Here is a 72,089-nt window from a genome sequence, read left to right as displayed (position 1 = left end):
ATGGAGAAAATTAAGGCATTTAGGAATGCATACTTAAATTGTTAAAATATGGAAATAAAATAAGGATGTGATAACCTACAAGTCAGGATAGTGGTTGCCCTTAGAGAAAAGAGAGAAGGTTTTCATTGGAAAGGCACCTGGGGACCTGTGGGGCAAGGCCAGTACTGGGGGGGAGGGTATTGCAAGGTTTTGAATCATAGTAGTTCATCAATCTGTACACTTTTTCTTCAAGCAGTTTTTCTATGTGTGTTATAATTTAAAATTTTAAAAAGATTTTTAAATTATTTTAAAAATGAAGGAGAACACTGTTCTCACATGCTCCAGAACAGTTGGTAAAATGTTGGTATTATCTGGTCCTTAGTCAACATAAAGTGAAAAATCAGTTTTAAATTCTTTAAACATAGTGAGGGTTTTGTTTTTAATATGGGTTTTTGATTATTGGATTTCTTTAATGATTTTATTTTATTCACATGTTCCATTTCTCACTAAATCAACTTTTGTTGTGCTTTTCCTAAAAACTCATTAGTTGTCTTTGTTTCCCATTGAATAAATTAGTTCACAATCTTCTCATATTTTCACTCTCCGTCACATCAGTCCTCTCGTCCTTTTTTTTTCCATTGTTAATATCATTTACATCTACATCCTTTAAAGGTGATTTTTATTTTCCCCTTTGTACTTCATTTTGTACTTTGTAAGATTCTTACAAGAAGCATGCATTGCTTTTGTACTCCATGACAATCTAAGAAGGCTATTTCAATTTGGGGAGGGAAAAATAAGGCCTCTGGGCATTCTTTTCTAAGGTGAAGTGGCACTGGATGGGGCAGCAGCCTCACCCTCGTGTCCTAATTACCTGTCCAGCATGTCACAAGTCAGGCTCGCTACCATGTATATCAGGACAGGAAAATGGATATCCCATAGCACCTTTTAAAATAAAAACAATGCTTGTATAGGGAGGATTATTAGAGCACATAGATTTGCCTTTGTACGGGCACCTTGCCCTAAGGAAACCCCAACCCTGTGTTGGGAAGGCAAGTACATTTATGCCAAATCCTTGCTCTCGGGGTCGCCTGAAAACAGGTGTTTCATTGTTTCCTTGACCACTGGCTACTGGAATGAAATTTTTGCCAACATCCACAGGAAGGTCACTTCTCTCTACGGGAAGAAAGTAGACCAGGCTATTTTCACCAAACCCTAAAGTTCTGAGAGATTGTAGGAATGCAATTAGGATAATTATCTCATTAGCTTTTCAAGCAGGAGTCATTTATCAATTACTTGACTTCTTATTTTTCATGCCCCTTAGCTGCTTCTTGGCTTTTGTTTTAAATGGTAGTACCACATGATCTCAATTTATCTTTACCTTGTATCTTAAGCTATGGAGCATAGTAAGTGAAAAGGTCATCGTCATAGGTCAGTGTTTAACTACCCATTTCTTTTTTACTTCTCAGAGACAGACAGGCCCTCCCAACTCCTAGTCTCATCCTCCGTACGCCACACTGTCTGCAGAGCTGGTTGGCTAAGAGATAGTTCTGCAAATGACAGAAGCAGTGAATTATCATTTGTAAGGTTCACAGGTTGCTAAAAGAGGGCTTATCCCAACGTTTCTTAGGTGACTTCCATCCCAATCACATGTATCTCTCAGAGGCTGACTCTGGTTGAGGAATTTCACCAAAGCTACATCCCCAAAACTGAAGCTATTCACTTCTCCAGACACACAGCCATAAAATGTGCTGTGAGCAGAAATTTGGGCACAATTTCCAGTATTCATTTGTCTCTAAAAATAACTTACCTAATCTCATTATTTGCTGCTCAATTATTTGAGTCAAGTCAGGAAGACACAAAATCGCACTCACTTCGATGAACTAACTCACTGGGGTTGGACATGTGTTGACTGCCTACCACGAGAAGGATGACATCAGTTGGTTCCTGTAATCTCTTCGGCAAACTTCAATGAAGAAGGAAGCTTCATCAATTCAACATGTCCCTTCTATGGGCTTTATTTAGCATGCTGTCTCGGTCAGCAAGCTTCCCTTCTAAATGACCTCCTAGAAGTCACCGTGAAAGTGAACCATGAAGCGAGAACCAGGACGCATCCACTCCTTCAATGCCCAGATGGTTACAGTAAACACTCTAACCTCGGCGCAATCTCAGTGCTCCTAGCTTTCTAAAATTGAATGCTTCAGCTGCATCCTGCCTTCCTCATCCACACATTAATGTCTTCCTTTAGATTTGCTCACAGTTGAGCTGCTGAGGAGGAGGGAGAGAACCACGCCACAGCATTCAGTGCCATCTGCAGCTGGTTGCTATATATACCGGATTTACAATCCCAGGACGGGCACAACTGACTTCCTCTCATATGGAAAAATGCTCCAAGATTCCAGTACAGCAAGTGGAAAACAGTTATGAACCCATTTTTCATTCACAGGGAGTTTCAATTTCCGCGTGGACAGGTGTCCAGAAACTTTCATTTGAGCTCTGAAATTTTAGGCATATCTTCAAGTTAAACAGACATTGAAGGTTGAAAACAGGGCAATTACTGTTGAATCACAGACAAATTTTATTACAGACTGTGGTAGAGTAAATGTTGTAGAGACAGGTAATAATTTGTACCTGCTATGTACTCAGTAAATATTTGTCATGCTAGATTTAATAACCCGAGAAGGGGCCTGAAGAAAAGCAGCTCTCTTCACTCTGTCATAGCTGTGGTTTCGCCTGTGCTTCTCAGAATTGGACCTTGTCCTCTAGTGGACTTTCTAAGGGCATCCATGAGCTCCACAAGGAGTTTCTCCTCTCATTTCCATGTGATTTGTCATACTCCACACTGCACCAGTGGGACAGTGAGAATGCAGCTATCTACCTGAGGCTGAATTCCTGGTGGCCTTGATTTATGATGCAGAACTCTTTGGGAATATTTTCCCAGAAAATGAATACTGCTAATGTTTCTGGGGGAAAGGCTGGGGAGAGGGAGTGTGCAGTACGAGCCGCATTGTGTGTTTGTCATTGCAAGTCACCGAATCCCCACCTACCCCTACCTCCCGTCAAATCCACACAGGGATGGTGTCCGTCACATTGCATTGTGCCTGGACTATACAAGATGCTTTGACTTCCATCACTCAGTCACTCCTTTGGAGCATGCGGATTCTCAACTGCCCACTCAAAGAGCCCTGTATATATTCATTACGGGATGACTGAGAGCAGCATTAACCTCTTGACATCAAGCACCTGGAATATTTGCTTGCAGCCTCCTCACCCAATGAGACAGCACATTCCCCACCAGGGATGGCCTGTTAGAGCAGCCAGTGCTGCTCCATCAGACTGTGAAAGGCTCAGGAGACTCCTTGGCTCAGCCAGGGCACAGACTTCCTCCTTTGAGTCTAGAGATCTCAAGAGACCTCCTGGCTGGGTTGTGCATGTTTTGAAGACAAGGAGGAACAGGACAATCCCCTGCATATACAGAACGATGTATCCCATGTGCTAGGAGCCTACTGAGTGAGTGTTTTGTGGATGAATAAATGTATGAATGAATGAATACCTCTGAGGTCCCTTCTGCTAGCAGCAGTTTCTCGGGAGGAAATGTACAAATGTCACCTGATGGATTCAGGGCAGATAGGAGAAGGAGAAGCCTTCCAGCCCTAACCAAATATTACACAGGAGTCTGACATCTGGTCATGACTTTCAAGAAGGACCTTTTATGTCTATTCAATGTGCACCGACAGAGTCTGATGAGCTAGAATAAGGAACAAAAAGATGCCCTGGCTTTGTCCCATAATGCAAGTCATCTATTCCAACCTCTATTCTCTTTTCTTAGGCCTTCTCAAGACGGCCTTCGCCAGGCCAGGTCTCCCCTGCTCTCTCAGCCCCAATCTTCCGGCCCTTCACCCTCTCCACCCCCCTCACTCTATCCTTGAAAGAAGAAAGAGTCTCCTGTCCCCTGCTTGGGTTCCTGATCCTCTAGTGACATGGTCAGCTATGTGGGGCTGCCAGCAGACTAGCCAGAGGTTCTCCAAGTGGGGTCTTGGGAGAAGGAGCCTTGATCTCATCTGGGAGCCCATTAGAAATGCAGATTCATGCCCCCTACTCCAGGTGTTGTGAACCAGAAACTCTGGCGGTGCGGCCCAGAGTCTTAAGGAGTCTCCCGATTCAGATGTGAGCTACATTGTGTGAACCCTCACTTTCATCTAATCCCCCAATGCCCTCCTGGGTGGGCAATGTGATTCTGAACAAAAACGGCAGCTTCAGAGCCCAGGACGGGCCCTTTGGAGGATGTACGTCTGAGTGGGGGGGCTGCGGCGGGGTTGACAAGCACAGGAAACACAAAGTAGGCATCAAGCAGCCAGAGGAAGGATGACAGAGAAAGGAGAAGACCCACCCAACAGGAGGGAGGGACAGTGTGCCAGTCAGGGTCCCCAGAGAAGCAGAACCAACAGGCCATAGGCCTGTCTATGGTTAACTTTAAGAAATGGCTCCCTCCTTTGTGAGGGCTGGCCCGCAGATGGGCAAGTCGGACAGGGTCCGTGGATGTGCAGTCTTGAGGCCAAATTCCTTCTCCTCTGGGAACCCTCAGTTTTTACTCTTCGGTGACAGATGAGGCTCACAGAGATAATGGAGGGCAACCTCCTTTACTCGGAGTCAAATGACTGTAGGTGTGAACCATCTCTATAAAATCCCTTCACAGCAACACCTAAGTTAGCTCCAGATGGTGGGTAACACAACTGACCACAGACCCCAGAGACACACCTCCCTTGTATGGCGATTTTCCAAGGACCGCTGTCACATGAGATGGTGCCATCTAAGACTGCAATTCCCAGGGGACCAAAGTCCCAGAAGAGGTGGAAAACCTGCCATTTTAGCATAAGTTCTCAGCCCAGAGATCACACAGCTAGAGGGTAATGTCAGATAAGATCAAATTTGCTCCCCACACTTGTAACTGAGGTCAACAAATAGGTATGGAGCAGCTACTAAAGACACAAAATTAGGCATCTTTTCCACTAGCAGCCAGACCTCATCTCCCATCCTTTCCTAGCCCGGAGCCAGGCCTAGGCGAGCTGTGCGATCTGCTTTACCAGGTGGTGAGCGTATCATGTCATCTTGGTAACCACAGCACCCAGATTCCGGCCCCGTGCTGAACAGGTGCACAATACCTGTTCGAAGAACTGATCATCATTGGGGGAAACAGGTTTCCTATCTGTGGTTTAGAGTGAGTGCCGTGAAGCATGAGCCAGACTTGCCACTTAAATGTGACATATTTGCCGGAGATCAAGGAAAATCGACACATCTAAACACCCCAGGGCTCACACTGAGTCTGAAACACGGAGTTTACGTTCATCGGCTACAGGATGCTCTCCCCGCTTTCGGAGCCCAACACAGTTTGAAGAACCGAAGGCAATTCTCAGTACTCCACCCGAATTCCAAGCCCATACAGCATACAGAGAGAACAATTTCCTCACAGAGCTCAGCTTTACAGATGGGCGGGGAGGACACCATACACAGAAGTAATGCTCTCTGTTGCTATTGGGTTTTTAGCATAAATCATCGTGATTAAAATGCATGGCTATACTTCCTAATTTAATAATACCCTTGAAGAATAAATGTGAATGGTAACATAAATCCATGAGATTACATTATGCTCTCTGCCTCCGGAATGAAACTCTTAACCTTTTCCTCGTACCGTGTGGAAGGTTTTCCGTTTTGTTCCCCTGCCCCCTCCCACTGAAACAAAGTTTTGCCATCTGGGGACTTTTTCCTATGGAGATCTTTGAGGATCTCTGTAAAAAATAGTTATAAATGTACCATAATTATCTCCTTGTGAAAGAGAGAAGAGCCTACAATTTATGGCCGGGCATCACGCGGGCCTATTTTCGCTGCACACAGAGCGCGTAGTAAATAGACACATCACTTAGCCATTTCAGAGGGCCGCTTCCGAAACAGCTCTCTCTTGCATGACCACTCATTCCACTTAAGCAGAACGAGTAATAGGGCAAATAAGCAATTTTGTTGTGGAACAGTGGCCAACAGAATCTTATTACAGAAAGAAAGTATCATGTTCTGGGAAAATGGGCGGTCAGGGTTTGTAAATCTGTAAGAGACACCACTTAGTATCTCATTCTATGACAACTGCAATTTCTTATGCCCTAATCAAAGGCGAGAAATCAGTACGTATTGAAAAAGCACGAGAACCAGGGGCAACGGAGGACTACTGAGGTGTCGGCCGGATGTGAATAAAAGATCAAATAACTTCTATTGCAGGCTCCAGAGTCTAGTTGCATCAGAATCTAACCGAGTTCATGCAGCCGCAAACTAGATTTCAGATTTTTAAATATTTTATTATATTACAGCAACATTAATAGAATTACACATAAAATGTACTCATAATTCCATGACTTCAACAAATCAAATTGCATATATTTGTCCATTTTCCCATCTAGTCCCTGTTATGAAAAATATATATATAATTTTTGGTGAGCTTAAAGCACACTGAGGCTAAGAAGTACTTGACATTTTAAATCCATACAGAATGTTTTTAACCCCACCATTTTGACCCGGAGGATGTTTAGTCCCTATTTATCAATAAAAACATTTTCCTCAGAATTACAGCAACAATAAAGGCCATTAAACCTACACAGTGCTTTGCTGGGCTCTCTGGACCGCGTAAGGGGACTGTGTGCACTGTTTCCTCTTGATAGCGCCAAACCCTCTCCACGTACAGTTCACAACACTAACCTGACTCACTGGTTTGTTGTTTTTGTGGTTTGTTTGGTTTTTTTTTTTACATTTTTGCCACTAAGCATTTTCTTACGTGCTCATTACTTCTTCCAGATCTGTTTTTATGTGAGGTTTTGGCGACCATCAGTCTTCTTTTGGGCTTACCGTTTGCACCAAGGCTAACTTTTTCTGAGAATCTCCACAACCAAAACATCACACCGCTGAAATGGCAGAGTCTACACCTCCTGCCCCATCCGGACACACACCGCATGATATGACTTCTGCTCCTCACAGGGACAGCCACCGCGACTGACTAAAATCCCCTGAGCAGATGTAACAGAGCGCGCTCCCCTTCAGCTGATGTTTTAAGACTTGCCTCTGTTTCCCTTTAAAAACGGCAGAGGTGGAGCCGGGTGGGATCAGACGCACACTATACACCACCAGTCACCCAGGAGCCACATTTTTCTTGACAGTTACTTAGTCACAGGTGTTGGCACCTCACGGAGAGGAATACTCAGCAAGAGTTTATTAAAATGGGGGGGGGAGACCCCCGGGTGGCCCAGTCGGCTAAGTGTCAGACTCTTGGTTTTGGCTCAGGGGTCAGCAGAGAGTCTGCTTGAGACTCTCTCCTCTCCCTCGGCCCCTCCCACTCGTGCTCTCTCTCTCTCAAATGAAGAAATCTTAAGGGGAAAAAAAAAAAAAAAAGCTATCAAGAGAGGGTATGTGCTTCCTAATAAGAGAAGGTCCTGTTTCTCAAAGAACACAAGAATGGTGTCTGGGGCACCCGGCTAGCTCAGTGGGTTAAGCGGCCAACTCTAGATTTCGGCTCAGGTCAGGATCGCAGGGTCCTGGGGTCACGCCCCGCATCAGGCTCCATGATCATCGGGGAGTCTGCTTAAGGATTCTCTCTGTCTCTCTCCCTCCAAACCTCCCCCTACTCACACACAGTCTCTCTAAAATAAGCAAAAATAAATCTTAAAAAAAAAAAAAAGAATGGTGCCTGAATTGACTGCCCATCAGAGATGCTGCCACATGGAAATACTATCCATGTTGACTTTTTTTAAATTGTGGTGAGAACCCTTAACATGAGACCTATCGTCCCAACAAACGTTGAAGCGTACAGTACTGTGAAGTGCAGACACCGTGTTGTACAGATCTCTCGGGTTTACTCGTCTAACTGGGATTCTATGCCACCACACACCTGCCCCAGGCCCCTCTCGCCAGTCCCTGGTGGCTGCTCTTCTCCCTTCTCTTCTGAGCCGGACTATTTCAGACACTTCAAGTAAGTGGGCGCATCAGTATCTGTCCTCTTAGGACCGCCTTCCGTCACTTAACCCAATGTCTCCAGCGTTCATCCACGTAGAGCAGGATTTCTGTTTTAAGTCTTATAAACCTTCCACGTTATGACACAGCACACTTCCTCTATCCACTCACCTGTCCGTGGAAGGACCGCGTCCCTGTCTTCGCCATCGTGATGAGCATGTGGGCGCAGAAACCTCTTCGAGATCTTGATTTCAGTGCCTTTGCATATTCACCCAGAAGTGGGATTATGACAGCTCTGAATCGTATGGTAGTTCTATTTTCACTTTTTTTTGAGGACCCTCCAGCCTGTTTTCCCCAGTGGCTGCACCATTTTATATCCCCGCCAACAGGGCACGAGGGTTCCCGATTCTCTGCAGCTTCACCAACACTCACTATCTTTGGTTTTAGATTTCAGCTGTCCTTCCAGGGGTGAGAAGATCCCTCACTGGGGTTTTGACGCAGATTTCCCTAGGACTGGTGATACTGATCACCTGTTGGCCATATGCCTATCAAGTCTTTGGCCCATTTTAAAAATCAAGTTATTTTTAAATTGAGTTGTAGGACACCTTACTGTCTCCCAGAAGTCTTGTTTTGCCTTTCCCAAAGTAAGTGCCCCAGAGTAGCATCAGTATGCAGCAACAGTTAGGTGAATCTGTTACCAGATGTGCACCTCTAGGCATGTTATCCCCCTGAACCCTGAACCACAGCTCCTCATCGTACAATGTTGTTAGTACATCACCTACCCCATAGGGGTTTTAAAGATTTTTTTTTTCCCCAAACATACAATGTATTATTAGCCCCAGAGGTACAGGTCTGTGAATCGCCAGGTTTACACACTTCACAGCAGTCACCATATCACATATCCTCCCCAATGTCCATAACCCCACCACCCTCTCCCTACCCCCACCTCCCATCACCCTCAGTTTGTTTTGTGACAGTAGGTGTCTCTTATGGTTTGTCTCCCTCCCGATCCCATCTTGTTTCATTCATTCTTTTCCTACTCCCCAAACCCCCCACATTGCATCTCCACTTGCTCATATCAAGGAGATCATGATAGTTGTCTTTCTCCAATTGACTTATTTTGCTAAGCATAATACCCTCTAGTTCCATCCACGTCATCGCAAATGGCAAAATTTCATTTCTTTTGATGGCTGCATAGTATTCCATTGTATATATAGACCACATCTTCTTTATCCATCCATCTGTTGATGGACATCTAGGTTCTTTCCATAGTTTGGCTATTGTGGGCACTGCTGCTATAAACATTCGGGTGCACGTACCCCTTCGGATCACTATCTTTGTATCTTTAGGGTAAATACCCAGTAGTGCAATTGCTGGGTCGTAAGGTAGCTCTATTTTCAACTTTTTGAGGAACCTCCATGCTGTTTTCCAGAGTAGTTGCACCAGCTTACATTCCAACCAATAGTGTAGGAGGGTTCCCCTTTCTCCACATCCTCGCCAGCATCTGTCATTTCCTGACTTGTTAATTTTAGCCATTAAAGATATTTTTTTAAGTAGCCTCCATGCCCAGCGTGGAGCCCAATGTAGGGCTCGAACTCATGATCCTGAAATCAAGACCTGAGCTGAGATTAAGAGTCAGATGCTTAAACAATGAGCCACCAAGCGTCCCAGGTATTTAAGGATTTTAAAGATAGAGGTAAAGCTTGTTACACAGTGCCTGGCACACAATAAGCTCTTAATTTTTAAAAATGAAAGTTATTATTTCATGGTGAATTTCTCACTTCCTCCCCAGCCAACAGCAAGTCAGGAAGAGAGCATAGGTGTTTCATCTAGAGTATATGGGTACTTTTCTGAATTAGACACATAAAAACGAATATTCTTTTTATACCCATTTTACTGTAACTCAATCATATGATCATATGTCAACCAGTTAACAAACATTTGTCTTCGGGGCAATTCCCAAAGTTCAGTGTGTAACCCCCAAGAGGCCAAAAGTTGAATGAGAGGGTTAATAAAAGGCCAGCTGTCTAGGCTGGGGTTGAACAGTTTGGTAAGACTCTAAAATCTGACACTCCCAGGTAAATCCGACTGTTCTGCTTTTCTCAGACCACACACTCATCCCCATGCATTTCAGAAACAAAACATAATTTTATGTACACCTGAAAAGATGGGTGTGCGAGCCTGAGTTCCTGCCTGATCCCCCTTGTTTCTCCTGTTCTGCTGAAGGCAGGGCTCGTTGCTGTTTACAGCTGTGCCCAGACCAGCCCTCTCCTCCCCAGCCTCGCCTGCAGCCTCCCCGATCTCACCCGCAGCCTAGCCAACCTCACAGCCTTGAACACGGGAGAGGCGACTCCCGCTGTCCACCTTTCGTTCCCTGTCCTTAAGCCTACTGATCAGCGTTCAGTGCAGGTGGCTTTCAGCCTCAGGGGCTTCTGTGGCCCACGTCTTGTCCAGTGAAAGTTCAAGGGAAATCCAGATGTTATTCCGCGAAGCTGCAGGAGACTACGAAGACATCCCACGCCAAAGCTGATGTGATATTCCACAAACGAAATGTACTCTGGTGTGTAGGACCCACACCTTCACTTCCAGTTCTTTAAAGGTGCATTCTTCACACTATGGACATTAGGAAACCTTTTGCAGAATGACTTTCTCATGGGTGCATTTTCTTTCTACAAGTTACCATCAGACTTATCAGAGGTTAATGACAATGAGACAAGAGTCAGGTCACATATAAAAATCACCTTCAAGAAGGCTGGTCAGATCTTTGGTCTGATTTTGAACAGGCAAGATTTTGCATTTGGAGTACAGCTGAAATTAAAAATATGTCCCTTTTATTCTACACTACTGGTGGGTATGCTTTCCTTGGTTTAGCTCACACGTGTTTCCTTTGCCAACCACATAATTAAGAGTTTGCACCTGTTACTTGTGCTGCATTAACTCCGTGAGAGTCCGTCCTCATTGTATTTAAGACATCCAACATGGGGGTGCCTGGGTGGCTCAGTGGGTTGAGCCTCTGCCTTCGGCTCAGGTCATGATCTCAGGGTCCTGGGATCGGGCCCCACATCGGGCTCTCTGCTCAGCGGGGAGCCTGCTTCCTCCTCTCTCTCTACCTGCCTCTCTGCCTACTTGTGATCTGTGATCTCTGTCTGTCAAATAACTAAAACAAAATCTTTAAACAAAAAAAAAAAAAAAGACATCCAGCATAACTCCCCCTACTTGACAGTCAAAAGACTTCCACTCAGACAAAGCAGTATTATGAGTAAAGGCTTTTATCTTACGTGTTGACAACTTAATATCATTACATGCAACACAAAGATAGCTAGCCCCCTTAAATTTTTATTATTTAGCTTGGGCATAATGTGTGAGCATTTATGACACACACCTATATATCGTAACCCTTGAAAAACATCTGCCCTCCCCCTACTGTTGATTCCAACAGCTGTGAAGTTGGGTCCAACGAGGCAGGCACATGCAGTGGGCAGGTGGGGGGTCCCCACACTCCGGACAGGATGGGGAGGGCTCCTCACTTGAAGCAGCCCGGTGAGGGAGGGTGGTAAGGACATCCATGCAAAGGCGTGGCTGTCAAATGGTTGGTTTTGGCTGGGGCTGGGGCTTTTCTTAACCCTTGTCCCGAGCCAGTCTTGAGGCTAGAGGCAGGTGAGTCCCCTTCCTGGGAGGCTAAGTCCACAGACCACCAACCTCCTTAGCAGAGGGGCTCTCCCACTCTGGCACCTCTCTGCACCTGCCCTAATGGCCCCAGTGCAGGCAGTAGACAACCAGGACAACCCCCATCCAGAGGATTCTCCAAATCTGCAAACCCACCAGGAGCTTTCAAACATGAGCTATCCCTGCTGGGCTTTCCATTCATAAGACGCCCCCTGAGTGCCAGCGTGCCATCACCCTGTCCCCAGGCACAATGTCCCCCACGGCCCAGCTTCACGGGGAGCTGCCTTTCATCTCTCCAAGCCTCGCTATGCTGCGTCCCAGCAGCAAAAGACTCTTGAAATCTCATAACATGGTGGCACCACGAGGTTTCCGTGCCCACGTGGGGTGAAGAGGCCACACGTGCAGGAGTGGGGGGCGGGGGGGCACCGAGGCATGAGATGTGGGTGAGGACGGGCAGGACGAGAAGGGTCTCCTTGCGGCAGAGCATGCAATCACGGTGTGCCAAGGTGTGGAGGAGGCATCTGGCCAGAGGGGGGTAGCGGGAAAATGGACTGTCTCCCCAGGTCCCTCCACTGTGAACACATTATTCTGTCCTCTGTAACAGCAAGTACCTTCCAGCAACACACTCGGAGACCATGTCCCCATGTTGTTCCTCATATTTTCACCCACAAATTTTTGCATCCATTGGTGATTCTTGCCTATAAGAAACTACTTTGAGTGGGGGCACCTGGTGGCTCAGTCAGTTAAGCGGCTGCCTTCAGCTCAGATCAAGATCCCAGGGTCCTGGGATGGAGTCCCATATAAGGCTCTCTGCTCAGTGGGGAGCCTGCTTCTCCTTCTCCCTCTGCCTGCTGCTCTGCCTACTTGTACTCTCTTTCTGTGAAATGAATAAATAAAATCTTTAAAAAAAATTAAAATAATCTACTTTGGTTTTGCCAAATGGTGAAGATGACATTTTTTAAAAACTAAAAATAAACTTAGAGGATGGCAGTTGGTCAATAAAAGCTACAGAAAAAGAGAAAATATTTTTTCTTAAGCTCTTATTTATTTATTTGAGAGAGAGAATGAGAGAGAGAGAGCACGACTGGGGAGAGCTCAGAGGGAGAAGCAGACTCCCCACCAAGCAGGGAGCCCAAAGTGAGACTTGATCCTGGGACTCCAGGATCATGGCCTGAGCCGAAGGCAGTCACTCAACCAACTGAGCCACCAAAGCACCCGAAAATACTTTTTAAAAATATCCATAATTGAAGTATGAAAATTCTTTAAATGACCCGTAATAAATGAAAAAGATTTACTCCAAGACATGTTATCTTGAAATTTTGAAATACCAAGCAAGAAGAGTAAATTCTGGAAGCTTCCAGAGAGAGAAGAGAAAGAGAACAGGTGGTCACATACAAAGGCAGAGCAATCAAAAAGGCAGGATCTCCATCCACAGCAAGGCTAGGATATGTGCACATGTTAAAACTGTCTTCACGTTCTAAGAGAAAACCTTTGCCATCCTACAGTGTGTACCCAATTAAATTATCCATCAGACGTTTTCAGGAATTCACGGATCCAAAATGTGTCTCCCACATCACTTTTCTTAGAATGTAAAAAAAAAAAAAAGATATAAATCAAGAAAGACGAAGAAAAGACTCCATAAAATAAAATTCCCACAGGAACATCCCAGGATGAGAGCTGTCCAGCAGAGCTAAAAAGAAGTTTAAAGCAAACAGAGGCAGAACTCTGGAAATGAAATAGCCTGGGGAAAAAATAGAATTTGTACATTATTTGATATGATTGATTCAGGAAAAAATACTGAAAAAATTGACCACCATATGAAAGATTGAACTTCTTGGAAAATTCAAGGCTCACTAAAGCCATGCAAGAAAAAAGGGAGACAATTATTCATCCAAGAAAAATAAAAAGTTGTAAAAGAAAGAAGTGCCCTATTACTCTCTGTGACTTGGCAGGGAACGGTATCAGAGCTGTAATTACAAACCATAACAAATTATATAAAATTGCCCCATTTGATATGCTGCAAGAGAGGTGGCGGCTGGAATGGGAAAGTTATCTTTTATCTACCTTCAGTCGATAGATGTCTAAAACTGACAATTCCAGAAACAGCCACAGAAGAATATTATTGAGAAATACAGGGGCAAATTTGAGAATAAACAGCTTTAAATGGCTGAGCGTGATCTCAGACCCACTGAAGGGCAGGTGAGGGCAGGACCGGGTCTTCTGGCACCATTTGGTGATGTGGGGTGCACCCACGGTGTTCTGATAAGACACAAACGCCATGACTCCATGAATGTCCTTCTTTGGCCGCGCTCCCCCTTCCTCCGACACCGCACAGAAGTAACTCAGACATGTAGGGCTCCCAGACTCATCAAATCGGAATTTATGCCTGTCTCCTTCATGCTCCCGTAGCTGTGGGTATAGTCCTTATAATTTCTGTGGTTTCAACCATCGTGAGTATTACGAGACTGGTATCCTGTTAGAATCCGGAGAGAAAGAAGTAAACAAGGCAGCAGGGTCCTGCTCACGGGCCTAGCAGTCTGGTCGGCAGACCTTACACACGTACTCAATTCCATATAGACAAGACACCCTGGCCCAAGACTCTCCACCGTCACGGAAGTGCCTGGCTGCCCATCCCATCCAGATAGCGTTCCCCTGGGGGCAAAGAGAACCGTACTCTGTCCCTGGCTCTGCCTTGCTTCCTACATTTCCAGGACATCTACGTCCTCCACAGTTTAACTCAATGTGTTCCAGGCATCACCACCCACTGTTCCGTGGTCGTTTTCCAATTTCGACCTGAAGGTGACGCGTGGTTTCGCCACTGCCTTGCCTGATGTCTGGTCCAATCTATGACTCCAGCCACTGCCTCTCCATCCCCCACGCTCACGCAGGTGGGGCAGGAGCTCTGCACCCCTCTGGTGGTACCACGAGATAATATGGCCCCTGTTCTCCGCTCTGACCCAGATTTCAGATTTCTCCCTTCCCAGGGCTCCAGCCCAGGTCCCTGAGGTCAGGATGGCAGGGACGGCATCAGGGCAGGAGTCCTTTGTACTGTCCCATTTCTTCAATAAATAGATATTGAAGAAGAACCTGATATCTGTCCCAGATCTTTTCTTGTTGTCTTCACGCAGCTCATACACACACACCTCTCAAGGGAGGAGCTGATCTGATAGCTTAGGATGAGAAGGGAAATAGAGAGGAGGCGACACACACCGACAAGTCCCCCATCGCGCCCTGAAGCAACACGGCATTTCAGAAATCACTTACGAGGGTAACCTTAAGTAGCAGATAAAAACGTAATCAAAAATAATCTGTACAATTTAGAACCAAATCCCTAAAATAAAAGCACGCATGTTCAGATGCATGGTCCCCATATTTGAAAGCCAAGTACCTCTCAGTTGTCCTAAAACACCTGCACAGAGGATGTGCTCCCCTCTAATTCAGCCTTCCCGGGTCTCCACTAATATCCGGCTGGGGGCGTTCAGTGCAGTTGTATGGCACTTTGTTCTTTTAAGCAATAACAGTTTCTTCTGATGATTTCAGATACATCTTACCCCAGGAGATAGGCACTTGTCGACTTGACTTTAGTTTCACTAAATACTAATGTGGCTGCTGAATGCCGTGAACACAGCACTTTCTCATTTTAATGGACACCATGAAGTTCATATTTAGGTGCACTTTTTCATTTTGGGTTCTAGCCAATAAAGAAAAAAACCCTCTATCTCTACAACATGTACACACACACACACACACACACACAAACACATATACACAAACATATGACACACATACGCATGTGCATAGTAATCACGCACACATGCAGACACATGTGCACACATACACACATGTACAGAGTCATCACGTGTACACACACACACACACTGATCACACACATAGTGATCACAAGATCACATGCTTAAGCAGAATTCCTTGTCTTTTAAATTGTAAGGGCAGAAGAGCATATCTTTTCCCTTATTTTATACAAATACATGCTATTTTCTTGTTTTAAAAATTTAACTTAATTCTCTAAACATTACTTTTAAAATGACCCAGGAATCATAATTTCTAATGTGAAAGAAGGCATCAAACAGACGACTGCTTTATTTCAACTTCCAACACCAAGAACACAACGGGTGAGCACTCCAAAACAAACAAACAGCAACAGGAGTTCGCCACCTCCTGCCAGTACTTAGTACGCTGTCCCAAACCACTGGTTTATTTTTGCTGTCCTCAGGTAAAGGACCAGGCTGACGATGAAGTATTCTTCCGTCTCCTTGATCCACACCAGCTCCACATGTACTTTTCCTTCCGAGTCCACGTAGTCAACACAGTAAGTCTGTCCCAAGAAGTTAGGCCCGTCAGAGGGCCCAGAAGATCTCATGCAAACGGGGGAACTGAAACACCAAAAGGGCTTCCCATATTCATCCAAAAGGGTTACATCCATTATAGAACAACTCTATAAGATAAACACAAATACTCATGAGTATAAGGACAAAATGGCCAGCTGGACCTGATTTCCAGGTCTAACGAACACACGCACAAATGTGTAAATGAAGCCTTGTCACGAAGGGTGAAGTGGAAGTGCAGGGAGGACAGAAAATAGGAGAGAATTACAGAAGCAGGTGGGGCCACACCGGGACCAGGGGAAATCAGGAAGCGCTGGAGGGACTAGGAACCGGGGCGCTAGGGGACAGCGGGGTCATGAGGGCGGCCGGGAGGCTGCCCATCACCTCCACCACTGCAAGCAGCCACTAGTGCCAAAAAATGCATCTCCAGTAAACAAAAGAGCACTGAGACAGGGACGGAGGCCGTTCCGAACTGCCCAGGTGACCGTTACATGCCTGCAAAGAGACAGTAGGCCAAGCCCTCCGCTGCCGGAGGCAGTATTCATAAGCCACACTGAGCAAGGTAGAAGGGGCGCTAACCTCCCACTCTCTCTCTCCCATCGCTGCAGAAGAGCAGGGTCTGGGGAGAAGAAACACGTCCCTTACAGACCTGCCGCATCCCCATGCCACGCAAAGAGTCACTGCTCCACGGGGACTTGAGTCAGGGGGAGATGCTGCTGCTGATGATTATTAATGAACTACAGTTTTACATTTATTTTTTAATTGTGGTAATACACGTGCAACAAATCTTCCCCTTCATAACTATTTTTAAGCGTACAGCTTCCTGGCATTACGTGACACTGCTATGCAGCCTCGGCACCGTCTGCCTCGAGCTCTTTCCATCTTGCAAGCCTGACACCTGGACCCATGAAACGGTAACGCCCCAGCCCTCCCTTCCCGCAGCCCCCGGGACCACCATTCTACTCAATGTTTCTGTGAACGGAGCACTCTCGGTACAGCATGTAAGTGGAATCCTGTAGTATCAGACCTTTTGCGTCTAGCTTATTTCATGTAACATAGTGCCCTCAAAGCTCGTCCATGTTGTAGCATGTGCCAGGATTGCCTTCCCTTGGAAGGCGGGACAGCAGTCCACAGCAGTGTACACCACACTGTGTTTCTCTGTTCAGCTGCAGGCGGACACCGGGGTCCTACCACCTTTTGGCTCTTGTGACTAAGGCTGCTATGAAATGAACATGAGTATGTAATATTAGCTCTATTTTTTAACATGTTCTCTTTACTAGCTGCTAATCCAGGCAGTTTACATATACTATTTTATTATATCCTCAAAAATTAATTATCTTTCCCAAGAAAAGATGAAGCAGTATCAAGGCTAAAATCCTCTAACACTTCCCGTTTTATGGGGAATGGCTCATGATTTGCTATGACTTGTGCCCTGTGTTAGTGTTTTATTAATTGGAATTTAAATGCTTACTCTTAGATATCTGTATAAAATGAACATTGATATCAACCTAACTATAGACACACAGATAATACAGATATCTACATAGAGAGAGACATAAAGATATTATAGATGTCAGCATAAATACTGCTTTCAGAGATCTACACATGGTTCCATGTGGCCAACAGCATTGACCACATGGACCTGAGTATGATCAGGCCAAAGAGTCCCAACTCAAAAAAAGTGTTTCTCAGAGAGAAACTAAAGGAACAGAAACAATCCAAAAGTTAAAAAAAAAAAAAAAAAAAAAGAGAGAGAGAGAGAGAGAGCGAGAGAGCTGGTCTATTGAGTGAGTGATGAGAAATGGTTCCCCCCTCTGGAGGAGACCTGAGTGAAAAACCAGCTCACAGGAACCACCCCCCTCCCCGACGGCAGAGAGTGCGGCCCAGAGCCAAAAGCCCCCGTGCACACGAGGCGGGGGTCGCCAGGCGAGACAGCCGGAGGAGCCCCACATCAGACCTTGCTCCTGATGCCCTTCTGGGTCCCGGAACAGCGCACGTCCACCCACCACCCCACCTGCTTCTGGCAGAAGAGGGCCCGCCGTTCACAGACCACGGAGAAGGGCTCGCCGGAGTGGAGAACAGCGGAGCCACAGCCAACCCTGTCTGTGCAGAGGTCGCTGAGCCCTTCTAGAATAAACAGCCATCATCAGTCACACTGACCCACTGCCCTTCGTCATGTGAGCCGCGGGCCTTAGCAGTCTCTCAGGCCTGTTCCTCAGAACCTCGTCGAAATCCAGCGGCTAGAAGCAGGAGCAAGGAGCGGACCGTGGAGGAGAAGGGGACACCCCGGGCTGCCCCAGCACTTCAGAGGCAGGTGAAGGAGGACATCGCGGAGGAACAGTCAGCAGGTGTAAGAACTCTTCCAGAAGAACGCTGTGCCCTCCAGGAAACGGCTTCCTCTGTCCGCTCCCGGCCCCCAGCCGCCCGCCGGGCGCGCTCCCGACGCCCACCCGGTTCTAAAGGCCTCGTGCTCTCCAACCCCTTCTTACCCCACGGAACACCCAGCACGGGGCGGCCCAAAACCCTCCAACTGCCTCCCAGGACACAAACTTAACTCCAAATTCTCTACCCTGGGATGTGAGGCCCTTCGTGAGCCCCCCCCACCCCCGCCTGCCTCTCCACCTGCCTCCTGCTACTCCCTCCCTCCTCGGGGCATTCCTCACCGGGGGGAGCCGGTCACACTGGCGTGACACTGGGGAGACACTGGGGAAGTGCAAGGTGGACACGCAGCCGCCCCAGGGCTCTTCCGCCCCTCCCCAGTCCCCGCGGACACCCAAGCCCTGCTTCACAGAGCGCAGAGGCCACCTCCTCATGCACGTGGGGTGTCGGCTCCTCCCAAAGTGCAGACTCCTTCAACCACCCAGCACCGCCAGCAAACCCGCCAGGGCATCTTTCCAGGGGCCGGGGTGGGGACACAGCCACCGTCACACCCAGAACCCGTGACGCGCCCATCGGCGGGCTTCACTATTCTTGCACAAAGCACAGTTACACTAAAATATCTAGCTTGAATCACAACGGATGTCAAGCACCGAACAGATCTAAAAGTAACATTAAAATAACACCCAAACTGCCAAAGCACGAAGGATGAAGGGCAAGGGGCGGGTATGAGAAAAGCCTTCCCGAAGGAAAGTCCCTCCCTCAGCACTTCCGCTCGGAATGGAGAGAAGGCGTGAGAGTGTTTGGGTCAGACGACACGGACCTCTCCCGAAGCCCGCAGCAGGCCGACCACCCCGGCCGTCCACGCCGCGACTGTGAACCCACGGCGACCAGTCAGAGGGCGGGTCTGGGTGGACTCGGGACTAACAGCAGCCGCGGCAGGCAGCTCTACTACGCCTCTGAGGTCACAATCTAACTTTAAAAAAAGAAAAAGAAAACTCATCAGCAAAGATGTGATGTTTTTAAATGTTGACAGTTGAGTAATCGCCCACATAAAATAACGAGTTGCTGACACTGGACTGTAGTCACTCAGGCGACAGATATGTTTGGTCTGAATGGCCTCCGGGCAGCGAGGGTGGGCTGGCGGCCCTCACGCCCCCGTGCTCCTGTGACGGAGAAGACCCCACTGGGCACGGTAAAGCAGGAGGCCCTCCGGGAGCCCACCCGTGACCACACGGCAGTTCAACAACACGGCGCCACAGGCAGCTCCTCCCTCTGTCATTACCACGATCGTTAATATCCGTCCCGGGCACAAAGTCACTGACTTGGGGGACACTTCCTCACTGACCTGCGCCCCAATGGCGTGCTGGGCAACAGGCCAGGAGGCTGTTTCCACAATTTTCACCACAAGCATGCCACTTTGTTTTCTGGTGTTTAATAGTTACATGTATCTAAGAAACCTTTTTATAGTTTACCCTTGTTAATAAAATGTTGTTGACATCTTGAGAGCAATTTCTTAAAACATGTTTTATAGTTTCACTAGTTACACTGCTCAGATGCCTGAAGGAAATCCCCGATCTGCGTGGCAAACACAAGGGACAGGAAGGAAATCACTTACTTCAACTTTTCTCTTTTAGGAACTCTGAGGACACCTCAGTCCTAATACCGAAGCCCAAATTAGGAACAGGAAAGTACAAATGGTCCTCACCCAGCCGGAGCTGGCCCGTGGGAGAGGGCTCAGCCGCGGACCCCCGCTCCACCTCCCCCCGGAGCCCAGCTGGGAGAAGGAACTGCGGGGGGGACGGTGTGCGGGGACATGCAGTCCAGGCCTGACCTCAAGGACTCGAAACCTCATTTTCAGATACAGCCATTTTGCTGGAAACACACACTCCTCAGTCATCAGTCTAGTGACCTACAGAATCACGGCCTGGAGCTCATTTTGAAGCTACAACTTTGGCCTCTGGTTGTTGTAAAAAATCTGTCCCCGCATTTGCAGCTAAAATGCTATTTAGGATGGTCTGTTCCGCAGCTTAGTCTGCCCTACATAAAGTCCCACCAGAGACGCTGTGTGTGACAACGAGAGCTGGGATAGAGCTTTGTTTCTCTGCAGAATTACCCCACCTCCTCCCTCTGCTCTCATCCTGCTCCAAATACCAGAAAACACAGAACAAATTACATCAGTTTTATAACCACACAGACATGTTAAGTCTTCTGTACCTGCATTCTGCCTTTCTTGGATCTCAAGGTCTACTCCGACTTTAATATTTCAGTACATATTTTTATAAGACCCATTAAAAAAGCCAGGTCTGTGTTCTTAAAGACATGAAACAATATTCTTTTGTATACGATAAATACTCTGTACCAAAGTTTAAATATTTCTTTACAAATAAAGAGAATAAAGCAGTTCATTGTATCAAACAGCAAGTGGCCCAAGAGCTATTAATGATAATTAGCTGTTTTTAACACCCAATGAGAACATGCTCTCGTGACCATCAGTAATTGTTCTAACGAGGCGTCCACACTCGTACAGAGGCATGTTACTGAAGACAGAGGCCACTGGCTCACCAGGGATACACAAGTCCGATTCCCCCGTAAAACGAAGATGGAGAACAAGGAGAAGCAGGGGCAGCCATGCGCACGAGATCACAGAAGAAATAAACTCAGTCTCCAGTGCTCTCACCCTCCTCCGCCCCCTTTTCTTCCCTCCTTCCCTGCCGACTCCCAACCACTAAATAAACTCTCCCATCCTTGTGGCTAATTTTTGGTGAGGCACAAATTGATGTAACTGTTCAAGGAAGAGTATTCAAGGAAGTCTCTGTATCCTGACTTATAACTTGGTGTAAGAGCAGTTAAGAGAGAGAGTAAATGCTACTTGTGCGGTCCAATCTAGAGCTCCACTTTCTCTCCACAAGACAGACAGACAGACAGACAGAGGGGCTTCAAGGGATGGCAGGGATACAAAAATGTCACGGCATACTACGCACCACTCCTGCTCCGCCACACTCCACAAAAGACAGGTGGCACTCAAGCATTGGTTGAACAGATAACTGGCTGCCAAAAGTGAAGAGAATGTGCACATATCTTCAGACATTACAACAGTAAAACCAGGACTTAAAAAGCAGTATCATAGATATACATTGACAGACATTTTTTTTATTACACAGAAGCCAGGTTACATTAAGAAAATAAAACAAATTACCTTGATACAGCCATCGAAAACATCAGTTCTCCAAGAGAGGCCAAATTTTCCAATAAGAGGTAGGTGTTCTGTGTTATTTTTAAACCTTATAACAACAAGCTTCACATATCCATTTTCAATGGATCCTGAAAAAATGTAAGATTTTGTAAATTACAACATACCCATGTGGGACAAGTCAAGACTCTCGAGCCTTGCTGCTTCATAAAGAATGCCTCATCTAGCCATGTCCTGGATGCAGGCATCTGGCTGGAAGCCGGCAGCATGCCCGTGCTCCAGAGACAGAGACACGAATGTGGACCCTGGAAACGTGAGGCCCCCCCTCAAAGTGGGGTGGGGAGAGCCGCCTGGGGTGAACCTGGATCTTACCTGTCACTGATGAGAGATTGCTAAGGAGGCCGAGGCTCTCCTGATTTGATTAAGCTCACAGCAGGACAACAGTACACAGGAACTGGAGCTTCTCAGAAAGCTGATGCCAGAGTGGCCCAGACATGAAGTGTTGGGGAGCAAGGAGGGCGATGTCCCCAGGACTGAGGACCTTGAGAGCAGGGCAGTAGGGAAGAGATGCAGAGCCCCATGCACACGAAGGGAGACAACATCTTTCACATGCTTATTGATAAGTAAAAATCCTTGCACTTGCTGCCAATAGCTTAAGGACAGAGGCCCTGCCCCTCCTCTGATGAGATAAATGTTGACTAAGAGTCACCTGGCCTCCAGCAAGGGCCCATGACGACCCAGGCCTGCAGGTTCCACTTTCCAAGGCCTGATGCTCGGAGAGCCTCCAGGACGAGGCACTCCGCACACTCTCCTAGCGTGCCCTGAAAAGTGACCAGCACGCGGGACGTTAACAGCTCCTTCATTCCTACCTGGCAAAGGGAGTCACGGGGCAAAGCAGATGGAAGGATGGGGAAGAACAAATGTCCTTTGACCTTAGAACAAAACAAAGCCAAAGCTAGATTGCCTTGGGAGCCAAAGCCCTACCCAGGAATTCGGCACCGTGTCGTCCCTGAAGCCGAGCCTCAGTGCCGCTCTGCCAACAGCCTCTCCCACGACACAGTAATGGCTCTGAGCAGGACAGCCCACTGGAGCCGAGCTTTCCAGCCCTGCAGGAGGGCACCGGGAGCCTGTCTGTCCCCAGGACAGAGGCAGCTCACCGTGGCGTCCCCTCCCTGTTGAGTAATTGGCAAGAACCCCGCAGCTTCTCTCCTCCTCTCCCCCAGTGCGGGAGCAAACGCCAAATGACACCGACCCTTCCCAGCCACAGCTCCCTGTCCCCTCGGCAGGGCTGGACCGAAGCAGGGAGGAGATGAGTGAAAAGCCAAGCCTCTGAGGAGACGCGGTAATGACATTCTGAGCGGACCAGATGTGGCTCTGCTCTGCTCTGTCTTACTGCACAGCCATGTGCAAAACCGAGAGAGACCTCCGACCGCTGGCGCGCGCCGGCAGCCAGGCAGGAAGCCGTGAGTTCGCCTTCCGTGTGGCTTGTCCTCAGGACACTGCAGAAAATGGACCCCAAAGTACAACAGCCGATAACATCTCGCTGGCGACTGTCTCAGCTAATGAACATGAAATCTCTGTGGAAGCAAGGACTGTTGTTATTTTATTACCAAATATTCTCCCACTTCAGAACAACTTTAACATTTGCAGGATCTTGAAAGGTCAGAGCTCTCTCTGCACACTCTGTAAGTGCTTGTATCTATCAGAGGAAAAGGTTAAGCTCACCCTGCATTTAAACAATCTGTGCATTGAATGTATGTGTGAAAATGTATATATATATAAGATAGGCAAGACTTTTGAGCACTGTATGCCAACCACTGGGTCAAGCACTTTATATATAGTACCTTAAAAGAACTGCTTTAAAATATCTTAAAATCCTACTATTAATTAGGTATTATAGTTTTCTGAATTCACAGGTGAGACAAGGACACACAGAGATGAACAGTACATCATCCAAGGTCATACCATTAAGTGGCAGAGACATGATTCACACATTATGTGTCTATTATAAGACGGATCTTATAGCAGATTAAAACATATACAAAAGGGGAAACATAATCTCCTATTTTCTTAAATACTGAGAATTTATAATACAGACTTAAATTCTCACGTAGTTTTGTTTTCGTATTACTGCCAGTAGAGAAAGACCTATAAACTAGCAGACAATATACACTGGGGAATCCCTTCCAGCTCCCCAAATCTGTGGCACTTCCTGCATCTGTGAGTCCCAGGCTTACTCATCTGCCCTCCCCAGCCTTCCTATAACTAGGTTAGAAGTGGCATGGGTTCCTTCACTAGAGCTAACACTCACCACTGGAAACCATAAAACTCTAGAAAAAAACACAAGCTCCTTGCTATAGGTCTTGGCAACACATTTTTGGATCTGATTCCAAAAGCAAAGTCAACAAAAGCAAAAGTAAATAAATGGAACTGCAGCAACCTAAAAGGCTTCGACACCACAAAGGAAACCATCAATGAAGTGAAGAGATAACCTACTGAATGGGAGAAAATATTTGCAAATAATATGGCCAACAGAGGCTGCTATGCCAAATATATAAAGAACTCATAAAACTCCGTATCAGAAGAAAATCCAATTAAAAAAGGGACAGAGAATCTAAATAGATCCTTTTGCAAAGAAGGCATCCAGATGACCAACAGATACATGAGAAGATGCTTACATCACTCTTCATCAGAGAATGCACACCAAAATCACCGAGAGATGTCTCCTCCCACCTGTCAGAATGGCTGTTATGAAAAACAAACAAAACAACAATAACAACAAAAACGAGAAATAACAAGCATTGGTGAGGATGTGGAGAAAAGGGAACCCAAGTGCACTGCTGGTGGTAAGTAGCTGCACTAATTTACACTTCCCACTATGGAAAACAGTATAGGTGTTCCTCAAAAATGTTTTTAAAAAAACTACTATATGATCCAGCAACTCCACTTCTGGGTATCTGTCCAAAGGAAATATAATCACTAGGTCAAAAAAACCTTTGCCTCACCATGTTCACTGAAGCATTATTTACAACAGCCAAGGCATGGAAACAACCTAAGTGTCTATTAATGATGACTGGAAAAAAATATGTAATATACATATAAAAAATCATATCAAAAAATATGTAACACACACACACACACACACACACACACACACTGGAATATTATTGGCCACCAAAAAGAAGGAAATCCTTCATTTGCAAAAACATGGATGGACCTAAAGGACATTATGCTAAATGAGCTAAGCAGACACAGAAAGACAAAACCCTATGATTTCATTTATATATGGAATCTGAAAAACAAAACAAAAACATAAAACTCATAAATACAGAGAACACAATGGTGGTTGCTAGAGGAGAGGAGTGAATAAAATGGGTGAAGCACGTCAAGAGGTACAAACTTACAGTTACATAATATGTAAGCCACAGGGATGTAATGTACAGCATGAAGACTACAGTCAAATATTTGTAGAGCATACTTGAAAGTTGCCAACAATTTCTGTATGATGACAGATGGTAAGACTTATTGCAATGATCATTTCATGATGTATAAATATCCAATCATTATACCATAAACCAGAAAGTAATGTAATATGCCAATTATGTCTCAATAAAAAAATGTTTTTAGAGATACCATTAAGAAAGCAAATAAGCCAGCCACAGATTGGAAAAAGATATTTGTAGAACATTTATCTGTCAAAGGATTGGTATTCAGAATACATAAAGAACTCCTATAATTCAAGAATAGACAAGTCGTTATCTTAAGAAAGGTGAAAGGGTTAGTAGACACTTCAAAAAGAAGATAGGAAAATGGCCAAGAGGTACAGAGAAAAGTGCTCACCACTACTGGCCATTAGAGAGGCACAAATGAAAGCCACGATGATCAATCTCTCTCCCACACTCTGGAACAACTAAGATTTAAAAGACTAATAACATTAAATGTTGGCTGGGATATGGAGCAACCAGAACACTCATACAACACTGCTGGCAATATAAAATGGTACAAACACTCTAAAAAAATATTTTGGCAATTTCTTATACATAAAATGTTCTTCTACATAATAAAATGTCTGACAATTTTTAATACATTAACCTCCCCCAAAACCCAACAATTCCAGTTCTAGGTACTTTGTCCAGAGAAATAAAAACCTTATCTCCACAAAAAAGACTTTCACAAAAATTCTGTAACAGCTTTATTCAGGATAGCTCCAAGTAGGAAACAACCCATATTCCCTGTCCGTCCACAGGAAGACAGGTAAGCAAACTGTGGCATATTCATTCAATAGAGTATTAACCCCTCAATAAATAGGAATGACATCAAGACTTGCAACAGTATAAATAAAACTCAAGGCATTTTGCTGAAAGAAAGAATCTGGACACAGAAGAGTACATTTTGTAGGATCGCACTGATATAAAGTCCTAGAAAAAGCAAAACTATCTATGGTGGGGGAAAAAAATCAGAAAAATGTATGTGGGAGTTCTTGTACTATTCTTGTAATTTTTTCTAGGTTGAAAATTACATCAAAATAAAAAGTTACAAAAAAAGTAGCACTCAATAAAGGTGAGCTGTTAGCAGCTCTATCAACCTTCCTCTGAAGGCTCCCTTCTGCTTTTGACAAGGAGGTGCTCTTTGCCTATCCAACCTGTAACTCTGGGAATGCCCAAATCTGTGTCCTCACATCTTCTTCCTCTTCCCTTAGGGAGTTTAGTCCCTCAAAAGCTCAACATTCACCTGCGCAGCTCATAGCACCTTCATCCTACACTAATCTCTTCCTTCTCTAAGCCCTGCTGCACATCCACCTGAACATTTCATTGTACCGGATTGTTTCTGCATGTTAGATGTTTCCTAAAATAACCTACTGTCTTTGGGAATAAAGGTCATGTCTTCTATGGCATGATTAATGGCACTACTAATAACATTTCTCATTTCTCAGCCATGATTAGAATTCATTTTTTGCCCCATAAATAGAACACAGGAAAGGCAGGAAGTAAAGAATGTTGGGAGGAGAGATGGACTGATTGGTTTGATGGAATGATTTTCCTAAGGCAAACAAGGAGAAAAGAGAAGGGGGTTAGAGACGAACAGTACTGGCTGTGGCAGGAAAGGCAACCCGGGCTCACTGAACACAAGCCTGGGCACTGAGTGGTGCCCTCGCGTGCCAACTGAGAGACCAACGGGAATTCACGGACTGGACGTCAGGAAGCAACTCCCAAGCGGGTGTGTAAATCTTGGGTAAAGAAGAAGGAAGACCCTACAAACTCAAAAATATGTCATCAAGTATTAACAACTGAAACCTGCAGAGACACCAACATTACAAAGGAATAGTTAATAACAAGACAGAAAAGTCATCAGACTCAAATGATCGATAGAATAGGCACCTGCTCTTCAGGTGAGAAAATCTTGAGTATTTCCCCCTTTCCTTGCTGGGTATCTATCATAAATCTCTTCAAGGCAACATATAGCTTCTCTCTTTTTCTCACCTAATTTTTTTCAGATACCTCTCTTGTTTTCCAAACCCCTGATACACATGAAATTTCAGTAGTTCAATACAGACATAGATCGTGGACTATGAAAAGAGAGGAGGTCTCTGAGTGTGATGAGGATCAGAACTTTCTCCCCCAGTTTCACCTGCTGTGTGGACGGCAAGAGTGAAATGAATTGGAGCCGCGAGGGAACGAGCCCGGAAGAGGAGAACACTCAAATCCGTAGACAACTTCCCTCCCGAGTCCAGAGCTGGGGAGTTGACAACATCAGTAAAATCTCCTAAGTCTCTGAGTCTCTACTTCTCTCATACTAGCGAGAACCCTTAACAGGCTACACTTGCTGCTGGTCTTGCGCCCGGTGCTGGTGACAATACTCGATTTTCAACAGGATGAAGTGTGTACTTAGACTCTTTAAAAACTCACTGCTCCTTAACTGAATAATGTTTCAAAATAACTTTTCCCATTGATGTAAAAATTTAGATTTTTTCAGGTATTTTTCACAAGACCCAATCCTCTCTTCCATGCCTTTGGACCAATTTTGCATCAATCCAGTTGATTTGAGTACACATTACTTTTTCTAGGCTACTCTTTCCAAAGATGTTTAGGGACAAGGTGTATGTATATTTGTTTTGGGCTCTCCAGCATCTGTTCTGCCTTTCTCACCAAGCCTGTTCTTATATTCCTCAAAGACACATCCCCGGGTCAGTCTCCATATTTCAGATGCCAGGCTCAGATACGGAGCTTCCCATTCACCTGGCACAAGTCTGAGTCAGGGACGAGTTCCTAAGCCAACTACAGCCAAGGAGGTGCAATGAAACTCTTGGGGAGGGGGTGCTGGGAACGGGAACCTCAAGCTAGGACATGAGATCTAGAGCTAGCCAGAGCTGCTGGGAAAGGAGGAAGCATAACTCAGAATACGGTGAAGCAGGAAGAATCAGAATGGGAGAGAGGAGCAGGGACAGACAGGCTGTCTAGACATATCCAGTCCCACTGACAGGCAATAAGCCTTCGCATCAAACTGTCTGAAATAAAACCTTCTCCTGGATTTTTCAACATGAAACTCTCTTGCTAAGCCAGTTTTAGGTTAGGTTTTCCATAGTTTTCAGCCAATTGTTTTCATCTGTACAGAAGTGGGGTTTTCCTTTTAAAAATAATTTTTGAATCAGAAAAATGAATATAAGTGAAAAAATAAGAAGGTGATGATGGGAAAACATATTTGAGATGATGCTGCGACACAAACAGCTCCTTGCAGGTCCCAGAGGAGGTCAGGGCAGATATATTTAGGAACAGAAACTGGGATATACTTTCTGGAAAGAAGTGGGACATCTTTTTCTCTGAAACAGAAAAGAACCCAAGAACACAAAGAGACTGTAATATAGTGACAATGTGACAGCAGATGAGAGAGGAAAATCAGGAAGCACAGAGGTGACAATGTTTCTTAGCACAGCAGGTAGTAAGCTCAAGAATAAGGAACAGAGCAGGAAGAGGGCTCTGATCATATCTAAACAGCCCTTACATGACACATAAAGGCGACTTGACGCGAGTTGATTAAGACTTCTGGGTCGCAACAAGGGGTAAATCAGAGTCTGATAGCACCAACGGTCACGCATTGGTGACTTCCCCCAAGGGGCCAGGGTGCACTCAAGTGAGGAAAGCAAAGTCACGGGGAGCAGTGTTTTAGTTATCCAATGCAGGGATGCCACAGGGCAATAAGGAAAGGGGCTCTCAGGTGACTGACACCAAACACGGAACCCCAGCTGTGTGCCCTGAAAATCATGGCAGAAAGGGAAAGAAGAAAGAAGAAGAAACAACCCAAAAAGGTCTGTTGAAGACACAGAATTCATGGACGGTAACATCTTTGTGACCTAAGAAGTGGCATTACTAATTTCAACATCCTGACGGTCTACAGTTCTAATAACAATTAAATTCACACAAAAGGAAAAATTAGAAAACCCATTTCTTATGTTTCTTATTAGGGGTAACTTCCTCAAACTGCTTGTTTTAAGAGATTCCATTTTTCAGTATTGCCTTAATAAATATCCATGAAAAATCACAATGTTTACTATTTAAATAATATCCTTGAAAGTGAAAACAAACAAAATAAAGACCTCATAGCCTTCCTTTTGAATTGTTTTTAAAATTCAAATCACCAGAGAGAAAGAAAAAACTCAAAATGTGAGGGTGAATGTCACACAGAAGTCAGTGCAGAACAGCAGGAGACAGAGGGACCCACACAGACGCCTCTCCTCACTGGGCCTGACTTGGACACGGCCTGGGCTCTTCTGCCGCCATTTGGAAACCCTTCCATTTCTAACAAGGAGCCCTGCAGTTTCATTTTGTACTGGGTCCCACAAATCACATGGCCTGTCTGACCTCCAGATCGAGTACTTCAGCCCCTGAAGAGCCCTGGCATAAAAGGTATGGCGATGTGTTCTCCTGTTCTGTGAACAGTAATCTGTAATGCTGATTTTTCATTATGGTTTACCAGATGGACAAAATAGGGAAAATGTACTAACCCCCACCAATGAAGATGCTGTAAAGAATTATCTGTTCTAATTTTCATAGATAATCACCATCCAGACAGGAGTGTACTATTTCTAATGTCTTCCTGTTATGATAAATGTTTAGAGAGAATAATCTGACCTGGAAACATAGAAAGTAATTAGTATCCACAGAAGGAACAAAACAAGTCATTTATTTTTGGAATCACAATAGTAAAAATGAGATAACACACTACATATGAAAAACATCCGAAACAAACTATTAAAACTTTATAAGCAGAATTTCTTTAAAGACAGGTTATCTGGGCTTATCAGGTTCTGCTGCTAAACAACCGAAATCCCACTTTTCTGGAGAAAAAGGAAGTTCTGAAACCGATACTTCTTTTTCTCCCAACATATTCTAGTGTGTCTCAGACTTAAGTATTGAACATGCATTATTTAATCAGCATTTTAATGAAGAGCATGTTGCAGAAACTCTGTAGGTCATAGCCTGAATCTAAGAGATCACGGAAACATGAGCTGCAAAAATTCACCCATGATGGCAACACAAAAAGGAAGCCTCAGTGAGTGGAGGGTCCACACAGAGAAAGCTTCTCAGGAGGGCAGCGACAGAGACTTAAATAAAGGCAAGAGAAAATCTGAAACCCTAAAAGGAAAGAGATCACTGCCTGCCTTCCAAACTGACATACACATTTAATGCAAATCTGGTCAAAATCCAAACAAGATATTTTAAAATCTGGCTGAGTGGTTATTAAACACATCTAAAAGACTATCTGGATGAAAATAGAGAAAACGTAGATGATTCATCAGTAAGAAATTTCATATTGGAGGAGGGTCACATCATTTCATAACAGAAACATGAGAGGGTACAAGTGGGCTCAGTCGGATGAGCGTGACTCTTCATCTCAGGGTTGTGAGTTCAAGCCCCACTGAGCGTAGGGATGACTTAAATAAATAAGCAAATAAACTGGAAAAAAAAAAAACCCACAAGTAAAGCTCAAAATATCTTCTTGCTTGGTAGGGACATAAGAAGGAGGGATGCTTATTTTCAACAGAAAAAGTCCTAAGAGGGAAGGGCTTGGGAATCCATCGGCTTTGTACATTTTATGTCAATCAAAAGGAAGTGTGGGTTTACACACATGAGATCCAAAAATGATATACACTAAATTTTTAAAAGACAAAAAACAGAGGAGAAGTGAGTTGGGGGAAGCCAGAGGGGGAGACAAGCCATGAGTGACTGTGGACTCTGAGAAACAAACGGAGGGTTTTGGAGAGGAGGGAGGTGGGAGGTTCGGTGAGCCTGGTGGTGGGTATTAAGGAGGGCACACACTGCATGGAGCACTGGGTGTGCTGCATAAACAATGAATTCTGGCACAATGAAAAAAATTAATTTTTTTTTAAAAAGCAAAAGACAAAATAGAGAAAATATTTTCAAAAACACAACTCCTATAAATTGTAGAAACAACAGAACCAATCAAATAAGCACATGGAGATTCTGTTAGAAGAGAAATGTAAAAACGGACCTCAGGGCAGCAGCCCAGGCCAAGCATCATGGCGGGGCCCCTAGTACCTACCTGACCCTGAGAGTCCTTGGAATGCAGGCTCAGATGTGGCCACACTTTGCAAGCAAGGACACAGTGCTGGCCATGGCCACGTGCCTGTGAGCAGCAGCAGCGAGGGGGCTCCTGTGACGATGCCTGCCCCCGGCCTACCCAGCGGCCGCTACAACCATCCACCTCTACTGTAGTCAACAGCTCTGTAAATAGTCAGGCTAACACTCAAAGACACGTGCAGATGTAAAACAACCAGATGTCACTTTCACCTCTCAAATCAGCCAATATTTTTCAAAATAACGTTCATCACAATAGCACTACAATCATAAAAAGCCAAGACCGAAAAGCCCATTAGGAAAGTGGGCTAATACATCATGATAAAACCGAACAATGGGAGGTCATTCAACTTTTCAAGATCAAATGTGCTAAAACGATTTAGTGACATGGGAAAATGCCCCCAGCGGTAAGGGGGGAAAAGGCAGAGTGTGTCATTGTTCACGGAATGTGGTCCACGGATAGAAACAGAGCTGGGTGTTTGAAAATGGGCCAAAATATAAACAATAGTTGTCCTGGGTGATTTTTATTTGCTTCTTTATAAACTTCTGTATATTCAGAAATTTTAAATCCTATAATAAAAAAGCATTCGTTTTTAAATGCGTTTTTCTAACAACTGGAAAAGTCAAATGACAGAAGCAACATACTTTAAAAATCCTTTCCCTGTGCTTCTTTTCTATTGTGCTCCCTCCCAATCCTGATAAAAAGGCTACAACATGCTGTCCTGGGCAAAACCCTTTTCCTTCAGGTTCTGAAAATTGGTAATAACTAGCTTGATACAAAGATCAAAAAATACACTTTCCTTCATACTTTGCATTGATGATCATGCCTTTTTTCAAGCTCTATTTACACTTCAAAATGCAGCTGCAGTATTTCCTGCCTGCTCCTTCCAGAGGCTGGGCCACACTCCCAGGGAAGTGCTCCCGGACAGTCGTGCGGAGCAGAGTCAACACAGCAGCCCGGGGACTGTCTGCTGGTGGGGCCGGCCTGTGCCCATCCCAGCACTTGGGAGTCCACCTGTGTCCCCACCGCATCCTTCCAAACCCACAGGAGCGGCTCCTCCCATCATCATCGGAATAGCCACGTGGTTTATGCTGCGCATCCTGCCCTCTGGGGGCCTGCAACAGTGCCAGGGATCAGTCCCCAGAAAGAACCCCGGGCTCTGAGTCTTTAAACAAGCTTCTCAGGCAGACAACTTTTCATGCATGTTTTCACACTCATTCTGGGAGAAAATAGGCACCTCCCAGGCAACTGCCCCACACAGGGCAGGCCCCACACATACCTTCTCCCTACCGATTTTGCTCCGTACCTGTTCACCATAACAAACCTCAGCCATCAATACTACTACATCCTAAGTCCTGTGAGTTCTCCAAGTGAATCACTGAACCCGGGGTTGGCCCTGGGGTACCAATGCCAGCAGTCCACCCACATTTCTGAAAGAACAAAGACAGCAAGCAGACAAAGAAACTACACTTCTACAAGCTTAAATCACGGTTTCACTCACAAACCCCTTTCATTATTTCCTTCACTGTTTATCTCTCCTACCCATTGCCTCTCATAAATCCACTTTAGGTGATAAAATATTTCTTCTCCTAAGCATCCTTTTAGCTTTATTTTAGGGACCATACACAAAGAAGCAGGTAGCAAGTATGGGCAGGTAGAGGGATCATCAATTTTTCTTTGAAGAGAGATAATATGGATCCTTTTAAGAAACCTCTGAATCCATCCATGACTTGTCAAGGTGACAGAACACATAAAAATACAAAGAGAAAACTTCTCAGTTTCCTTGGGGGAGGAATACTACAAAATTCCAAGGGGAGGGAGTGAAAACTTTCAGGAAAGAAGGAAGGACACAGATCCTTTCATTCACGAGGAGGTAGTGCTGAGAGGGAGGAACTCCTGCCCTCAGTACAATGTCTGACTGAGGGAAAATAATGTCTGGAAGCTTGAGCAATATCTTATAAAATGAGGTCCTAGGCTACTCCTGAGCACTCCGGAGTGGAGCCCGCTCTGATCGGAAAGGGTGAAGGCAGCTGAAGAATCCTGCAGGGCTGGACGGTCACCAGCCTGGGAACTCAGCGCACCAGGCCAGCGCCGGGATCCTAGAGGCATTAGCGATGGCTTCAGGTGGATGAGGACAGGCCTGCCGCACACAGGGGCCTTGGTGGGGAGCCACGGAGGTCCTGCTCATCCTGGGTATCTCCCACCGAACCAACTCGGACCTGACCACTTCTCTGTGTCAGCAGTCCCACTCCAGGCACCAAGAACTAACCAGGGTCTTCCACTTTGTTTGTAACAGTAACATGTGTGCTAAAAAGGAAAAAAAAAAATCTAAAGAACCTTGTAGCAAAGTCCATGAGACAGAGTTAAGAAAAGAGAACAAAGGGCTGACTTGTTCAGAGAAAATACTGTGACGAGAGGCCGAGCATCTCAACTGGCCAGAACTCACTCTGATATTTCACTTCAATATAAACATGGCACGAGCCTTTGGATTATGTGTATTCCCTGCAGAGACAATTCTGAAGAGCCTCTCAGCCCATTTTAGCCAAACGAGTCTATATGATGCGCTCTACACTACAGTGCTAGAGGAACACACATGCGTCCTCTAGCAGAGGGAGGCATGCTCACACACACAGGTATATCGTGGTACAACTCATTAAAACACCTAGTAATTGCTGTGCGGTGCACCCCACATTTGGGAGAATAATCTGATAAAAGACTCTGGAGGCACAAAAGATGTGTACAGCTTGCTCCCATCTCCGTGACACCGCACACTCCTGGTCAGTGGGTTATCATGAGGTCTGGCCAGTCCCCTCCACGCATTTTCAAAATTTAATCAAGACCTGGATGGTGATCACATGAGTGTTTGCTTTACGATAACCTGTTTGATGCATTTCTCTGTGTCGGTGCACAATACAAAGAAGTTGAATTTTAAGAAGGAGAAAAGCAAGGGAACAATTAGTACACTGAACGGTGGTTAACACAACACACATACCAGCCGGAAGGGACACCCAGGTGGCTTCCAAGTTACTGGTAATGGTTCATTTCCTAAACTGTGTGGTGGTTACATGGGTTTTATTGTTTGTTTGTTTTTCCATAGTCTGTACACACATCATATGTAGGAAAGAATATATTATCTCACATTTAAAATTTTAAAACAAAAATTTTGTCAGCCATTCTATATGCACATGGGTATGTCTAAATGGATGTAGACTCAATTTTGCAAGTTGCATCATAAATTCCCACGGGGATTTTTTAATAAAACCACAGGGAATTGTGGACTAAATTGGTATGTCCTCAGAATTCTTATTTAAAGGTGGAATGCTGGAAATGACCCTACACAATCACCAAATTCAGGCTCCGTTTAGAAGTTACGTCATATTTAATTAAAGCTGTGCCCTTTCCATGCCCTGGGTCTCCTGCTAAGTAGTCTGGACCCCCACCGTTACCCTATCTGAACACTGCGCTGGTCACCTGGTCTGCCCTTCCAGAGGACCCCCCAGCAATCCCGCGTGCCCCGCATGTGCCTGCCACCTGGCTCAGCAGGCTCCGTGTCAGACACAGCTATGCCCTGTGGCCGGCACATGTGCGTTCACTGCTTGTTGACGAATGAATCAGATAAACAAATGCTACCTTGTCCCCTTGGCTTCCTCCGCTGCCTACAGATGGCCTCGTTAGAATCGGGCCGGGTTTCTCACGTCTCACTGATGACACAGACTGGACAGAACCACATCAACGCTAGGGACACGATGATAAAACCTTTTATCCTTGATAGGGAGAGAAAGTGTTCTTAAAACGCAGGGCAAAGTGCTGTCATCCCCAACTGCAATGACAGGGCCAGAATTACTAAATATACCACATGGTACCACCAGAGAGTTTCTCAGAACCTGCAGAGGACATTCCAGCTTGTACTTTCCTCAACTGTGAGAAGACACCGATGGCAGCAGCGCCCTCTGCTGACTCCTGATCGCAGAAGCACATGCGGAGGAAACCAAGGCCTCTCACTTGGGCAGGCTGCTCAAGGTGGAAATCTATTTTCTAGTTGTGAAAAGGGATGAAAAGTGAGTTACCCTCATCTCAGCTTCCCGTCCTCCTCCAACTTCCTCGGTCTCTGGGTCCAAACAGCCGGCCTACCCAGCGGGCCACCAGCATCAACAAAACAGTGGCTCCGGGCTGCCCCCACAAGCCGCAGAGAAGGACCCAGAAGGACTGCCCCGAGGACGCCAACACTTTGAAAAGACTGACCAAGTCACACACACAAGAACACGTATTTGAGAAGCACATCACTGAAAGTACAAATATACGGAAGACAGCGCAGCCCAGTGTTTAAGACCCACGCTCTGGAGACCGGCCTGTGCAGGTACAGACAGCGCTCTAATATTAAAGAACTGACCTACACTACCAGCTGCAGCCTCTCACCAATAACACGGGAGAGAAAATAGTACCCAACTCACCGGCTTGCTATGAAGATTACGTTGAATAATTAATATAAAACAGTGCAGTCTTCCGTGCACTGTGGTCTTCCTCATTAAGGGCACGGCTCAGGTATAAGGAATGCACACAAGGCTTAATCGAGGTAATGCTGCATTCGTTTAGAACTCTCCTGAAGTTCTACACACTCAGCCCTAAGACAGATCTGACCTAAGAGGACAGGAAGACACAGCACAGGCTCTCAAGGAGAGTGTAGATGGTGCTAGATAAGAAAGTCTGGAAGTGGGCGCCTGGGTGGCTCAGTGGGTTAAGCCGCTGCCTTCAGCTCAGGTCATGATCTCAGGGTCCTGGGATCGAGGCCCGCATCGGGCTCTCTGCTCAGCAGGGAGCCTGCTTCCCTCTCTCTCTCTCTCTGCCTGCCTCTCCATCTACTTGTGATTTCTCTCTGTCAAATAAATAAATAAAATCTTTAAAAAAAAAAAAAAAAAAAAAGAAAGTCTGGAAGTGAGAGGGCACTTGAGGACATCCTCCAAGAGAACAAGTTCTCCACTAATGGGACCCAGAGGGCAAACATGTTTGTACCCTGCGGACAGACCACTGCAAGTTAATAGCCCCCTCAACAGTATATAATGGAAAGAGGGAGGAGATTTTCTTCTCTATTTTAATAACAGAATATAGTTAAAAGGGATGAAGTACTGAGAAGAAAGGCAGAATTTTCATGCCTTCATAAAACTGGGAGGGCTGTTCCCAGGGCAAGGCCCTGAGGAGAGGCTGCAGAGCACACTCAGGTCCAAGAGGGCTCATTCTCTAGATCACCTTCAGTTCCTTCCTGAACCAGAGACTCCAAGATCCTGCACACAGCAGAAAGAGAACTTAAAAAAAAAAAAAATAAGAAACCCTGAGAATTAAACAATAAAGCAGCCAACTCAAAAAGCTAGAAAGAGATCAAAATAAACCTAAACAAAACAGACAACATTCTAGGAAATCATATAAATACTAAAAACTGATTCAATGAAAAGTAAAAAACCTGATTATAACCAGATCAGAAGCAGATTTTAAAAAATAAAACTATAAATAATCTGAGTGTAAATGGAAAAACACTAAATACCAACAGTAGCTTAAAAATAAGCAGACACATGACATGAGAAGCTTCTGTCAGAAGCTCCAGGATGTTTCCCACTAGAAGACAGACTGAGGAAATTGGCTACATTAATAGCATCACAGAGACGGAGTCATATGAGCATCAGTACTGCCCAAAGACATAGTTGACATTTACCCACAATTCTCAATATTTTTTTTTAAATCCAAGTACTTTAGGAATAGAAAGTTCCTTAACTGCCTTGCATAAACACATAATACAAACCTAGAACAAACATCCCCAGTAATAAAACATTTTATTGACTTCATATCATTATTAAGTTAGAAATCCCCCCACATAAAAGGGAATTTGACAGTCTATTCCAAAAGTATATGTGCATTTGCCCCTTGACCTAGAAATGTTCAGAAAGTATTCCAAAGACAAACTGGCGAAATATAAAAGGAAATATAAAAGGAAAAGGTCATTTATTTACTATACCACTCTCTGTAATCGTGGAAACCACAGACAGAAACCATTAACAAACTGCCTACCTAAAGCTGGTTTCAAAAGAGAGAACCAGAAAAATCTCCATGTCATTCTAAAGAGTAATCTCCAGAATCTATGACCAACTGGAAAAGAGCAAGGAACTTTCTAAAAGGAGTACAGTGTGCCCCTTTAGAAAAGCTGGGAGAAATAGAAACACGCGGACCTGTAGCATTGTATATTCAGAAAAGAGCATCTACAGAATAAGCCAAAGGCCAATATCAATACACAGGGTCACCACTGGAGGAAGGGAGAGAGCAGGGGTGAAGGACAAGGGTAGGAGTAAACCTCCCCGGGCTTCCTTGTTTATAGTTTCAACCATAAACCAGGTAAATGTGGAATGAAAAATTTTTAATGTAAATATAGAAGGAAAGCAATCCCGAAAAATAAAAAAATCAACTGAAACAAATCACTCTGGTTGTATGGTAAGTGGCAGCATAACCACACAGAGGATTACTTTGGGTGATTTCACTCTCTGTCGTGGTGCATCTTAAGCCCATGAAGAGCAGCAGGAAAATCTTAACTAAAAGAACAGTCAGTGGGTTCATTATTAGTAACAATATCAATATTTTGCCATTTTAAAATTATTAAATATTTTGATGTTGTTTGGGACAAAGATTTTCAGCCTGAGAAAGAGATACAAGTATAGAGGCAAAGATAAGTTAATTAAAAACCTTAGAATCTTTCATTTACATGAATGCATGATTTATTTCTTCCCACTATAAAAATTACAAACTTCTTAGCACTGCCTACTGAAAACGCTAAAGGGAATGAAAACCCAAGAGCAACGTGCATCTCCAAGATCCAAGTTATAGTTTCTAAATGCCATCGTGTAGTGGAACTAAAGGGAACCAGAGCTCCTCAGGAAAACAGGTAATTCCAAATGTGCACAAGAAACAGATAAGATGAGCCTGAGGTATCTGGTCATGTTAGAGTACAAGCAAGCTACCAAAGATGAATCATGTCATGTCAAAAGACCACAAAAGATGACAATTTGAGCATCACAATAACTATAAAAGGAATAATGACTGAAAATACATAAACTAGATTTTTTTAATCTATGAGTTCAAAATAATACCCCCCCCAAAAAAAAACCCTCTAAGTCATCTCTGAAGACTAGTAGAGCATTTATCACTATTCTGTAAATAAAAAGAAGGACTCAAGCACGTGCCCTGCCCTTCCCAAACTAATCACATTTCAGGTAGCCAAACAGATGATAAGAGAAAATTCTTCTTTACAGAAGGATACTAGATAATGGGCATAGAGGGAATGACTGAACTAAGGAAACATCATTTTTGCAGTCTCTAGTAAAATGATGGATACAGATGCCCATCATTTGGTGAACATTCACAGAGAAATTTGTACTAGAAGAAGCAAGCCAAAAAAAATCCTTACCCCACTGATCTTAACATAATTAATATTTAGACAAATGTCTTAAAAAACACACAATACCAAGGCTCATGCAAGAAGAAAGAGATAACTTAAGTAGCCCTCTATCTATAGAAGAAATTGAAGCTGTAGTTAAAACCTTCCCACAAAGAAAGCTCCAGGCCCTGATGGCTTGCTTCCCAGGTGACCAACCATTTAAGGAGACCTACTACCAATTCCATGTAAAAGCCCCCCAAAAACCCCAGAAGTAAGCAGGAATACTTCCCAACTTGCTCTATGAAGTGGCCTGAGACCAAGCCATGAAAAACATTACAAACGGAAGGTACAATTTAAAAGAAGTAACAAAGATAAAATACTAAAGATCTTAACAAGAAATGTGTAAGACTAGTATGAAGAAAATTCTGAAACACCCTAAAAGACATGTACGTATTCTTGAACACAATGAAAAATAAACCACATTCTTGGGGAGGAAAGTTCAACAACAAAGATGTTGATTCACCTTAGGTCAATATACACATTTGACATAATTCTAATAAAAATGCCAACAGGCAAAGAAAAACCTAGAAATCCTGAGTTAAAAAACAAAGACTTAAAGACTAATGAGGGTGTATTAAAAGGGCACAGGAGCTGGCTTGAAGTAGACCCACTGACCAAACCAAGGACAATTTTAGCTTCAAAAAGAATGATGTCTATAGTTGTCTATACATTAATGACTAAATAAAAAAAACAAGAGTCCACAATGACACTAAAGAGCAAAGAAGAGAGAGAGTGCACCAAAATAATTCCCACCACATGGAGTGATGATAACATCAATTCCTTAATCTGAGCATTGGTGGTCAAAGAGAAAGCTCATTAACCCTGCCACTACAGGAGCTCACCAGTTAATGTGGGGAATTTCTTTAGAAAATCTCAGGTAATAAATGTATAAGTATTAGAAAATCACTATTCATAAGAAAAATCACCAAAAATTAGAAAATCACCATTTTCTAAACTCTAAATTAAATTGACTCAGGCAAGGATTAGTAATGGATATCAAATCTATTAAATGAAAGAATTCTGGGAAGCAGGATATTCAGAAATGAAGTATAAAATTTCCCCTATAAAATATTGTTTCCAAAAATGTTTAACTTGAGGGGAACCTGGGTGGCTCAGTCAGTTAAGCATCTGCCTTCAGCATAGGTCATATTCCAGGGTCTTGGGATTGAGCTGTTTCGTGTTCCCTGCTTAGTGGGGAACTTGGTTCTCCCTCTACTTTTGCTGGTCCGCGCTTGTGCCCTCTCCCTTTCTCTCAAGTAAAATTAAAAAAATCTTTAAGAAAAAAAAAAGGAGGAAACAACAAGACAAAGCAGAACAGGGGGCCTTCTACATTCCTCTTCCGTTTCACTCAACTGAGGTCTGTCCCTCTCAGCCTTCTCCAGTCTTTGTCTCGGCTTTGGTGAGCATGACAAACATGGATGCAGTATATACAGAAGGGTGGTTTCTCTTTATTCTTATCCTGGACAGATGCTACACTTTCTCGAATTCCTTCAAGAAAGAAGGGAAGAAATTTGGGGTGGGCGGGGGAGGCACAGCAGGGCTAAACAGTAAGGAAAGTATCAGCAGAAAAGATGAGTAGAGAATATTCCAGAAGGCAGAGAGATTGTAATGAAGGAGACAGAGCCGAAGACTAAAGAGACTAGATCTAGCCACGGGATTTCATAAGTCCTAGGATGAGGTATGGGTATGGGAATACAGAGTGCCAACAGATGATCAGTGAAGAGACAATTCTTAACTCAGATATAAAAACTGGTCCCCTGTTGTCTCCAACCTTTTAATTTCATACTGAAACAAAAAATCAATTAGTTTCACCTTTCTTGGTAAAGAGATTGCGAAATGTGCCACACAGGTAGAAAATTCCACCGCTGTGCATATCAACATGGAGCTGGTAGCCATGCAGTCCGTACTCTGGGTGGTCATCCAAAAGAGGGGTATGAGGAGGTAGCTCGTAGGGGCTAAAAAGCAAAACAAAACATACACACAAGTTTGTCAACAACACAGATAAAATGTTTAAGCTGAAAATACTCTTTAAAAAAAAAAAAATTAGCATCCATCCAAACACCAGCTCCTATCAATCGTCTACAGGGTTCCCAATAGTCTTCCACACCAGGAACTTGAAAGAACCGCCTTGTGTTCCCTTCACCAACTTCTATAAAAATGGGCAAAGGAATGAGTTCCATAAGTATTCCCCAGATGACCATGGAGGAGCGTGTTTCTGGGACGTGCCTAGGCCAGCAGCTCTGCAAAGACAGCTCTGCTCGTCCGGAGTCTCAGGGGCCAGACGATGGAGCTGCCCGGCAGGAGAAGGCACCAAACAACAGACCTACAGAGCAGGAACCCTGGCTGAAGAGCCACAGCTGTGATGAACACTTCTGTTCAGTAAGAAAAACCTTACTGGGTAAGGCAGCAAACTCAAAAGCATCCAGGAACTTTTCAGATAATTTTTTTTAAAAATTGAGTATGAGAGCAGTCGTGAGATGAAAAGCATATTCTCCAACTAAAGACCTTCAAAGTTCACTGAAAGACACACACTGTGTGGACCAAGCAAAATGCATCTGCAGACCCAACTTGGCCAGATGTCTGCGTGCCTTGCAAGATATGGAAACGCACGTTAGTGCAAAGAATGGGAAGCATCTTGAGGCACCGGCATCTTGTGGTAACGACACACTGTCCTGCATAACAAGCTAATGACACGCTATCCTGCCCCCATAATACTGTTCTACTGGGGACATAATCCTGAACCCAGAACAAATAAAGCAAATGTGTGCTCATGAATAATCCAATTATTCTAGCAACAGCTAAGTAATTACACCTGTTGGCTTGTGTCTACTGATTGAAAACAGAAGATCTTGTAGCTATTCTCAGGATATTAAGATGGTATCAACTTCTAATCCTTTACATTGACTATACAAAAATTTAACACACCCACATATAAATACATACACAGTGGCTGAGCCTAACGTGCTCTTCTCCACAAGGTGATGGAAATGAAGATTTGCCATTACAAAAGCCAGTTCTTCCTCCCTCTGAAAAGTTAATTAGAAAGAATACATTTTCAACTGAAATATTTTAATCTTTCACAAGGTCGCAGCACATTCATCTTATGGATAGATGCAATTTCTTACCACTGCAAGATCACCACAGTCCTAAAGCATTATTCCTGCTAATACATTATTACCATCCAGGAAGATTTCCATGGTATATTGACAGCAGGACCACGATTCACCCAAATACACAGAGCAGGTGGTACCAAAAGGATTAACACCCTGTGATGTCAATCACATCACCAGCACTTGTGAAATATCAAAATACTCTATTATACGTGCATCGTGAAAATACACATGGTTAGTTCCAGGTTCTTTCAAAATCTTTCCCAAGATAAGACAATACTGGTAAGACCTTCACATATACAAGATTAATTCCACAAATACTTAACATTAGTGGCACAGGTTCCTCTCTTGAGTACCTGCTTAACTTGGCAAAGTCAGTGGGAATGAACAGATTCGGCCACCAGGTTGAGTACTAGAAAATGTGACTGTAGAGGAACAGACATCCATTCCTGCCCAAATTCACAGCTGACACTGACTGGTGGAGATAACCCAGAATGGTCAATCTGAGGCACCGCTCTCCAGTAGCCAGCCAGAGGATGCCCGGCCCAACCAGGGTCCTCATAACTACGTACGCCAACACACAGATGAATTCAAGTCAAGGAGGTGCCCAACAAGCCAACTGCTGTGTGGGCTACAAGTCACCCTCACACAGAGAGCGAGGGAGGGATAGGAAAACTGACGGCCCCAGCAGGTTGAGAAAGACAAAGTATGACAAGAGGTCGATGCTGTAGATCTTAGTTCTGTCGAGCCTCACTCAGACTTGTGGACCGCTATTCTCATTTGTGAACTTCCATCTTAAAGCCCCCACAAACTGAGGCCACGGATCTCCATCCACATGTGGTGCACAGGGAACATCACACTGTTATGCTCGTGGCCGAAGTGACTTCCCAGAAAGTAACCCCAAAGGAAGGAGCCAGTCAACAGTCTCACCCCAGGAAAAAAGAAACCTCATCTAGTGGGAGAGGAGAACTCTTTAGACACTGTCTCCTGAAAGGCAGATTACATGTAAGGCCACAGACACCGGCTCAGAAACACATGTGGAGACTGGGTAAATACACAGTAAGAGACCCTCTGGCAGACACGGGATGTGAGAGGAGGAGGGAGCAGGGACTGCTGGGAAGGAGGAAGGGGGAGGGAGAACATGAACAAAACCATGCAGAGAGGAGCAGGTCACCTATCACTGGTGACAGCAGAACAGTAGAGGGGCCTCCACCGAACAGGGGGTCGTTTAGCTAGGAAAATGAAGTTGCTGGAGCACAAAACAGACTGTGGTTATTGGAAGGCTGGAGGGACCTCACATTTGGGGTCATGCATGACGGTGAGTCAACACGGAGCGGGAGGGAGACGGCACAGTGCAGGCAGGCACAGAACCTTACCTTCCACAGCCCCACCAGGAGGCCTGGGTGTAGACAGAAGATCCGAATCAGGCTGTCCCAGCCAATCATGGTGGATTCAGTTAAGTTACTTAGATTGTACTTTGCAATTAAAGAATGCCACCGAGGTCTTTGTACATCCATGCCAAAGAAAGGAAAGAGAGAAATGAGTTTTCACATCTGGAGTATTATCAGTTCTGTCTAGTGTACCCAAGAAGACTTTAGAAGAGCACGCTAATAATGTGCACCCCGTTAATGAACGGTGTGGGCAGGGTCGGGACATAAACAACTCCTATAAATAACAGGAAAATGGACACACCCAAGTTTCCCACCCAACCGGTTTCCTTCCCTTCCTCCTCGCTCTTACTATCAACTCAACAGCTCAGTCAGAAGTCGAAGAGTCATGAGGGTGAAAAAGAACCATCTTCTCTCCTCTTCCCCTCAGAGCCCAGCACAATGCTATCATCAAAAGTAGATTCCCATATGTACTCCTAATCAAGGGATATAATGCATAAGCAAAGATGAAATATTTTAAATGACAAAAAGGAGGTGGTCTCAAGGTGCTGTCTGAAAGCAGATATATATACCTTTTAAAGTTTTATCAAGGATAATTGAGAGAGGGTAAACATTTTAATATTGGAAAATGAATTTAAACCAAAATCTCCTGACTGCTGTCATGAAGGAGATCCACCGTGAACTGCGCATTGAATTAATGTCCAAGAGGAAGTAACAACTCAGATGTGTAAGGAAACACAACTCTGCTATTCATCATGAGGTAAAAATAACAGAATGAAACTTCTAAAGTGCTACAATGATAAATATAGATATATCTATATAAAATATATAGATATATAGAAATCATATAGATGTAGAAATTAAAGGCAGGTGAGCTCTCAGTGGCCAATTAACATAGCCTACCATCTGAGGCAAGTCCCTATGGAACTGGGGCCATGTGGCCTTCCAGCATTCTTCTCCAGCACCTAAGACACCAGCTGGCAGGAGAAAGGTATTCAAATGTTCACTCAGTAAAAGAATCAGAAAACTAAGGAGTTCTGCGGTGGCACTGTTTCCAAGTGGAACCGTGAGAGGGGGAGCTTTAAGCATCAGAACCAAATCGGCAGCTTCCAGAATAACCTGGTCTCTCCCTCAATCTTCAAAGGAATTTTTGGGCTGAAAACCCTCCTCTCACACTCTTCAGTGGGCCCAAAAGGAGACTAGTCAGACCACAGCTGCACAGCAGTTTAAACAGACTCCAGAGAGAACAGGCGAAGTCCCTATGTGCCTCGGCCTCCCAGGCCACACAGAGGGGAGAAATGAAGGCTAATACCTTGGAGACATACAGCATAAATCACAGCACGGAGAACACTTGCAGAAAAGAAAATTTAATGAGTCTGACTAGAAAGGTTTCAAATACAGGAAAATTCAAATTGCAAATTACATAAATAAGGCTTTCACTATTCTTGAAAATCTTCTCACGGAGGAAACAAAAAAGACTCAAATAACAATCACCAAGTTTCTCCTTTGCTGTCACACAGATGCATGTGAGAATTTCTACATGATAAAAGCATTCACTCTCCCACTTGCAACAAAAAGCCCCTCAAAACAGATTCTTAAAAAACACTTCAATGTCTGTTCCCCACAGCTTATCAAACACTTTCTGAAGTCCACTGAGTTTTAATGGAAATAAATTACATTAAATCAATTTTCCCAATGAATTCTAGCACTTCCCCCACTGCACGGTATCTAGGATTCCTGACTCATATGGCAGTTTGCAGGAGCAAAATAGCTTTAACTCAGCTTTACAGTTCAAGCCTATCCACTGTGTCTTCCATGACCATCTTAATTGATGTTAATAGTGTTGTCCTAATACTTTAAATAATATTTTGTGATATGCCAAGTAACATATTGTTTGTACTAGCACAGACACAGTGGACTGATTCTCCAAACACCATTTCCTAGTGCATGAAACTAAACACTATCTTAGAAAAATCTGGTGTCTATCATGACGCCATACGAAATTTCAGAGATTTATCCAAATACAGGTACCAATTATAAAAGTGAACATGCTTCCGAAATATCTTCAGTAATGTAATCAGGGAAAATCATTCGTGTGTTATTCTTAGTAGCATTAAGTTTATTTTCAGAATACAATGAGACCAGCTTTATCACCACTGAGAAGCCCAGCGCTCACATTCCCAGCACAAGGAGAAACCTAATCCTGAAACATCCTCAAAGAATCAGCACCAGAGAGCTGAAGCTAAAACAAGGTCCCGGGTTACAAAGTTGTAAAAATGTGTCTGTGTCCAGGGAAGCTATGAAAGAACGCTCTCGCACCACAATAATACCTTCCATCCCAAGGACACATGTGACATGTGAGAAAAACCTGGGGTGGAACCCCAGCACGCAGGCTGGTAGGAACAACGCCTGGTAGATGCCATGGCAACGTCAATGGATGCCGGGCAGTGAAGGAGGCAGTTGAGGGCAGGAAACCAACCCTGGAGAAGGCAGCTATGACCTGTGTACCTCTACTTTCGCCGTGCCTTCTATGTAGCTGTGCTCACGCTCGGAGGTCAGGACGGTAGAGAAGACAGCATCTGGCTTTTAAGAGAAAGGGACTAATGACCAGCAGAGTGAGTGGGAGAGACTTGGAATGCATGTGGACGCAGCACAGAGCCCTAAGTGAGGACTCGGTGCACATCAGCAAGGGACACCCACGGATCTGACTAATGCACTTGACAGTGAAACCTTCTGGTCCTCTTCACAACAGCCACACATGCTCAGCATTCCTCGCCATCATCACTAACCCCTTCCACACATGGGAAAGCTGAGGCACAGAGAGGCTAAGCCACTTGCCCAAGGTCACACATCTAGTCAATCCAACAGAAAGGCACATAAAAGTAAGAATAATTACCTTAGGACCTAATGTTTAAACTATGATTACTGTACCATTTACTAAAAATAGATATAATAGCTTTGTATATCTTTGTGTTAAAATGGTTAAAACTAAGGACTCAAAAGGTTAGCCATCAGTCACCTAGGAATTTTGCTACCGAGAATACTATTCTCTGTTAACGAGAATACTATTCTCTGTTACAGACAACTAACATATGAGGACACTAAATTTAGATCTAATCATAAATGTTAAAAATCCATTCTTTTTCTATTCTATAGTGATCTGCAATGCACGAGAAGTCTTTAAGATGAAATCAAATTAAAATATGCTGATGGTATTTTTTTAAATTTATTTATTTGACAGAGATCACAGAGAGAGAGGAGGAAGCAGGCCCCCTGCTGAGCAGAAAGCCCAATGCGGGGCTCAATCCCAGGACCCTGAGATCATGACCTGAGCCGATGGCAGAGGCTCAACCCACTGAGCCACCCAGGCGCCCCTGCTGATGGTATTTTTAACCTAAGATGTTAAAAGTATTTATACCTAAGATGTTCTCACCCAAAGGTTCTGTTGAATTAGTACTTACCCATTTTTGGAGGGGGCTTTAGACCGGTCCATAAAAACTGGCGTCACACCACACAAATCTAAGGCTGCCAGCATGGCCAGCTGTGGCCAGTTTTTGCCATACCACAGAATCGTCACTGATGAATCATGTACGGAAACGTCAGTGTGTTCCATGACGTACTCTTGTCCATTTTTTGCTTTCAATATAATTACCCAACATAAACCAGATATTCTGGAGAAAGAAAAGCTAAAAATGATTGCCTTGTTGCAGGAGGAAAAAAAAATGAAACAACAACAAAAAAAACCGCTAAAGTCGACTACACATATCATCTCTAAAGTATCTAATTCCTGAAAAGCTGAAGCTGAAGTTCTCCAAAAGCACCCCACATAAATGATCAGTTCATCAATGGTTCTCTCTACAGAGCTTTTCTCCTCACCCATCAGTCACTGAACGCCTCCCATGTTCTCGGAACTGGCGATACACAAGTTCTGCCCAGAAGGAAGGGTGCTCTGGGTGCTCCTACTTGACTACAGCAGATTCCTAGGTTATTTCTGCTTCGCATAAAAACTTCGGGCCATGTATACGGAATTGGGAAATACTATACGGCTAACAAGTGCACAGGAACATACGAATCTATCAAAAGACGGTCCCTTACAGGCTAAGCTGCACCTATGTGCTCACACACAGGGTCCCCTGGGCTTCTGTCATCCTTCCCACAGTGACGGGCACATAAATGTTAAACGGGGCCCTCAAGTAACCGCCGCGCATGGCTCAAGAGGGCGCTTGTACCTGAGGGCCTCTTTGGTTTTGACAGGAAGGCCTGTGTCCGGGTTGACAGGCTGGAGAACCTGAGCGAGTGCGGCTTTTACAGATGCTCTTTGCTTTGCAATAAATTCTTTCTTCCAATATCCAGCTTCTTTATCCTCAACCGACAGTGACTTCATAGATACAGCGGTCTTCTCTGCTGAGTTAACTTTCCAGTTACATCTTTTAGGTGAAAATGCAGTTGTATAGATTCTGAACCAAATAAAACTGGGGGAGAAGAGCAGCTACATGAACTAAGAGACAGTGGCATGCCCTGCAGTAGCAACAGATTACCTCAGAGATGCACAATCGTTTTTAAACAGTCTGAGTCCATGAATAAATCAAACCGAACATTTACAGTCGCTCGTGTGTTACAGTGAACTGCAGTTTGAGGCAAGTGTTTCAGATTCACCAACCCCAGAAACACACAGTAAAAGGAAAAGCTTGTTTCCCAGGGTCAAGTTGAAATGAGTGATCTCATGGTCTTTGGCATCTCCAAACTACCACCTTTCTACAGCAATAATGGAATAACAGATTGCAGAGAGATAACAAGAAATACACCTGGTGATTCCTATTGTGTACTTTTAAGTATGTACCTTTTTAAAAGATCAGAAGAGAACCATATACACATACACACACCGAGAAATGTCAGCAGCAATGGAATTGGATGTCATTTTTGATTTCTATGTTTTAATTTTTCCACAAGGAACACATTATGCTTGCATAAAGAGAAGAAAGAAAAAATTCGCTGCATACGGCGCGAAAAAAAAAAAAAATCACAGTATTTTCTGAGCACTGTGTTAAGCCCTCACTTTGAGGACTCTGTAAAGGTTAACCAGTTTGATCATCAACGAACCCAGAGAGGAGCTACTATTACTGACCCCACGGAGCAGACCCTGTACCGGAGCCCGCGTGCGAAGCTGCGGCCGAGGCGCGTCGGCGTATGTGGAGGAGACGGAAGCCCCGGGGTCGCCCCCGCGGCCTCTGCCAGCGCTCACACACCTGCCTGCGGGGCGCTCGGCCTCTTCAGCAACAGCGAACGGACTTGAGGGAACCAAGTAATTTACCCGACGCCAAGAGCCCGTCAGCCACAAGCCTGGGTCCAAATTCAGCTCAGAGCCTCCCGCGCCGGGGGCTCCCGGGCCAGGAGCTCGGAGCGGTGGCAGCCAGCGGGGGCGACGCCAGCGCCAGGCAGGCCTCTCCCAGCCAACGGTCGCCTTCAGGGAAGGGCAGAAACTGGGGGGCAGTCTCTTGGGGGGCAAGTTTAGCCGGGGCTAAACTCAGTTTCCTACAGTGAAAAGTGCGCTTTACCTGGATAAACGCAGAGACACGCTGACCGCCGTCTCCGCACGCGGCGTCGTGGCCTGGGGGACGACGTGGCCGCGGCCCAGAGGCAGCGAGGAGAAGGCGGCCCCGCGCTGGGGACCCCCGCGCCCCGGAGGCAGGCCTGTGCCCCCCGGAACGGCGCAGCCCGGCACCGCCGCAGCCGCGAGGCGCCCCGCAGACACGCCCGAACCGGACCCCACCGCGACACCAAGTCTTCTGCCCTCGGGGATCCATCGCCTCCGTTCAGGAACATCTGGCCTTTGCCACCTGAGCTAAGGGCTGCAAAATGACGACGACCGAGGTCCGGCGAGGTAAATCGGACGCGGCTTCGCCAAAAGCCCTTGAGCGGGCAGTTTCATCGACTCCCTGGACGGAGAAGCTGGTCCCCGTCTCCGCGGACCCGCGTCCCTCGTCCTCCGCACCGCGAACACCGGCACCGCCCGCAGCAGCGCGGACCCTGCTCCCGGGCACGCGCCGGCTCCCGACCCGCGAGCGCGCGCCCGGGGCCCGCGCAGCCTCGGGCACCGCCACACCTGCCATCTGTGCCACCTGTGCCACTCTTTATAGAATTAAAATCCTGTGTGGATTGTTCCACGTAATTATTTATAAAATACAAATGTCAAATATAAGACGCTTCAACAAGTACTTAAAACCCAGACACATTCATTTGTTGATCCCCATCCTGTTGGAAGACTGAGGTGGATCTGAGGACAAGAGCGTATTCAGCTGTTCTGACTACAGTCAGGCACACGCAAACTTCAATCAAACAAGTTGTTGACAAAATGGGCCCCATTTATTGTTCTAATGAACAGTGTTAACGTGCCCTTTTTGAAGACTGACTATAATATCAGACAGTGACTCTTAAAAATAAAATTCAATATATGCGGGGGGTGCCTAGGTGGCTCAGTCGGTTGAGCACCTGATTTTTTTTTTTTTTTAAGATTTTATTTATTTACTTGAAAGACAGAGAGAGCACAAGCAGGAGGATGGCAAGAGCACCTGACTCGCTGTTTCGACTCCAGTCATGGTCTTGGAGCCGTGGGATGGAGCCCCTTGTTAGGCTCCACGTTCAGGGTACAGTCTGCTGGAGATTCTCTCCTTCTCCCCCACTCCCCTGCTCATGTTTGTGCACACGTTAGCTCTTTAAAGTAAACAAATAAAATCTTTAAAAAAAATAAAAAAATAAAATGCAATGTATGCAATTAAGATATTTCTTATAATAAGAAAACAAACACACAGATAATTGCATCAGAAGCTCAGATTTTTAAAGGACAACTCCCAAGAAAGTGGGATGGGCATATAATTAATAAGGAAAATATGCAAGGAATATCACTAGAGGTATGGCCCCAAATCCACTGGAAGGCCCAGTGCCTACACCATCTGAGCCCATGAAGGTCAGTGGGGAGAGGTGATGTTTAGAGAAACAAAGCTATTTATAATTTATCAACTTATTGAGCAATCGGAACTCTATCCTTTAACAATGTAAGAACCCCCCCAAAAAAAGCTAGTTTGGGATTTTTAATTGACCTCTTTCATGAAAATGCCTTACTGTACTTTGCTTTAGTGAATGTCTTCACCTCTTATTAGAAGTCATTAAGAAAGAGACACAAAAATTGCTTCACATCCATTCTAGAGTTATTGTTAAGAACAGGCTTATTTCCCCTGAACCCACCTAAACGAATCCAGCACCCACTTGTGTGCATACTGACACACACTGACACATACTGACACTGAAGATACAGTCTTCCATACAGGAGACAAGAGCACAACAATAACAAGTTTGATCTTTTTCAGTTCATGCAAAGATACTCCTTTTTTTTTTTTTTGAGTGTATAAATGCGAATCATTGGGAATATCCATTTGACCACTTAAAGCATTAGACATACTACATCTGTGTCTAGAAACACTTTCAAAATTAATTCTTTTAAATTTAAAAAAATTAGTCAAAACAGTGTTACTAGTTTTCATGACTTCTATCAAAACACCATCAAAAGAGGACAGAGAGATTTGGTTTTCTCCTTACTTGTCATTGGCCAGGTGATAAAAGCGCCTGTTCACACATCCAGCACACAGCAGGGTCACAGCATCCAAGTAGGAAAAGATCTTCAGCAAGATTTCTGGGGGCATCCTGGGAGGGGGAAAAAATCAGAGAGGCAGGCAAGCATCTGAGCTAAAAGTTACCCAGAAAACAACTGGCTGTTCACCACCAAACAGAGAGCAACCAGCACCCCTCCTGTATGAGAGGCAAACTGCATCCTTATCCTCCACTGGTTTCTCAAGTGAAATGTCCTGCTACCACAGTCCTCATGACCTAAACGAATCCAGAGACCCAAGGTCATGGCAAGCTAACTCCCTTGGCACGTTCCCATATTCACACACTATGAATCCACAGGCAGGATTTCCCTATCTCCCTCATGAAAGTACCCATCAATTCTTTGATGAGATAAAATGAAGTAAGAGAAAAAGAATGGATTCTTAGCTATTCATTAAAAAATAACACAGAATCTTCCTCCTCAGAAAAGAGAAGATGAGGAGGAGGGAGGAGGAGGAGGAGGAGGAGGAGGAGGAGGAGGAGGAGGAGGCGGCGGCTGGGATAGGAAATATCCACTTACCTTCCACCTAACCCATGCCACCCCTCATGCGCCCCCTTCCAACACATCCTCACACTTGAAGCCTTCCTCCAGCACTTTAAGGAAACTCCAAGCCCCATAAGATTTTCTGAACTCTCTTTTCCTTTCTCATTTATTACCTAAATAAATGACATTGAGCTGAATTCTCAATACCCCATGTATTTCTATGATCTTGCACTTTTACAAAACAACTATCAGAACCTAAGCATGTCCAGAAAGACTTGCCAACGTTAGGAAGTCAGGAACGGGCACCTCTGGACCTGAGGCTGGAAGAAAGCAAGCCACAGAAGACCGTGGGGCAAGGGGCAGGGGGCCTGGGGACAGAGAACTGGGGCAGTAAAACCCTTTGGCCAATTTAAAATGGCTTGCCCCTATCTCCACTTATGATTTCAACGACTTTACTTTTTTTAATTATAATGAAAGTCAGGTTATCAAATGTTTCATAGGGAAATAATCAGTCCTAAGATTGCGACAATAGTGAGAAAGAATGAAATGGACCCTCGGAGAAAGATGATGAATGCAAGACGTGCCTGGTCTGTGCCACCAGGCTGGGCTCCGCCCACTCAGCAGCTTTGAGGATATTCAACCAGAGACTCCCTGATTCATTAAACAAGCAGTTTTGCTTAGGGATTAATTAAATCCCTCCTGCCAAATGAAATTCCTTACATTCAGAGTCAATAAATTAGACACTTCAAGCGGCAAAATGTTGCTAACACAGAGATGGCAAAGTTGCAAGAAAATACACTTTGTGACCATTTGGATTACCCGTTGCACAGTTTTCACATCTTGATTCAACTGTTTCACAAAAACTCATAGTTACTATTTTATAAGCAAATGTAATCTTAAAAAAATGTAGAGCTGGGCTTAAAGAAAACGTTTCAGAATAGTATCTGGCAAATCTTATCCAGGAAGAATCATTTAATTAGACTAAAATCCTATTCAAAGGCCATTAGAGAGGTTCACCTTCCTACCCAGCAGACTAAGATAATGAAGGGAGGAGGGTTCTCCCTGTACTTCTAGCAAAAGCAGAAAACCCCCACTTTATAGTTAGAACTGTAGAGATCAAAGACATTCTTAACTATGGTTCATGAGGTATCCTCAAAGCTGGAAAAATCACAATCGACACCATACTGGGTCACTGTGTGTGGGATTCTAATTGTTTCATACTGCAGAGGATGGAGGTGGGGGAGGACGGGGAAGGAGACAGGAAAGTGAGAAGCAGGACAATCCTAGAAACTCACAAAGTGTCAGAGCACAGCATCTAGTCCAGAGAAGGTCCTCGGATATTTGACAAACAGATAAACCAAATGAATATTCGTTCTATTTCTTGTATCATATTACTGTATGACAGATAGTGTTCTCAGAGTATAGTGTTTAAAGGTTAAATTGCTGTCCTTAATTCTTTTTTAGTTCTCATTTCTTTTTAAAAACACCTGAAAGTATGTACTCTGGTAGCCCAAAACGTGAGATCAGGCATCTTGGGTTTGAATCTGGATTTTGCGATGCGCAGGCTACGTGAGCCCTCCTCCCCCAACTGGAAACATCTGCAGTGCCCACACGTGCTCAGGGTGCCGGACAATGCTTAGCAGAGAGGCGGTGCTCCAGAAGCCTCGGTACAGCACAAATCCACAGGCATCTCAGGATCAAGTTCAAACAATTAGTTTAAAAAAAACAAACAAAACAAAAAAAAACAAAAACATCCTGCAGAACCTTACCAGGGCAAAATGGGCTTGCAAAGCTCAGAAAACTAACAGACCCAAAGGCCCCTGGAGCTTTTAGAACACACTTTAATCTCCTTTCCACGGTTTCAAGCATTTTGATCAACTAGAACGTGAATAATTTTGAAGAACATTTTTTAAAAAGGAAAATTTACTTGTCAGTTTTAGAAGTTCACTTCATAAACCTAGTCTAATAATGACAGTGGTGACAGGCTGATGACTCACAGCACACTCTCCATGTTGTACTTTCTTCCTACGCAATTCTATTCTCAGCTCAGAACAGCAGCTTGGTATGCACAGCATTGGAACTTTGTCTAAGAACTCCACCCCAGAGCCCCCCAGAAGAGCGCCATCTACGAGGACTCACCGCTCCAGAGACACCAGCCGGTCTTTGGGGCGCTGCTCACAGTGCTTTCCCCGCCGGGCACACTGGTTCAGGACAGCCCTGCTAGCACTCCTGGCGCCTGGCCCCTTTCTGAAGGTAAGATGGAAAAATCAAATTAGAATGACAGATGACCTGTCCAGTCCCCTCTACAAAACCGTAAAGAGTTCATAAACTCCAAGAAGGACTCACTGTAAAAGTTCATCTCGGGAAAGGGAAAGGAAAGGAGGAAGGAAGGAGAGAAAGAAAGAAGGAAGTGGGGAGTGGGGTGGGACAGGAGAGGGACTAGAAAACATTCCATGTGTCCTGAGTAAGTCAGTCTGAAACCTGGACTCACTCTGATGTGTTTTGAACAAAGAATTAATCGCTTCTGGCCCTTTGGCTAAGATCAAGTGTAGTAAACAAGAAGATTAAATATTTGCTTTTTTAGTCTGTCAACATATCAAAGAGGTGCTGTAAAACTCATTTAATGGAACAAAAGGAAATCTTCGACAGTGGTCAGCTTCAACAGTGCAACAGCAGGAACCTAACCAAGAAGAGCCTCAGTCCAGTAAGAAAAACCTCAGATTTGTGAACCAGAACTGCCCACATAATCTGCAGCTTTTCAGGTCTTTGAAGGATGGTAACGCTCCAACCCTAGCTCTGGCGACCATTGCCGCGGAAACACTAAGTACTCTGCTCCAATTTTTTTTCACATTTTAAGTATCTCACATTCAATGGAATATACTTTAACTGGCCGTCTATTTTTTTATTTTAGTGGTACAAAAAAAATAGTAAATCTTACAATCAACAGCTTTTAAGATTCAATGAAATAAGGTATACTATTTTATGCAGTTAGTTCTTTTCAGAAGTTCCTGAAATACATTTTTATTAAAAACAGCCCTCCAAACCAGCTCTGCTCCACCGCGGCTCCGCGGGGATCTGAAACCCGGCCAGAAACCCAGGAAGGCACGGGGCCCGCAGCCTTCAGTTTCCAGGCAGCAGCCCCCAGACAGAGCTACTGGTGCGGACACTAGTTATCTTGGAAAGCTTTGGGAGATGCTTCTTGACCACACACACAAACACACATACATCAATTACTGGCCCGCCTCCCACCCAGCGTGTGACCAAAACCTAGGGGATAGGTTCCACTTACCCAGTTCACCAACATGCATGTGCTCCGAGTACGTACTTTGTTCACCAAGAGTTTAGCACCCGCCCCCATTTATCCTACCAAGCCGATTCCCTGTGTATACTTGGACTAACAATCAGAAAGGATACGGGCAATAACTGGAGGCAAAATGAGGGCCATGAGATGTTGGAAGGAACGGCAGTAATCTCTGGAAGTGAAAGAACAAATGCCCCAGGCATGGATCTGAACAGAGGATGGTCCGAGATCCCAAGTGTGGCCCACCCCTCAGAGGCACAGGGATCATACAGCCCACAACCCAGCACAACCTGAAACCCACGTGGAAATGGGCACGTCGCCACGTGCACACCCGCAAGCATTCAGACGTCTGAGGATTCCCCACGGGCTTCTGAGCAGCCAGAGAAGGAGTCTGTCCTCCCTTCAGAGGTTTGTCTGTATCACGCCAGCCATCGTGCTGGTCGTGATCAGCCCTGGATAAACACGAGCTAGCATCTGCACACTGGCACCTCCACCTGGGACAGGAGGGACATGGGGAATCTCTCCAGATCCTCAAAGGTAACAAATTCCCCAAGGTAAAAAACACTGGCTCCCCAGGCCTCTCCATGCCAGCTACTACGAAAGACACTCAACCTGCCAGTGAGTTCCTGGGAACACAAAGAAGCTAGGCAGAACCCCTGGTACCCAATCTGTGCCCAGCAGAACAGGAAGGGAAGGAGAGCAGGCGGAAGAGGCCCTCCTTTGGAAAGCTCTGCCATGCCCTCCCTCTTATTCAGAGATCTCCGCCTATGCACTCCATCTTTGTATCCCTGTGGAAAGTACTACTTAAGCAAAGCTTTCCACAAAAGAAAAGCTTCAACTCCACGGACCTGGCTCTAACACAATAATAAGAAGTAAAATACAATTTCCTAATTGTGTTAGTGTCCTAGGGCGGCCTTAACAAACTGACTCAAACTAGCTGGCTTAAAACGACGGAAATTTATTGTCTCAGTCCTAGAGGCCAAAAGTCCAAAGTCAAGGTGTTGGGAGGGCCATGCTCCTTCCACAGTGTCTCCAGAGAAGAATCCTCCCTTGCCTCTTCCAGCTTCTGGTGGTTGGCAACAATCCTTGGTGTTCCTCAGCTCATGGCCACTAGGATGACCAGCTCTAACCTCCGTCTTCACCCAACCATCTTCCCTGTGTGTCTCCGGCTCTTCTTATCAGGACGCCAGTCACATCCTAACGCAGTGTGACCTCATCTTAACTAATTACATCTGCAAAGACCCCATTTCCAAATAAAATCACATCCTAGGGTTCTGGGTGAGCATGAATTTGAGGGACACCATTCAACACAGTACACAATCTTTAAACATATGCATTTTAAGTGATTTAAAAGCACTCCTTATTTTAAGTGGTCAACTTCTTGTAAATTCTGTGCCAATCTGTATTACATATTCCAAGATCAAATAAATACCTTTACTTGACAAAGGACTCTAACAGATAAGCTTTAAGTAAAAGGCATTTCTATTACTTCTTCATCAAATAATACTACCTGTCAGGACTTCCCAGCCAGTGATCCTTAGAGCCCTGGCAGTATGAACGGTCATGCCAAGAAGCCTGGAGGTCTGTATCTATAAGCTGTACACAGAGACTGGGGAAATCTTCCTTAACTTAATTGAATACTGCTGAAGTCCTCAAATATAAATTTGTTTAAAAGCATTAGTAAATTGGGATGTCTGGGCGGCTCAGTTGGTTAAGCATCTACCTTCGGCTTAAGTCATGATCTCAGGGTCCTGGAATGAGCCCTGCCTCAACCTCCCTGCTCAGCAGGGAGTCTGCTTCTCCCTCTGCCTGCTACTCCCTCTGCTTGTGCTCTCTCTCTCTAACAAATAAAATCTTAAAAAAAAAAAGCATTAGTAAATTGATAACAGCTTTTTCCCATACATATTTATGCAATCAAAAAGTGTCAAAAAAATAAAATCTAGGGGCGCCTGGGTGGCTCAGTGGGTTAAGCCTCTGCCTTCAGCTCGGGTCATGATCTCAGGGTCCTGGGATCGAGTCCCGTATCAGGTTCTCTGCTCAGCAGGAAGCCTGCTTCCCTCTCTCTCTCTCTCTCTCTGCTTGCCTGTCTGCCTACTTGTGATTTTGCTCTGTCAAATAAATAAATAAAATTTAAATAAATAAATAAATAAATAAATAAATAAAATCTATTACACCCTAAGTCTTTTCCAAGGGAGTCGAAGAAAAGTAAATTAACATGCTGTATCGATCCATTTCAGTCTAGCAAACTGGCAAGAACCAAATAAAGAACACCCCTTCACTGCTGGGAGCGCAAACTGGTATCAACAATACGGAAGCCCAATCTGGTAGCGTTTGTCAAGAGCCTTAAAAGGCACGTGTATTCTTTTAAGCCAGGAATTTCACTTGTACAAGATATATCCCAAAGCGAGAAAATAAGCCCAAATATGTGACTCGAGAAAGTCCATCTCAGATCTGTCTACACTGACGAACTTCCAGAGCAGGACGCGGACTGATGAAGCGGCCTGGCTCCACACCATGCGCAGTACTCAGCCAGGAAATGGACATTTCAGCACAGTGGAAGTGTCTGCACTGGACACGAGCTCACAACGTCTTCCAGATGTCGGCACGGCGGGTCCCTCACTTCCTTCAGGTATGCGTGCAAATGCCACCATGCCACTGACAACTCCTTTGGCTGTTCCCTCTCAAACTCCAACCCATACTACACACACACACACACACACACACAGAGCACACGCCACATACACGCGCACATACTTTAAGCCCCCTCCTTCGTGTTTTGCTTAGCACATATCACCATCCGTCACTACACATCTTATCTACTTGGTTCACATCACTGGAACTGCAAGCTCCACATCCGCAGGTCTTTTGCGTAAGTTTTGTTCACTCCTCATTCCTCACCCACAACATGCCTGGTGTACAGAGACAGTTAATAAATAACCTGCTACATTAATAACAGATCAGTTGAAAAAAGCAGGTTATATCAGGATAGACTACATAATCATATTTTTGAATTTGGCTCTTAAGAGAAAAACTAAACACGCACAAAGGACAAAGGTCTGGAAGGAAAGACAAGGTATTAACCAGTGATACGCCTGATTCACAGGATTACAAGGTTACAAGGTTTTGGGGTGGTGGTTGTTTTTAAATGGGGGCTGGAGAATTGAAGTGACAGAATTCCACATATTTTCTAATATTTCTTAATATGTTGATTATGCAATAAACTGTGGGACATTAGCAGTTTTAATTTCAAAACTAAGAATCCCATACAGAAGAAAGTTTGGACTCACAGTGTGATAGCACAATCCTTTAGGCAGGAGCAGTGATTCCAAAGGCATTCACGCCATTCTGGATTACCAGTGGCCCTGAAATCTGGGCACACAGCTGCAGAAAGCTCAAAAGTCCTTTGAAATCTCCTACTTGAGGTGCACCTGGGTGGCTCAGTGGGTTAAGCTTCTGCCTTCAGCTCAGGTCATGATCCCAGGTCCTGGGATCGAGCCCTGCATCAGGCTCTGCTCAGCAGGGAGCCTGCTTCCTCCTCTCTCTCTGCCTGTGTCTCTGCCTACTTGTGATACCTCTGTCAAATAAATAAACACAATCTTTAAAAAAAAAAAAAGAAAAGAAAAGAATGGAGACCTCACCAAATTACAGGCTGACATGCGAGCTCCCATGCCAGGCACTCTAAGTCATTACCAGGTAGTTCACTCAACTTACAAAGTAACAGAAGATTCATCACATAAAAATCCTCCTGCTCCCCACTGATAGAGCTTTCTCTATAAGGACTAATTTTAGTAATCGTCGCCAATTGATTTAAAGGTCAAGGTTCCAAGTTAAATGCCACTGTTTCTCTCCTACAGAAGTTCTGGAGGCCCTGTCCCCGTTTTAGCTGTCCCGAGGCTTGTGGTATGCCTAGCACTATTCTCCAGAACCAACCATCACCATAATACCAAGGGGCAGAGCGCCGCTCCCGAAACCAGGGTGAGTGGGTAATGGGTTCTAGGACGACCGTGGGGCCATAGCCTGAAGATTCGGGAAAACAAGAAGTAACTTAAGTTACTGAACTGTTAAAGAACAGAACCATGTTTATAGGTAAACATGGAGACTTGGTTTATTACAAGGCAGAATACGCATGTGTTTTTTGTATCTTGCAAATCATCAGGACTTGCACGCAAAGGAATGTCGAGAGTGCGAACTGTTCTTTGTGTTGTCCCTCCGCCTGGCAAACACTGGGACGCGGGGTATAAAGCGAGGAACCGCGCCCCACCAAACGGCAAGAACGGAAGGCGGCAGCGCGAGAGCGCAGGGCACCTCCGCCGGAGCCCTCGCACTGAGAAACGAACCATTACCCGTGGAGTAAAGCTGAACATCCTCTTGGAGCGCACCTGCTGCCTCCTGCTCCCCGCCCCTCCGCATCGTGACCTTCTCCGCAACGTGACCTCCTCTCCCTGCAGAAGAAGACCCCCTCAGAACCAGGGTGCCCACGAGAAAGGAGACGGGCTCTGGACGTCGGGGCAAGAGCACCAGCCCGGCGCTCGGCCCCAAGGACGGGCAGAGGGGGACAGGGGGCTGAACACCAACGAGGGGCTGTCGAGGGGCCTGCCTGCGGCGTCTGCCGACGGGGTTTCGGCCCGAGCTGGAGCTCGGCGGGGGGACTCCGCCCTGGGCGGGGCGGCTGCTGAGACTCCCTCCCTCTCTCCCTCTCTCCCTCCCCCTCGGGCCGCCCCTCTCTCTCCGAAGAGGAGCGGAGGAAGGGAAGCGCCGAGCAGGCCTCCCGGAGGTGGAAGCGCAGGGGCTGCCCCGGGAACGCGCGCTCGCCGACGCCTCCCCGACATTCCGGGCTGCGGGCTGCGCCTCCAACCAGCGGGCACGCGCGGGAGCGAAAACTGGTACCTTCTCCTGGGGGGAGTCCGCTTCCCTAACTTACACACTCGGGAGAGGGAGAAAAGTGACTTCCGGCCCCAGAAGGAGCGAGCGGCTTGGAGGACGCGCTCTGCCCGGGCCCCTCCCCGCCCCTCCGGGGACCGCACCGGCCCGCAGGCGCGGCGCATCCGCGCGGCGGGGCGCGAGGCGCTGCGCCGAGGCTCCCAGGTCCCCACAGGGCCGAGAACTGACCGGAGGGGAGGAGGGAGGCTGTCCGGCGAAGTCGGCTGCTGGGATCGGGACTGGCGGAAACCGCACGTCTCCAGGCTGAGGGAACTTCCGCCCGCGGCTTCAGCCCTCTCCCTCACCACGAGGAGCCGCGAGCGACACGCCGCGCGGGGCCCCCGGAGGAAAGTAGGGGGAAGGGCGGCGGGGTAGTGACCCGACCCGCGGCCCCGGGACAGTCACCTGAACCCGGCGGGCCCGGCAGCCTCCCCGTCGGGCCCCGTGGCCGCGCCGACGCCTCCAGGCGGCAAACGCAGCGCCTGGAGGCCGCGCCAGTACAGCTGCAGGAGCCGGCCGCGTCCCGTCGCCATGGAGACCCAGCGGCGCGCCGGAGGCGGAGCGGCGGTCGGAGAGAGGAGCGCGCTGCCCGGCGCCACGCCCACTCGACACCGCCCCGCGTACGTAGGGGCGGGGCGAAGGGGAACGCCACCTCTCCTTCGGCCCCAGAAGCTGTTCTAGAAACTTCGAGAGCCGTGCTTCTTCACACGTCCCACGGCCTGATGCTGAGGACGCCGCCCGGCAAGCGGGCCTCTGAGTTTTGGCCACTGGCGTTGGGCACTGCGACGGCCTCGCCCCTCCCCACGTGCTGGCTCTGGGGAAGTTTGTGTTCCGCTACATCATTTGCCCATGAGGAACAGCAAAGCCGCAATCAGTTTAAAGCCGTCTCAGAGGGTCACAAGAACACCCAGCCTGTAATCGCTAATCTGATTTTCGTCAATTGCGGGATCACACCGCCCACCCGCCGGCGCCAAATACGTGCGGCGCAAGCATAGGGAACCTGGAAGGTGGCGGAGGGGCCAAGCGCGTTCTGGCCGCCTTGCACTGTGGGAGTTGTAGTCCTGATGCCTCTCCCCCGGCGGTAGCTCTGTGAAGAGTGAAGGCCTGGAACTACTATTCCCAGGACTCCTCGCGGCTTCCCAGGTTACTTTGCAGAGGCATGGCGGGTAGTGTGTGAATGTCCGTACGGAAGGTAATTAAAACACTTTAATTCGAGTAAAAAGAGCGCGGAAGGGAAGAGGAGGTGGACGAGCCTCTTTCGTGAACTAACGTTTTTGCCGAACACGCCGTGCAGAACCGCCGGCGTGAATGTGTGGCTCTGTGTGTATTGGGTAGTGAAGCTTTGCTGGACGTACTTGGCATCTTCCCAAAGCGGAGCCCTTTCCTGTGATCATGATTTGTACTTGGTTACGAGCTGCACAGTGTGCGGAGAGGATGCGCAGGTCGTCGGGGAAGCGGCTGTTCCCGCCACCCTTAGTGCTTAACAGAGCTTGCTTGAAGACTGCGCCCAGCTTGAGCTGGGGTCTGCAAGAGCGAAAGAGAACGGGGCAACCGAAGTGTCTCCTTGGAGTCGCCCAGAAGACCCTCTGGACGCAGGGGCAGAGTGCCCAGAGGGTAGGGGACGACGGCAGCAAACAGGTGTCTGTGCACAGTGAGAGAGGGGAAACCGTCGTCTCCACGTCACAGAAAGGTAACGGGAGTGATCAGTCTGTCGGCCAGCGTGGCGGGAGCTGCCAGTGTCCTTTGACACAGGTTCGGTGCTAAAAATAGAAAAACAAGTCACACAAATGGGAAGGTAGGACCGTGCGACACGGTTCAGAATTTGAGAATGTAGACCTGCGGCTTTCTTCACAGACTTAGATTTCAAAGTTGGTGTTTACATAACTTTGTTGAATTACGTCTAGAAACATTTTCTCAACTTTGGTTAGTTTTAGTGTGGAGCTGTGTCAAACTTAACCATTATTTAGAAGTTTATAATAAGTTAGTAGATTTCACAGATGCCATCTCATCTCCGTTGAGTTTCCTGTTCACTTCATCGAGGGACATTAAAACTCTATATATGAGGCACACTTCCCCAGTTTCATACAAATGAAAGTTAAAACCACATTTTCCCAATCTTAATTTCCTAATAGTCACGTCAGTACTCTTTAGAACAACGAACCACTCACGAGTATTTCTTGAGTTTCCATTTTCTCTATGCTTGACACTTGAACGGATGCTGATGGGTGTGCCAGGGAATTCCTGTACACAAATGGATGAGCACTAGTGAAGAAAAAGGTAGATACAGAGTGCGAAACAGTGAAAACACAGTAACTGTGCTACAGAGGACCAGGGAGCGTACGATAGATATGGAGTAATTGGGTGGAATGAATATGGATTATGAGGCATAATCCATAGGGATCAGCTCAGGCAGGTCAACTCAGCACTGCCCTTGAATGACTTCTGAGCCCAGATGTTGGGATAGACTCGTCATGCTACAGAATTAAATGTGTTCAAAACAGCCTTTACCCTGGGTGACATGGGCAGCAATAGAAAGAACATAGATAATAGGAAAGACAAAATGTAATTCTGTCAGGAAAAGTCAGAGTTTTCACAAATGAGCTAATGAATTTAATGTTTATTATTTTATTTCACAAATAATCTGTAAAAAAAAAAAAAATAAGTAAAAAGGAAGCAAACGGTTGAGACATCCGTGATTATACCGTGCAAAGATGACTTTTGCGAATATTTTGCTCTATGTCGTTTCGATACATACAGTTTTTGACAACATTAACCAAAACAAAACAAAACTGTAACCTATCAATGGTTTTGTAATCTGCTGAACATGGAGAACATGTACATAATCTTTCGTGCGTGATAGCCTGAACAGGGTTGGGAGGAGGATTGAAAGTGCAGCACGAATGAGCAGCCTATATGCAGAGGCAGAGGCACAAACTGTCACACAGCATGTGTCAAGTCATCTGGTTCCAGCTGGGCTACTGCTTCCACCACAGATGGGTCCTGGCGCAGGGTCCTGTCCTCCTCGGTACCGCCACTCAAAGACAACAGCCTCCCTGATGACTCCGTGAACGAGGGGGAGCAGTGTTCCCAAATGTGGGATATGTTGCCCACAGAGTCCAGGGGCACCTACCACACATCGTGGTATGGGATGCAGTACTTTCTTTCATTTGGGGTGGGGTGTCTTAGCATGCCCCATGCAGCGTACCCCTAAGAGTTGTATTTATGTGGTCAGTGAGCCCTGGATCTGTGTTCTGGGCTCACGCCCCCCCTCCCCCCACACACACACTTAGAGTGCATGTGTCCATCAAGCTTCCTGACACACATGCTCCTTGTTACTATGGGCTCTGACTAATATGGCATGAATAGAAAGGACAGATGTGCTGTTTTGCAGAATGTCCGCAGCAGCATTGTCCAAATAAAACTTAGCACGGGGATGGAAACGTTCTACCTGTATGTGGTCTCTATGGTAGCCATTAGCCACATGCGGCTGTTCGGCACTTGAAGTGTTGCTGGTGTGATTGAGAAGCTGAGTGTTTATTTAATTTTAAGTTAACTTAATTGTAAAATTAAACTTAAATAGCCATGCATAGTGTATGGTTACTGTATGGGACAGCCCAAATCCAGAAGGTCCGGGTCCCTTAAAACAAGGTGCTAACAAGTAGGAGAGCTCACGAACCCTCAGTGAGACCGTACACATACACTGTTTCCTGTGCTCCGTTCCTACACACCATTGCTGCTGCTCCTTCTCAGTAGAGACGCCGTGTCTCTGCAGGCTCCTGGTGTTCTAAGTTCGTTCCTTCCCAGCGCTCTGAGTTTGTTAGTGCTGTGTGTGCGCCCAGTAGGGCGAGGTGGCATGGGAAGTGACTTTCAGAGTCGAGGCCTGGGGGGGTATAGCTCAGTGATAGAGCATTTGACTGCAGAGTCGAGGCCTGTTTCCAGCCCTTGGGCCACAGCTGACAAAGCAAACACTTGATCTGGGAGCAGCAGAACGTGTCCAGCGCTGCCCAGACTGTAGCGTGTTTTCCTGCTGGGGGCCTGGATCACTTGTTCAGGTGTTTCTTCATCTTAGAAAGTAAAGAGTATTAAAATAATAATACCAAATAAAGTATGATTCCACAGCCCAGAACTCTGCTGAGGTTCTTTTGAAAACTTTCTTCGGGTGGTTCATGATTCACAGGGAGTCTTGGGAGCAGCCGCCCTAGAGCACATGCAGACCCGCCATGGATCCCCGATCCACATGCCCCGATTCATGCTAAGAACGCTGAAGCCGCGCGCTGCCCCCTTCGGGCCCACGTCTGACTCCGCCGTGCTCTCTCTCCACAGTGAAAGAAGCCGGAAGAGACTTCACCTACTTGATGGTGGTGCTCTTTGGAATCAGTATCACAGGTTGATCACAGCAAGTACAATAACTACCCTAAACCCTTTGTGACTTCACATTTGTCTCGTTCCTGCTTTGCTTGATCTTCTTTTTCTGTGATTTGCAGGTGGCTTGTTTTACGCAGTTTTCAAAGAACTTTTTTCTCCATGGAGTCCTAATAAGGTCTACGGGAAAGCCTTAGAAAAGTGCAGATCACACCCTGAGGTTAGTTTTCCTGGTGGAGTCCCGCACACACTGAAGATCAGGAAAAATCCCGGGGCCGAGGTGGGGGCGGGGAGCAGAACACACATACTGGTTCTGAGACTAGTGGTGTTTATATGGTAATAAAGTCATACGAGTCACACAGTTGGATTGTGATTAGGGTATTAGCTGTCTGTACTGGAAATGCTTTAGCACCACCCAGAAGTCTGTGTAGCAGTGTTTTCATCCTAATATTACAGATGGTCACTTGTCAGAGATACTAAACCCTTAGACCTTGCCAGAGTATTAAATTCCTGTGGTAAGTTCCTAGGCCTGTAAAAAACCTGATTCATGACCATGTGATCATAGCAGTAATTACTGACACTCACCGAAGGCACATTATGCACCAGGCACCACACTCAGTGCCTCGTCGTTCTTGGCTCTCACGGAAGCCGTTGGTGTCACATACTACGACTGTCCCATCGGCAGAAGGGGAGGCTCACACTCCAGAGATGAGCTAACTCGACCAAGATTGCTGCGCTGTAAGCGGGACAGCCAGGACCCAAGCGCACGTCTGTGTGACTCCAAAACTTATGCTCCTCAGCGTAGCGGGCCCAGAGCACTACCCAGGGGCAGGCTGGCGTCCGGAAAAGTCGCCCACATGCTCTTAGGGGTTTTGCCGGAAGGAGGACTTTCCGTGCTGCTTTCCCTCACAGACAGCCAGCACAGCCGTTGTACGCCAGAGTTCCTGCTCTCTGGCTGGAAAGCTTCAGCAGAGACAAATGTGACTCATTGAAATATTGGTCTGTATACCTCAGAGGAAAACCTCAGATAGCACCAAAAACTCTGGCACCTTCTCAGAGACCGAGGTGTGTGAGAAACAACTCACGTCACCCTGGGACAGGAGACGAATGATGCGCAGGTGCCTGACTGGTGTCCCTGGGGCCCTGCCCCCGCTCGCTCCCCCCATTTTCTAGTCCTGTCTGGGAGGAGACCCCAGGCTGTCGGGCTCCGGCTTCTTGCTCTCTCAGTCTGTTGATTCTTATCATCAGACTCTGGGCTGTCGGGGAACCATGGAGGAGGAGTCAGGGAAACACACCTCTGAGTAAGGGGGAACTGAGCAGGGACTAAGGAAGGCTCCAGTTACGTTTTTGGAAAGACTCCAAAGTATGTGCCCTTTAAATTCAAGAAGAGCTACATTTCCACACCATTGTCCATTTTCCCGTTAGGAATAGGATGGTTTTATGCTTCAGATCTGGCTTGTTGTCGGGTCATTGGAGGCTCCCCCGGCATCTGAAGGTGATGTGCTCCCGTGGAAGTGCTCCTGAGCCGGGGCCGTGAAGTGAGGCCCAGCCACCAGTTCTGGAAAGCGAGAAGCCTTTGGGTTTTGTTCAGTTAGCAAAAACACGTACTCGTGTAGGTTCTTCTTTGAAGAGAAGCGGTAAAGCAAACTTGTTTGGAGAGCTGGGGAGGCCTGCACTTGTTTTCTTTGACCGTCTTTAGTGACTCAGAATTGTCTTGTTCTTGTAGCTTTGAGCATTAGAGCCATGAGAATCATTTCATGAAAAATGTTCCCATATGTGTTTAAACCCTTGCCCGCCTCGTTGTGCTTGGTTTCTGTGGGAAGTAGGAACCTGCGGCAAAGCCGGGGGTCACACCACAGTCTCACTGACTTCAGTGTCTACGGGAAAGACATACTTGTCGGGGCGGTTTCTCCATCGTTGGACTTGTCGTCTTGAGAGGGTCCGAGGTTCTCGGTTTCCTTAAAAAATCACTTGGTTTCTCAGAAAATACTTCCCTGGGAAGGCCGAAAGGTGGAGGCCTTACGTCCCGCGCCGCGTCTGTCCCACAGGTCATCAGCGTCTTGGGCGAGCCGGTGAAGGGCTACGGGGAGGTGACGCGCCGCGGGCGGAGGCAGCACGTCAGGTAGTGCGCGTCGCGGGCATCTGGGAAGCCCGGGGTCGTTTCTGAAGGACGGGAATTGCAGCTGTGGTGTTTGGTTCCCGACAGTTTCATTGAGTACGTGAAGGACGGGCTGAAGCACATGCGCGTGAAGTTCTACATCCAGGGCCCGGAGCCTGGGAAGCAGGGAACCGTGCACCTGGAAGTGAAGGAGGTGCGCGGCCGCGGCTGGGCGCGGGGGGGCGTGAGCCCTGGCGACAAGTCACACCTGGGAATGTGTGTGTTTTTCAGAACCCAGAAAGTGGCGAGTATGAATTTCGGTACATATTTGTCGAACTCGAGCCCTTCCCCAGAACTATCATCATCGAAGATAATCGATCCTGAGGCGGTTGCAGGACCCCGGCAAGCACGGCTTCTGGGCAGAGGGGGCGGGGGGCGGACCCCCAGCTCTGCTCTCCCCGGCTCCCCCCGCGTCTGCGGGATAAGACACGACAGTGTGTAGCACAGAGGAGCGCCCGGAAGTGGGTCACGTCGCGTTTAGACACGCTGCCTGGAGGTTCTCGCAGAGGGCAAAATCCCGAAATAGAACATAGTCTGTGCTGTCTCTGACTCGGTCATGGACAGTATTTCTGCTCTAGTTAATATCCTCTTTCAAGATAAGAAAACTTTGTTATTAAAGTTTACACCCTGTAAATAAAAGAGTTGAGTGCTCTGTGCTTTTATGTGGTATAACTGTATAAAATCTGTGAAATAGAGTCAAAACTAACAAAAAGATGTCAGAAGCAGCTTGCTTCCATAGACCAGAATCTGACTTGAACACGTGAGAACATTGGAGGACTGCAGGAAGTTCACGGGCAAGGGCATATAAGCAAACTCCACAAGGCTTGTGGCAAGGCTGTGGTCACGGCGGGTACCCCGTCCTTCCTCAGTGAGTGGGGACTTTGTGTGCAGTGGGAGGAGCGCACGCCTGCTGGTTGGGGCGGGTGGGGGGATCTGGGCCCTCAGGTGTGCATAAGACCTCGATGTCCCGGCTAGTTAGGACGACAGGGAGAGGACAGATGCCGGCATCCGACCACAGGTGGCATCATGGAATGTCCCCATACCCTTTAGAATGGGCACCCCTCCCAACGGCCAGAGGGGCGTGGAGACCACTGAGCCCGGTGCGAGTGATGTTAGAATGCCTTTCTGGGAGATGGCAGCTCTGCTTTACCGCAAGCATTTACGGGTGAGCGGAGAAAAATGTCCCTCACAAGAGTGTAGTCACATGACTGGAGAGCATCCGTGCACCAGGAGAGATCTAGAAATGCCCTTATCTGTGGGGCACGGGGTGCAGAGGGCTGGCACGTCATGTGACAGCAGGGTTGAGGCTTTTCTCCAGTAGCGATGGAGAACATCAGAAACGAGCAGGAGTGGAAGCCCCCTGGTCTCTAGAAAGAGCTGGTAGCTGTGTGAAGAACGAGAGCCGGGGAGGAGGCCAGCACCGAGGGTATTAGGACAGTTAGACGATGAAGCTGGAGAAGGTGCTACCGTGGAGACATGGTTGGGGGCTAGGAGGACAGGATTCTGTAGCCAAGTGGGTGTAGCATAGCTCTCTGTCCGCCTGGAGTGGCCACAGTAAGAATTCGTGAAGAGAGCAAAAATGGTAAGTTGTGCGTCCGCATAAGGAGAAGCTGCGTCAGCCAGGCGGCTGGTCCAGAAGCAACAGGAGGGTCGGGTCTGGAGCTCTGAACAGAGCCGAAAAGGCTCCCCCATCCCCACAGCCTCAAGCCATAAGCTTGTTTCGGGGAAAGCACCTCCTGCCCGTGTTCCTTCATGTGGGCCTTACAGTCACAGGGGCTGACCGGGCTCCCCTGCAACTCGGGGGAGCGCAGGGCCTCATTAGTCCCAGGAGCCGGAGCCTGGACCCCTCGCGCAGGCACGCACTCTTCCCTCCCTCCAGGGCCCACGTGTGTGGGGCAAGGCGGAGTCGTTGCTACCCTCGTGGGGTTGGGAACCAACCTCCAGGAATTCCCATCGTGGTTCACCTCCCAGCCCTCACCCCGTACACACGCAACAGAGAGACAATACGCCCGAAAAACGGCCTGGTGACAGGTCGAGGGAGAACTGCTTAAGGAAATAAGCTTCCCTTCCTGCTCCATGCGATCTCCTTGTAGCCAGGCAGCACGGGGCCCGTGTGCTCGACCTTACCATGAAACCTCCAGAGCAGACACATGAGGCCAGGGCTGGCGGTGCTCCCTCCCGGGGACCCAGCACGGGAGAGTCCTCAGCGCCGCCTGTTCAAGGCTGAACCGAATAACCCACTGCCTCAAGACCCCTAACTTAATCACGACTTTGTCTAATAGGACACTCCCAGGTTCTGGGGATTAGAACGTAGACGTATCTTTGGGACCCACCATTCTGGAGGCAAATGAAAGCATCGGCCAGAGCCATCCGCTTGGGTGACCTTGACACCGGGGATTCGCCTTACCGCTGCCATTCAGCTTCCTCATCCCTCCGACGCAGACAGCAGTACGACTGCTGGTGGTTTCCACATATGCACGCTCTCTCGCTTGAATAAATAAAATCCTTTAAAAAAAAAAAGTAAATCTCAAAAGGTCAGATTCATCAAATAGAGAACCCAGACTTCATTCCTTGCCCTGGATATCCAGCCCGCGCTGGCTGCACACGGACGGTGACTTGGCAGGAGCCGCGGCATCGGGTCGTGGGAGGGGTGGCAGCACGAGGGAAGAGAAGGGTCATAATGAGCTTTGTCAGGAATGACGCTCTAGTCCCAAGAGGGGTCTCATTTATGAGAACTCATTGTTCCTGGTCACTTACTGTTCCCGCCACACGAGAAGGCAGCGGTGGGAATGTTCATTTATTTAACCACAATTGTCAGTATTGTTTTGGAGATAAGTAAACGCTAGCAACAACTAAATGCTGAGGAAGCATATGGCTTTCTGTCTGTAGAGGACACTCTGAAGGAATATATTGATTTCTTGATGAACCAAACAGGACCCCTGGTCTTTGGCACAGATGATGAAAATCAGCTGCTTTTCCTGGAAGTGGCAGGCTGCTGTTCTGACGGGTCGCCAGTAAGTGCTGTTAATTTTCCTTAGCAACAGTTGAGATTAAAACGACAAATGTAATTAAGCTCAATGTCACAGTCATTGACAGGAATTTGTGTTTAGCCTACAGATGCATGAAATGGACATAAATAGATAAAAATAATGTATGTCACTTCAGTAGTTTCAACTAATACACAGGTCGTGATGGGCTCATTATTTTTCATTTCAAAGCATTGTAAAAATGTTCATTTCTGTCCTTACCAAATGCAATTGCCTCATTATTTGTGTTATTAATACTGACTTGCTCTATTGTTAATTTATTTAATTGAGGAATGCCAGCGCGTTTGCTAAGGTCCTGTGCAGAAGCTTCTGGTTAACTGTGCCACCCGAGGCTCCGGTTCTCCAAGCTCATGCTCGGGAATAGCAGTGGGGGCATCTGATCACGGGAGCAAGTGCAGTGCTTGGCTTGATTACATCCGTCTTTGAAGTGTTCTGGATTTGGATCCTGTGGCTGCAACCCTGAGGGTGCTTCTCCAGTGGGCCACGGGATTCCTCCTAGACGGAGCGCACCTGCAGACTTGCGTGTCACGAGAGTCGGGATTCCGGTGCGTTTTGAGCTCTGAAGAATCTTTAAACAGGAGCCAAATACCTCATTATCTGGGTGACTCGGGCCTCAAGGAAATAGGGGGATGCGAAGGCTCTCGTTTAAAATCCATCAAGCACCCGGGCCCACGATTTCTCCTCTGCCGTGCCCCCTTCTCTCCATCACTACCCCGACGACTCTGTTCTCTCATCTCCCACCTCCTCCCACTCCTTCGCCTCCTCGTCTTCTGATTCTGTCCTGGACAGACTATAATAAAGACATGTCTGGCCACAGACCCTCTTGACAAACATTTATGTTCCTTCTTGTTAATTTAAATCGGGCAAGATCACTTTGTGGGTCTCACTGGAACCAGAGAGGTGAGAATGCATCTTTCCGGTTGCAGGACGTATAGGATTAGAAACAAGCCGGGATCCCGAGCACCCCATCCATCTTGTAGCGCTAACACAGGACCCCATCTAATTCTCAGGCCAGTTCCTTAACGTTTATTTCCTATTCAGGGGAGTAGGACCAGTGACTCGGTCTACTTTTCCTAAGAGAAGCAATGCAGCTTTACCATCAAACACTTCAGGGGTGGGGCTGGCTAGTCTTCACAGTGTTTCCATCGGCTGAGGCCTGGGGAAGAAATGAAGTGACGGGGCTCTACGCCGTGGGTGAAGGGAAGCAGCTGCACGTGGGGGCAGGAATGTCTGCCTTCTGCGCAAGGACCCCACAGCAAAGTCCAGCTCGTCTACAGTCACTTCTTCCCGGGGGCCACTTCTCTGCCAAGGCCCTCCCTTCTTCCTACCCTATCCTGTTGTGGTCTTCGTCCTCCCGTTTTCTCTGCATTTGGTGCTGGTTTTAGTCTCAGGATGTATGTCCTTTTGTTCCTCCACTTTGTGCCGTCGAGGCTGCTCTCCCAGGCAACCCCCCACCGCTGTCGCCCCCCGCTCACACCTGCCCCGAAACCTGGTGCGCCACTTGCTTTCCCTCCAACCCCCCACTCAGCCCACCGCCTGGGATGCAGCTTAGATAAAAGGTGGGAGGGCTGCTGATGGGGAAGAGTATTTGCTCCTTGGCTGAGGACACTGGATTTCCTTCTCCAAGTAAGGAAGTAAGGGCTCCCAGTAAGGGGAGCCATTGACAGTTTTTAAGAAAGAGACTTGTGTTACGATGATTCTGGCAGCCAACTGAAGACTGGAGTAAAGAGGCAAGACGTTAAAAGGGAGGAGAGCCTTGCTCAGAGACTGTGTGACGGTCATGAGAAGTGATAGAAATGGGGATTCTGGGGCAGAAACAGACCTGGGAGATACTAGGAAGCAGAATTTATGAGGACTGCAACATCCATAGCAGAAAGATCAGCTGAAGATGGTCTCACAGTGACATTTCTCAAAATTCACTCCATGGATTTTATTAGATTTTCTACTCTATTTTTAAAAAATAGTTGGTCAGATTTTGAAAAACGCTGAATGACATTTTAATTTTAAAACAAAGTTAAAAAGACTTTTAACTGCAGGACTTCTAAGGGCATTTATGTGGCCATTTACAATGGTCAGCATCTAAGGGAAAGTTAGAATGAAGACTTGACATTTTTTCAAGGATAGAACCTCCCCCAATAGATGCACACACACCAGCCCACAAGAACACACAGAATACATACATGTTTATGCCTCAAGGAAGAGTCACAAGAAACAAAGTCTGGAAAGCGCTACCTTGAAATGTCTAACCTTACATTTGAGGAGGTGGATGGTGTCAGAGTGGATATAAATGTTGTAACACAAGGGATAAAAAGTTTGGGGAGTAAAACTATACATTCAGCTTCGGAATCTGAAATGCTGCTGATACACAGACGTCCAGCATTCAGCCACAAATTCAGACCTCAGAAGACAGATCGGGATGGAGACACAGCTCTGGGACTCGTCCGCATAGAGACGATTCTTTAAAGATGGAAAATTAGAGACCCAGAAGGAGAGAAGAGACTGAGCAGGGGAAGGAATAAAAATACTGGAAGACACAGTAGCCAAAACCAATTCCGAATTTAGTGAAAAGCAATAGTCTATAAATCCAAGCAGCCCAGTGAGAGAGAAAACACCAGGAAAACTACACATGGGGGCCACCTGGGTGGCTCAGTGGGTCGAGCAGGGACTCTTGATTTCAGCTCAGGCCATGACCTCGGGTCATGGGATGGAGTCCTGACTTGGGTTCCGTACTCAGGACAGAGTCTGCTTGAGATCCCCCCTCTCCCTCTGCCTCCCACTCTCTCTCTCTAAAGATAAATAAAATCTTAAAATAAAAAAAAAAGAAAGAAAAGAAAAACCACACACGGGTCTGTTGGGCTTAAAACGAGGGAAACAAGTAACGAGAACCGTTTAAAACAAGCAGGGAAAAGAAGAACCTTTGTAGGAGAGGAACAAACACAATTCACCACACTGAGAGAGATCCTAGCACTGCTGGCTTCTGTGGGCTGGGAGGACCCATCGGAGCGGGGTTCAGAACATTCTGGGGTAATGATTGCAGAGATCTATGCAA

General features: G+C 46.2%; 2 protein-coding genes across 2 annotated transcripts; one reads left to right on the top strand and one right to left on the bottom strand.

Annotated features, from left to right (window-relative positions):
- Positions 1–15,701: 15,701 nt before the first annotated feature.
- FBXO15 (F-box protein 15) lies at positions 15,702–60,125 on the bottom strand. Its single transcript, XM_032309171.1, is given in 11 exon segments — positions 15,702–16,081; positions 21,547–21,671; positions 40,421–40,563; positions 41,552–41,634; positions 43,095–43,221; positions 46,568–46,777; positions 47,336–47,578; positions 50,700–50,804; positions 53,392–53,499; positions 58,897–58,995; positions 59,441–60,125. Coding segments are annotated over 11 exon segments (2,076 nt in total). The 5' UTR covers positions 60,007–60,125; the 3' UTR covers positions 15,702–15,814.
- Positions 60,126–60,140: 15 nt separating this feature from the next.
- TIMM21 (translocase of inner mitochondrial membrane 21) lies at positions 60,141–66,638 on the top strand. Its single transcript, XM_032309170.1, has 6 exons — positions 60,141–61,163; positions 63,797–63,859; positions 63,958–64,055; positions 65,884–65,957; positions 66,042–66,147; positions 66,225–66,638. Exons 1-6 carry the CDS (start codon positions 60,866–60,868, stop codon positions 66,315–66,317), a joined length of 732 nt encoding a protein of 243 aa, XP_032165061.1. The 5' UTR covers positions 60,141–60,865; the 3' UTR covers positions 66,318–66,638.
- The last annotated feature ends 5,451 nt before the right edge of the window (positions 66,639–72,089 follow it).

This window comes from Mustela erminea, chromosome 13, assembly GCF_009829155.1.
Source record: "Mustela erminea isolate mMusErm1 chromosome 13, mMusErm1.Pri, whole genome shotgun sequence".
Taxonomy (NCBI): Eukaryota; Metazoa; Chordata; class Mammalia; order Carnivora; family Mustelidae; genus Mustela; species Mustela erminea.
This window is presented reverse-complemented; position numbering and strand designations above follow the sequence as displayed.

Coding starts and splice junctions, on each gene's coding strand:
- TIMM21 (XM_032309170.1), top strand. CDS start 60,866: ATGATTTGTACTTGGTTACGAGCTGCACAGTGTGCGGAGAGGATGCGC. Junction 63,860..63,957: donor CTTTGGAATCAGTATCACAG/GTTGATCACAGC, acceptor TGTGATTTGCAG/GTGGCTTGTTTTACGCAGTT. Junction 66,148..66,224: donor TGCACCTGGAAGTGAAGGAG/GTGCGCGGCCGC, acceptor TGTGTTTTTCAG/AACCCAGAAAGTGGCGAGTA.